The sequence below is a fragment of the Chenopodium quinoa genome, unplaced genomic scaffold, assembly GCF_001683475.1.
Source record: "Chenopodium quinoa cultivar QQ74 unplaced genomic scaffold, ASM168347v1, whole genome shotgun sequence".
NCBI classification, from domain to species: domain Eukaryota; kingdom Viridiplantae; phylum Streptophyta; class Magnoliopsida; order Caryophyllales; family Amaranthaceae; genus Chenopodium; species Chenopodium quinoa.
This window is the reverse complement of record NW_018743510.1, coordinates 4958105-5019052: the sequence shown is the minus strand read 5'-3', so window position 1 is coordinate 5019052 and position 60948 is coordinate 4958105. Positions and strand designations below refer to the sequence as shown.

Genomic DNA, 60948 nt, shown 5'->3' with positions numbered 1-60948 from the left:
CGAAACTTGGGCAACGAAAATCAAACTTTTTCTCACTTTGTATAATATTGTTGTTCTCTTTTGTCTTACTTTTTCCTTTAACATCTCTTTGAGATCAAAATTACTCGAAATAACCGTCAAAAATGTGCAAAAAGCACAAAAATAACTGAAAATATAGGGAAAAAGCGCGAAATTCTACCGCATTCTACCCTCCTTAAAGAACAAGAGTTACGTCCCCGTAACTCACCATACCTTAAACAACTCAGGATATTTCTTTTTCATCTCATCCTCGGCTTCCCAAGTTGCTTCCTCATACTCTTGGTTAGACCATAGCACTTTAACAATCTTAACTTCCATATTGCGCGTACTACGCACTTTATTGTCAAGGATCTTGACAGGTTTTTCCTCATAAGTTAAGCTTTGATCTAACTCAATAGTTTCAAGTTGTAGCACATGCGAATTATCGGGGATATATCTTCTTAACTGAGATACATGAAATACATCATGCACTTTACTTAGCTCTATAGGTTAGGCCAACCTATAAGCTACTTTGCCTATCCTTTGCAATACTTCATATGGACCAATATACTTTGGGCTAAGCTTCCCTTTTTTTTTCAATCTCATTACACCTTTCATTGGTGACACCTTTAACAATACTTTATTACCAACCTCAAATTCCTCCTCTCTACGCTTCAAATCCGCGTAGCTCTTTTGGCGATCTTGCGCCGCTTGAATCTTAGCTTGAATCTCCTTTACCTTTTTAACTGTATCCTCGATCATTTGAGGCCCTAAAATCATTGTTTCACTTATGTCGTTCCAACAGATTGGACTGCGACACTTCCTTGTATATCATGCCTCAAATCGAGCCATGCCAATGCTCGCATGGTAGCTATTATTATAGGAAAATTCAATTAAATCCAAGCTATCTTCCCATCCTCCTTGGAAATCCATAACATAAGCCCTCAACATGTCTTCCAAGGTTTGAATGGTTCTCTCAGTTTGCCCATCTGTGGCAGGGTGAAAAGCTGTACTCATCTTAAGTGTTGTACCAAAGTTTTCCCGCACACTCTTCTAGAACCTTGAAAGAAACCTAGAATCTTTATCAGACACAATATCTTTTGGAACTCCATGTAACCTCACCAAATTTTTGATGTAAGCTTTTGCAAGTTGTTCCATCTTCCAGGTCTCCTTCATTGGTATAACCACCGCAGGTTTTGTAAGTCCATCCACCACTACCCAAATGGTTCGTTTCCACTCTTTGACTTTGGGAGGCAAGTCACAAAGTCCATTGAAATATAATCCCATTTCCATCTAGGAAAATCCAATGATTGCACAGTTCCTTGCAGTCTTTTGTGTTCTATCTTCACTTTCTAACAAGTTAGACACTTTGCCACAAATTCCGCAACTTCATTCTTCAATTTGGGCCACCAATACACTTTTTTCAAGTCTTTATATAGCTTGTCCCCTTCTGGGTGTACCGAGTATGGTGTATTGTGACCCTCTTCCATCAACTTTCTCTTTACCTCCTCACATTTTTGTGGTACACACCAACGACCTTTGTACCTTAAACTCCCATCTTCATGAATCTTGAAATCCGTAGCTTTTGCTTGCTTTATTTTCTCACGAATCCTATCCAACTTTACATCTCCTACTTAATTTTCCTTTATCTCATCAAATATGGTTGGTTGAATACTTAGATTCGCAAGTATGCCTGCTGGCACTCCCCATTCTACCACTTCTAGATTCATTTTCCTCATTTCTCTACATAACTCATCGACCACTATCAAAGTGTTCAGTCCATGACTAGTTTTACGACTTAGAGCATCTGCGAATACATTTGCTTTCCCCTCATGATATTGTATGTCGAAGTCATAATCCGTCGTATTTTGGCGTGAGTTTAAATTCCTTTGAGTCAAGATGTATTTCACACTCTTATGGTCTGGGTAAATCCTACATTTCACTCCATACAAGTAGTGCCTCCAAATCTTTAGCGCAAAATGATTGCAGCTAGTTCTAAGTCATGAGTAGGGTAATTTACTTCATGAGTCTTTAATTGTCTTGATGCATACGCAATCACCTTCCTATTTTTCATAAGTACACATCCTAGAGGTCATAGATTTAGCAATCTTTGAGAAATCTTTCACAAAACGCCTATATTACCCTGCTAAACCTAAGAAACTCCTAACGTCAGACACCATTTTTTTGCATAGGCCAACCTTTCACTACCTCAATCTTTGCTAGATCTACTTCTACCCCATCTTTGTACACAAAATGACCCAGAGATGCCACTTTCTCCAACCAAAACTCACACTTAGAGAAATTTGCGTAAAGTTTGTTTTCCTTTAGTGTTTGCAGAATTGCCCTTAAATGTTCTACATGTTATTCTTTACTCTTCGAATACACCAGTATATCATCTATGAACACTACCACAAACTTGTCCATAAATGGATGAAACATCTTGTTCATCAAGTCCATAAAGATTGCTGGAGCATTCGTCAATCCAAATGGTATTACTGTAAACTCATAATGTCCATATCTTGTTCTAAATGCAGTCTTGGGAATATCTTCATCTGCAATCCTAAGTTGATGGTATCCAGACCTTAAATCAATTTTAGAAAACACAGTCGCGCCTTTCAATTGGTCAAATAGGTCATCAATCCTTGGTAGTGAGTACCTGTTCTTTATGGTGACCTTATTTAACTCCCTATAATCAATACATAACCTCGTACTTTTATCCTTCTTATTCACAAATAACACTGGCACTCCCCAAGGTGATGCACTTGGTCTTATATAACCCTTTTCTAATAAATCCTGTAATTGCTCCTTTAACTCACTCATCTCTGCAGGTGCCATTTAATATGGTGCCTTGGAAATTGGTGTTGTTCCTGGAACTAGCTCTATTGTGAAATCAATTGCCCTTTTAGGTGGCATTCCAGGAATTTCTTCAGGAAACACATCCAGAAACTCATTCACTACTTCTATATCCTCAGGCTTAGTTGTCTCCACATGCTCCATATTCCTCACACTACAAAAATACACCGGATGCCCCTTCTTAATATACTTTGCCAGTTTTAACACAGATATGATCCTTAGGCACTTGGCTTCACCATGCATCCAATATGTCACCAACTCATTATCAGATGTAGTCATTTTTAATTTCTGTGATCTACAACTAATCTCTGCAATGTACTTGCTCTACCAATCCATTCCCAAAATGACATCGAAGTCACTCAATCCAAACTCAATGAGATCCAAAAAAAACACTTTTCCTTCGATTTCTAAAGGTATATCTCTAAAGAATTTGTTACACTTTACTACCCCACCCGTAGGAATAATCATAGGCAAATCTACCTCATCTACGGTTTTCAAACAGTTTGATAGTTTTGAAACAATGACCTTTGAAATGAAAGAAAAAGTTGCTCCAGAATCAAAAAAGACTTTAATAGGAATAGAGTTAATAGAAAAAGTACCAGTGATGACATCTTTCATGGAATCAGCCTCATGCCTACTCATAACATTCATCTTTCCTGCAGCTCCACCTTTCTGTTGGTTGTTCCCATTATTATTGATGGTTTTCGCCGCATTCTGTTGTGCCCCCTTATTCCTAGAATAGTTGTTACTTCCCTGAAAGTTTCACTGAGCCCCTATTTGATTATTGCTCTATTTGTTTCGATTGGGATCCTTGGAGAAACATTCATACTCCCTGCGTCCTAAATTGTTGCAAGCACGACAAGTAACCAAATTCCCATCACAATCCCTTCCAGGGTGGTCATTCTTACACCTCTTGCAATATAAATGTCTTGCTCCCTTGTTATTTCCCTGGGTAGAGTTCCTAGCTCCACCATTAAAGTTTCGTCCACCTTGGCGATTGTTGCCTTGAAAATTATTATTGTTGTGGAAGTTGTTGTTATTATGATGGTACTTTTTCTTCTTAAAGTTGTTCTGGTCACCTTGCGGGTTTCTAGAATTCTGTCCTACCTCTTTCTCTTTTCTTTCCCTTCTATCTCAGCTATCTCTTTCTTTTTCTTTGATTCTAAGGCATATAGGTGTGCAACTCTCCCATACACTTTATCCAAGGTTTCAAATACTTGACCACACAGCTTTAACTGCAAATCAGTAGTCATACCACTCTCAAACTTTCTAGCCTTAGACTTTTCTGTAGAAGCGGACTCCTTAGCAAATCGTGACAGCTCAATAAACTTGGTGTTGTATTCAGTAACTGACATATTCCCCATAACAAGATTAGAAAATTCCTCAGCCTTTTGTTTCTATAAGAAGATAGGGTAAAACTTGTCCCTAATCTTCTCTTGAAACATAGTCAAACTAAATCCAGGTAATTCCTTAATGGTAGCTTCATTTTGCTGCCACCAAAGGTCAGCTTCACCCCTAAGGTAATAGGTAGCACAACCTACTTTTTAGTTCTTTTGACACCCTACTGCCCCGAACAATTTCTCAAACTCCCTCAACCAATTTTCCAGTATAGTTGGATCAGGCTCTCCTTGATAGGTTGGTGGCTTACTCTACGCCACCTTCTTAACAGTTCTCCCTGAGCATCTACGTTATTGGTTGAGTTCCTTGCTAATTGTTGGGCAAAAACTACTGACTGCCTCACAACTTCACTCAACTCTCCTCCATCGTTGTTGTTACCACTCTCTCCTGCCATCTTTCTTCGCCTGAATTAACACAAAGGGGTCTTTATTAAAAGCGGTCTTGGCTAGCTCTCAAGTTAGACACTCAACCATCTAACTCACACCCTTGACATATACACATTAAAATTTAAGCTAACAAATTAGGATTTACAAAAATTAAAATTCCCAAAAGTTGCAACTTTACAACCAAATATTGATTGCTAACCAACCACACACTTAATAAAGCATCATATTAATAAATAAAAATTAATTCCCATGGATACCTAAAGTTTAGAATAAATTATTGGAATATTTTTGAGCAAGAAATGACTTATTGGAGTAGTGATACGAAATGAATGATTTGGGAACGAAATAAATGATTTGGGAACGCAATAAATGATTTGTCAATAAAATGAATTAATTGACAAAGAATTAAATGGAATTTTATTGATAAGTAAGAAAATGAATGGAATACTGAAATAAAATTAGTTTAAATAACTTATGTAACTACATAAGTTTACTGGCTCACTATGGACATGCCACTTATTACTTTACTGGAACTGAAATAATTAAGATGCGGAAATGAATCTAAGAATTCTAAAAGAAATGAAACTACAAAAATCTAGTCTTTTCGAACTTTATCCCTCCTGTAGGGAGATTGTTTGTAGCTTCCAGGATCGAATTCAGGGTCATCCTTGTCTTCCATTGGTTTAGGTGACACCGGTTCTTGCTCTACTTGGACAAACTCTTCATCTTCCTCATCGTCAGATGAAATATCAATTATAATTGGAGTTGGAGGTGGATTTGGATTTGGAATTTCCTTACAGTTTGGTTACTCTCATCCATCATCTCTCCTTCTTCTTGCCCTCCACCTGTCCCTATTTGATTAGCCTGAGTGGGAGAAGAACTTCCTGACTGATGACTAGTGGAAAGGGAATTATTACCTGCTGGAATATTATAGTAGTAGTTGGGATATGGAATGTTTAAGTGCTAGCAATAATCTTTCTTAACTTTACAAGGTAAGAAATCAAGTATCTGTAGTCAGGGTACCACTGTCCATAGAAATTTTTGTATTTAGAGTAGTTTGGGATGTCCCCTGGTAAATAAAAATCGGAGAACTTTGATTTAATAGCAAGGTATGGGGGTTCATATGGAAGACAATGAATAATCATAGCAGAAACACAATCAGGAAGATCATAATTCTTGTCTCCTAAGACATTGCTCATATGGGCACAGTAGAATTAAATTTTGTTGACATAGTCAAACGGATGTTCATAGTCTTTCTTGATTAGAGTACCAATTTGGGAAAGTTTGCTGGGAAGAATTGGCATCCTGTAAAGGAAAAGTTTTAGAAAATTCCCTTCCCAAAGAAAATAAAAACAAAATACAATTCTTGCATGAATTAGGTTCAATGTTCAATTAAACAATTTCACTCATTCTAATCATATAATCACATGCTTTCAATCAAGCAATCTAATTAGATTAGGACCTCGGATTTAATTGGATTAAAATCGTATTATTGCTAACTTATGACTACGAACCCAGATTTTGACTCAAAAATAGTGAATTTTGGGTGGAATCGATGTTCTAAATCAACCTCTACTACAAAGTGATTAAAAAATGGCTTCAATAGGCCAAAATCCGCCCAGAATGTGGTTTTTCGAGGGGTTTTTTGTTTGCAACGAAAAATTTTAAATCTTTAAACCTTGATTAATTATGGCTTGCAATTGTTGGATTATGTGTTTGATTATACCATTAATCTTCTTCAATTTTACTCCTTATTAAGCATGTTTATGTTGTAAATTAGTTGCTTAAATTGGATAGCTCTTAATTTCACATAAACTTGGAATTTCTCATTCTTGCAAATAAATTGCTTGGAGTGTGAGACTTTATGGTGAATATGATTTTTGAAGCCCTAGAAGAGTTAATGATTCAATCTTAAATGGTTGAATCTTAACTTGCTAAAATCCATAATGAACAAATTTTGGTTTTAATCATTTTAGAAGTTGATTAAAATCTTAAATGCTCATACTTGTGCTTGAAATATTATTCTTCATATTGGAAGGTAGTAATATTCAAAAATTGCATAAGTAAGTGTTGGATAAATTATTTAATTGGATGATTGATTATTTATTTAACAAATTTTGTCAATCTCATTATTAATTTATGTTGGGTAAACTAATTATGAGACTAGCCCTCAATTTTTGTTGCATCAAGTTGAACAAAAAATAATTAAAAAAATGGTTCTTGAATTAATTTTGGTTTTTGCACTAAAATTGAATTTGATTAAGTTTTATTTGTTTTAATTTCAAAATTGCTCAATATTAGTTCTAAAATAAAATTTAAAATCAATCTTAAAGTCACACAAAAATTCAGAATAAAATTCTGAAGCACGAGCACAAATAATCTAAGCTATAAGCTTCGAGCCCCAAGCTCGGCTAGCATGGGCTGCTAGCACAGCCCGGCATGTTGCTGCCGAGGCTTGGTACGTGCGTGTGTGCGCTTCATAGTGTGGCTAAGAGCATGTTGGTGCGAGGAGGGCTAGCATTGGCCGAGCAAGTAACTAAGCATCACCCAGCTAGCAGCATTCACTACTAGGATGCCTCGGTAGCATTGTAGTGCTGCAGGCTTAGGCTGCAAGCACTCGGCACCTGCCGCAAGCTCGGGCTGCTAGGCAGCGCCTGGTGCTAGCAGTAGCACGCGCCATGGTTTCCTTGGTGTGTTGTTATGTGCACGCGGCCGGCCATGCGCACCTTGCTTGGGTGCCTAGAAAACTCCTTAGCCCTTTATTTGGCTTGGGAGCTAGGCACTTGGCTCAATTTTTGTCGTATTTGCGTTTTTGTTAAAACAAGGCTAGGCCTCGATTTTTCCATTTACTTGCAAATAAAATAATTTTGACAAAATTTTGTTTTATCGAATTAATTAATTTTAACCTTCCGGACATGCTTCTTAATAGTCTTAAGGAGCTAGTCAATATGTTTTCCGAGACTCGGGACTTGAATGTTCATTACTTGATTAGGTTATTTGTGAACATGAAAATCAAGGCCCCGGAGGAAGGTTGCCTTGCGAAGAAAAGGTACCGAGTTTGGTCTAGGGTCTACAATACCAAACTGAGACCCGGTATGCCCCTCCAACCCCATGTGATTAGAATGACTAGACTCTTTAAACACATGGAGCTTCTTGGAATGCCATTAGAAGATGAGATGGCGGGTCATATCTTGCTTGGCTCACTCCATTCGGGCTATGATGCACTTAGGATGCATATGGTAGCCGGGAATGAGTCACACTTATTGAATGAGGTGGTGCAAGTTCTACGCAAGGCCGACTCCTATGGAGCTACCAAGATGCCCTTGAGAGTGAAGAAGAAGGAGTTCAAGAACAAAGGGAAGATGCGATGCTTCTATTATGGTGGGCAAGGCCACTACAAAAAGGAATGCAAGATCTTCCGAGAAAATGAGGAAAAGAGGAATGCTCCATCCATGTAATACCCCGTATTTTTATACGTATTCTAATTTAAATAAGTATTTCTTAAAGTATTTAAATAATTCGAAATGAATTATTTATGGTTTTTATTAATTTAGAAAGAATTATTTTAATTAAAAGTCTATTTTTAATTATTTAATGATCTTGAAAATATTTTATTTTATGATTTGGAAATATTGGGGCATATTATTTTATAAAAAGATAATTTTTAAAGTCAATGGTATTTAAGGAAGGCCAAAATACTAGTTTGACTAGGAAAGATATCATTAAGGGTAGTAAGGGAATTTTAAGTAGGAGGGATATTGAGAGGGGGTATAAATACCCATCATATGCCTAAGGTAGAGTGCACCCAAAGGTAAACTCTCTCTCTCCTCTTATTTTCTTTTCCCCTTAATTTTTCCCCTTCCCCCTTTATTTATTTTATTTTATTTTATTTTCAATCACCACCACACGGCCGACGCCGCCACCACGCGGCCGGCACACGCCAGCATCGGCGGGCGCACGGCAGCCGCCCATCCATGGTGGTTCGTGCGCCCTTTTCAAAAAAAAAATTATTTATTCTTTTTGTTTTTAATTCAATCTACCCTAAATCTAATTATTGTTTTTGGGTTTTGTGATGATTTTATGATGTTTAATGATAAGTATTTTGTATATAAATTCAGATTTGGTTTTGAATTAAAAAGCCCCAAATTGAAAACCCTATGTTTCTAATTAATGTTTATTGATGGAATTTGATTGTGGTTGATTGAAACTATTAAAATTAATGATTTTAAATTAAATTACAACAAGTTATAAGTTTTAATAATGCTGGAATTTTTATATAAGCTATAATTATGTTTCTTGAAATGATTTTTAATGACCCATTAATTAGGAATAAAAGTAAGGGTTTAAAATAAAATTTCAGCTTATTTTAGAGGGTTTATGAGTGATTTAAAGAGTGTATAGATTGTTGGAAATTTGTGTGGAAGAGGTATTAATACTTCTTTGTAACTGTGGTTTGTAGGAGACTTTCAAGTGAGTTTAGTCATGGCGAATTTAAGATCATATTCAGTGTACGTTCGCGTACTTAGTATTTAGTTGAATATGTAGAAGCATGCTAGACTTTGCTTAATTAATTCCAAGTAGTATCATGATAGGTGATGGTTGGAATTTGTTGATTGGATCGATGTTGGTGAATGATTTGTGATGTATGAATTATTTGTGGTGAATTGGTGATTGGAATTAATTATGTTGGCATGTTGGTTATGAACCACGCTTTTATTATTGACATGTTAGAGAGCATGTTTAAATAAACTATATGTTTGATTTGGTTTGGAATATGAAAAGGAAATTTTATTATGGTTCATATAATTTTTATTGATGCTTTAAGCATGTGAATTGAGCTATCAAGTGTCTTAGTACACAGGAATGAATTATATTGCGGTGCTTATGTGCACTTACGGTGTTTCTAACACCGAGGGATAGGATTTGCGGCGCATTATGCGTTTAAAGTGTCTTTGACACTGAGGTAGATTAAAAAGGGTTCAATTATTAAATTTATGTGGTCACTAATAATTCAAGAATTAAATTGATATGTTTGATTGCTTAAATGATTTATAATGTTTGATTGTGCTATGGTTTGAGGGTCATCACCAAGTATAATAATATGTAAGCACGTTAATTAAGTGAAAGAGATTATACACCAAAACTCTTGAAACGTATATACCTTGAGTATGAACATATGAGGGGAGTTATGCGACTTTATATTTGACCATAACTTCTACTGGGAGTACAGGACACTGTATTTTCCTTTTTATTTATTTTATGCGCAGGATGTCCAGTCACTTCATGTGACATTTGCCTACCCGGTTAGCTCCCTGTGTAGTTTACCTCAAGTTATTTGAGGCAAGGATTTGGTTGGAAACCCATTCGATGTGTAATCAAAATTAAATGAACATTGATATTTGTCTAGTTAGGTGTTGAGTGTTTTGTATGCTTGTAAACAGGTGCTACACGGTAAGTTGTGTGATGATAGGATGAAAGCATGTTAGTATGTTTTATTACGCTTATGTACTCAACATTGCTGATTGTGTGTTTGTATGTTTGTTTGGCTTTATCTTTACCTTGGCCCTACGACGACCTATTTCTATTGGCTAGTAGTGGGGACAAGTAGAGAGAAGCTTTACAGGTGGTGAAGCATATTCATGATGGGCTTGAGTGAAGAGCGAATCATGCTTAGTTCTCATAGGAATATGATGCGTTTTATTTGCTTTAAATATTATTTATATTATTATGCTCTCGAGACTAACACAAAGGTTTTCAGTATTGTTTGGTTTTAAGGGTCTATAATGGTTCTCAGTTGTAGGTTGACTTAGTTTGACTTTACTTTCGTTTGGTTTGACTTTTTTTAAGTTGACTTGTTTTTAAATGGTTTTAAAGATAGTCTTCCGTTGAGTGTGTCTTTGATATTTGCCTTAGCCGTTTTCACGGTGGCGGTGATGTCTTAGATTTTCCTATTTCGTATTTTTAAAAGGGCAAATTTGGTAATTTAAAGGAAATGAATTTTTAAGGTGTTACAAAGTGGTATTTGGGAGTTTAGGTTGAGATTTTTAATAACACTAAAGCTGAAAACGTGTTTTAAAGTATTTTGTTTTAAACTTAGCCAAGTGCTTATTTAATTAAGTTATTTTAAAAGAGAGTTATTTTAACTTATTTTAATGTTTGAAAACCGGAAAATTTATTTTTTTTTTAAGTCCGAAATTATTTATTTATTTATTTTGGAAAATCCGAAAATTTTCTTTTAGGACATCTGAATTTTTTTTTATTATTTAGGGTGTTCGATTTTTTTTTTTTTTATAACTGGCCGAATATTTTGGTCTTTTTCGGGTTTATTTTTGAAAAATTAATTTTCAAAGAAGAGTGAAAAATATTTTTAGTTTGTTCATTTTGCTGGAAAGCAAGGATTGAGGTAATGTTATGTGGTAAAAATTTTTAATAGCATGTTGGTGAGTTTGGGTAGGAAAGAATTTGGGCATATAAGTTAGAAATAATCACGTTCTTGTGTGCATTAATATTTTAGGTTGTGATGTTTGATAATGTGAATTCTAATCCAAAAATTTAAATCCATTTAAATCACCTTAATTAATTTTTAGTTGTAAAACTTAAATGCAAGAGGCTCTTATACCACTGTTGGGTTTTGCGGTGTCCGACATTGCGTGGAAACAAAACCCGCAAAATGGATCGCATGCATAATAATTACAACATAACAAAATAGCATGTAATTAAGGAAAACATAAACACATAAAGAGAAGATAGAGAAAGAAGCTCACCCTAAACGCGTGTTTTGCTCATAACTCGAGCTCGGATTTGGAAAACTTTAAGCCTCGCAAATGTAAGACCTCCAACGTCTGACACCCTCGATCACCGCATCAGCCCCTACCCCGTAGCTTAGACGGGGCTAGACCAAAATTACTAGAGTTTTACGAACTTAAGGCTTTCTCACTCTTTGGGAGATTCTTTTTGAGTTCTACTCAAATGAGTATTCCCATTAGCCAAGGTGGGTATTTATAGGAAAATGCTCCCAAGAGTTTCCATCAACTTTCCATGTGGGAGAGTTGGTGAAATGTGAAAATGAATGAATTAATTTAATTCTAAATTAAGTGATACGACATAAGTAATAAGCAAATGACAAGTGGCAATGCATGGGAGGGGTTAGGTAAGGACCAAAACCCCTTCCCTTGGAGAGCAAGAAAAAGCCAACTCACATGGTCAACCATGGGATGACTAGCCTCATGCCTTGGGCCTCAAGGCTAGGCTTAGCTAGCGGCCTTGCCCTCGGCTAGGGTTTACTAGCATGCCGCAAGCCCACGCGAGCTAGCGGGCTGCTGCTAGGCCTGCTTGCGAGCTGGTGCTAGCACTACTAACGTTGGCCTGCTCGCATGCTTGCGGGCTGATGCTAGTGCTTCTAGCTTCGCCAGCACAGCAACGCTCGTATGACCTCGCTGCTATCTAGCTAGCTCGGTCAGCATGCCCGACCAGTGCACATGCGGGGCTACTGGACCTGTTGCCGAGCTAGTCCATGGCCAGCAGCCATGCTAGCTAATATGGCATAGTCCTCGGTTGGCTAGGCCAACCCGAGGCTAGGTCCGATGACTTGTCATTTGACTTATTTTCTCATCTCGTCGATTTCTTGAAACGACTCGACGTTCGACACTCGGCTTCGACGCTCTAAGCTCGTGATCCGACGTCTTAGTTCGTAAAATCTCTATCAACTTATTTAATCCTCGGGATTAATTCGTCGCCTTAGTTTAGTTACACGATTGGGTGTGACCCGAAGGGTTCAGTCAAGAGCAAGCTGTAATATTAATTATACATTAATATTATTGATCGGAAGCGGCCTCCAGCTAGGCATTCCGATCACTTGACCTCACTGAATATAATTAGCTTTCCTAATTAATTCTGAACCCTCTATCGGAATAATACACTTGTTCGAAGGACACCATTTCTTTCAGCACCACTTTTCAAGTAGTGGACATTAAGGCATTATTCAACCTATTGTTGGGGATGCCCTTGGCTCCATGACCTAAAGGTCGTTCCTTCATCTCTCCACCAACAATTAAAGGCTATAGTTGGAGGAATTCCTGTTACAATTGATGCCTCCCCTATGAGAATCAAAGCGGTTGACAAACGAATCATTCATGTTGAGCACGATGAACATGATGAAGATTTGTAGGGCTTTAACACCGAAGAGGTCTTTGTTATCTATGAAGATGAAAAGACCCCTCTTAACTATAATCCTCACTCAAATCTCGTAATTAATGCTATTTTAAAAAGACAAGGGCACTTTCTCGGAATGACTTTAGGAAAGAAGAAAGAAATAACCAAGCGCATAGGACTATCTAGCCTCCCTAAGAGGGATACTTTTGGACTTGGATTTGAGCCAACTCCAGAAGACCTTAAGCAAGCCTTGGACAAGTCTGCTGCATGAAGAAAAGCTCGTAACCAAAAAGATGCAATACCAATAGATCCATACCTTCTCACTTTGAACGGACAATTTATAAAAGAGGGAGAAGACTACCCATGCTATGATTTCTTGAACCACTTATCAGGGATGGAATACGCCAGCTTGGGTTCGAGATCTTCTTGGATTGCAACTTTCTAGATGGGATTACCAATCCTAATACCAATAAAGAACGCACACCCCCATGCTTTGACTTCAATGTCATGGGTCTTCTCTTTGGGTACAAGAAAAACGAGCCTAAGTGTGTCGACGACAATTCCACACTGCTACAAACTGTCTTACAAAGTGAAGACTTTGACCCCTCCAAACCCATCACTCCAGTGGAAGGATTACTTAAGGGATGGCGCAAGACCGTGAAAGTGACTACACCAAGCGGAAGGAAGATAGCCATAACTACGGGTGAAGGCCCCATGTGTGATGAGTCTGAGTCGTCTAGGTTCGAGTCTGAGTCTGAGTCCAAGTCTTCTTTAGAGTCTTCTATTCTCGAGTCTACTAAGTCTCTCGTAGTCGCACCCCCTACTATCAATCTTACCTTAGAGTCTACCTCTAGAATGGTTAGTAATTAGGTCCCCGTAGACCTTTCTCTTTTTTATGTAATGGTTCAAGAGTTTAATAATATGACTTCTTCCGCTTACTCTTCGTGTTATTCCCTTACCAATGATGATGAGTATTGCTTTGCTAATAATGAAAATGACAAAGAAATAATTAAATCAATGGAAGCACTTGAAAATAAAACACTAGTATTTGAAGAAACTGAGACAGTTAACATCTCAAAAGATCTCACCATTAAAAGAGAAGTTAAAATTGGATTAACTCTAAATCAAGATAAACGAGTTAAATTAATAAGTCTATTTGTTGAGTTTATCGATATCTTTGCTTGGTCATATGAAGATATGCCAGGCATAAGCAGAGAAATTGCTCAACATACTATACCACTAATTCCGGGAATGAAACCTGTAAAATAAAAGTTACGCCGAATGAAACCCGACGTAGAATTTAAAATAAAAGAAGAAATCCAAAAACAAATAACTACAGGTTTTATCAAGGTATCCAAGTATCCAGAATAGGTCGCTAATGTGGTACCGATTCCCAAGAAAGATGGTAGAGTGAGAATGTGTGTCGACTACAGGGACCTTAACAAGGTCAGCCCAAAGGACGATTCCTCTCTACCTCACATCGACATTTCAGTAGACAATACAACAAATCACGCACTTCTCCCATTTATGGATGGGTACGCGGGTTACAACCAGATTCTAATGGCAGAAAAAGACATGGAAAAGACTACCTTCACAACACCATGGGGCACTTACTGCTACACGGTGATGCCATTTGGGTTGAAGAACGCGGGTGCCACATACCAAAGAGTAGCAACTGCCTTACTTCATGACATGATGCATAAAGAAGTTGACGTGTACGTGGACGATATGATTGTAAAATCTAAAGATCGCCCAGGTCACCAAACAGCCTTGAGAAAATTCTTTGAAAGACTTCGCAAGTACAACATGAGGCTAAATTTTAGCTAAGTGTACGTTTGAGGTTACCTCAGGAAAACTTCTAGACTATGTCATTAGATCTAGAGGGATTGAAATAGACCCCACCAAAATCAAGTCTATCATATCCATGCCACTGCCCAGAACCGAGAAGCAAATTCGAGGATTCATTGGCCGGTTGCAATACATAAGTAGGTTCATATTAAATCTTACCACAGTATGCGAACCAATATTCAAGAAGCTCAAGAAGAATGTACCAGTAGTGTAGGACGATGAGTGTCAAGAAGCCTTTGATAGGATCAAAGCCTATCTTGCCAATCCTCTTGTACTACCACCAGCACTACTAGACGTTCCCCTTCGTTTATATCTGACAGTCACCAAGGAAACAATGGGAGCAATGCTCGCACAAGAAGTAGAAGGTAAAAGAGCACCATCTATTACCTAAGTAATAAGATGCTTGAGTATGAGGTTTGCTACACACCATTGAAAAATTGTGCCTCCCACTTGTGTGGGCCACAAAGAAGCTAAGGCATTACATGCTTGTTCACATAGTCCATGTGGTTTCTCAAATGGATCCTCTCAATTATCTATTTGAAAAATCCACCCTTAACGGAAGGATATCAAGATGGATAGTCACCTTGGCTCAATTTGACTTAAGATTTGTGCCCCAAAAGTCTATTAAGGGATCCGCAGTTTCTAACTTCTTGGCTAACTTTCCACTTGAAGACTCAACACCAGTGCAAGAAAATGAGTTTCTGGATGAAGAATTACTTGTCACTAAGGATGACACCTAGATACTATACTTTGATGATGTATCCAATCAAAAGAGATGAGGCGTAGGAGTATTACTGGTGTCACCTAATGAGGAACATATCCCAATGTCAATAAAACTTGACTTCGATGTAATAAACAATGCTGCAGAATATGAAGCATGTGTGGTAGGCCTCGAAACAGCATTGGCACTTGGAGTAAAAAAATCTTCGAATATTTGGAGACTCGTCCCTCATCATCAATCAGATTTCCAAGAGATGGAAAATGAGAAGTGAAAGTCTAGCTCCATGCCAAACTTACTTGGAAACTCTCACCGATCAATTTGATAAGGTAGAGTACACATACCTACCAAGATAAGAGAACCAATTCGCTAATGCCTTAGCAAGACTAGCCTCAATGGTAATAATTCCTAAGGAAACCGAGTAAATTCCTTTAACCATAGAGAACAGGCATAAGCCCGCCTATGTCCAAGGCCTTGAGGATGAAGAAGAAGTCCAAGAGGACGAAGGAGAACCATGGTATATAGACTTCCTCAACTATGTCACTAACGGGGAATATCCACCTAATATTGACAAAAGAGCGAAACGTGCTTTGAGACTCTTAGCCTCACAGTACGTACCTATAGATGGTGAACTCCATAAAAGAGTACCTAAAGGAAGAGCTCTCCTATGTTTAGGCAAAAAGGAGGCACAAAAGGCTAATAGAATCATCCATGAAAGAGCATGTGGAACACACATGAATGGTAAAATGCTAGTCTATAAAGTCATTCTCCAAGGCTATTATTGGACTACCATGAAAAGAGATTGCCATCAGTACGTGAAAAGGTGTGCAAAGTGCTAAATATATGCTAACTTGCAACACGTTCCACCTTCTCTATCTTCTTTACACTTACACATCTCCATGGCCATTCTCAACATGGGGAGTAGATATCATTGGAAAAATCTTTCCACCTGGATTAGGAGGCCATGAATTTATCCTCGTTGCCATCGATTATTTGACCAAGTAGGTTGAAGAACCATCATAAGCAAAACTCATTGCGAAACATGTTGCAATCTTCATAGAAAGAAAAATCATATGCTGATATGGAGTCCCACATGAAATGATAAGTGACAATGGTACTCACTTCCAAGCTGAATGTGATGACCTACTTATAAAGTATGGTATTCAACATCATCACTCTTCTCCATATAGACCTCAAGCAAATGGTGTAGTAGAGGCAGCCAATAAAAATCTAAAGATGATCATTGAAAAGATGACAGAGAACTATAAGGATTGGACTGCTAAACTCCATTTTGCTCTTTGGGGTTATCGCACGTCAATTCGCTCATCCACAGGAACTACGTCGTTCTCCTTGGTCTATGGAATGGACGCCCTACAACCTGTAGAGATAAAAATACCTTCCTTGTGCATAACATTGGAAAGTAAACTCAATGAGGTAGAATGGACAAGAGCACGATATGAAGAGCTAATTTTACTCGATGAGAAACGGCTAAAAGCTTTACATCATGTCCAATGCTATCAAAATCGCATGGCTAGACACTTTAACAAAAAGGTCAAGACAAGAAACATCAAAAAAGGAGACTTGGTGTTGAAAGCACTTAGAAAGAATGTACTAGACCCAAGAGGCAAGTTTAGGCCTAATTGGTCTGGACCATACATCGTGAAAGCTATCCTATCTGGAGGAGCAGCTAAATTGACAGATATGGACAGAAACGAATTCTCAAATGACAAAGTTTCACCAACTCAAGAAATTCTACCCATAATCTAACGGGTTCCGTACCCAAGAGAGCTACGTTTGGCCAGATTCCTTAATACTAAGGATACGTAGGCAACCCTTCCATAGAGTGCGGCTACTTTAAACGTTTAAATTTTTCCTTTGAAAAACATTAATCCATTATAAAAATCGCAAGAAAAGAACAAGGGTCATCGTGTCGCGACAGAGCTGCCGCGCCACGACAGGAACCAACGCATCACGACAAGGTCGGCACGCCGCGTTGGCCATCATTCCGCGACGGTGTTATTGTTTTGCGCTAGAGTACAATTTTTTGAGCCGATTAAACTACGAATAATTGCGATCTTTCAATCTTTGAATTGGTTCAAAAATTGTCCGACTTTAGTACTCGGATTATTTTTTGAAACAAATTACATGATCACAAATGATTAACAAATTACATGAAAATGTAAATTAATTTTTGAGAAGCTTCAAAGTCAAGAATAAATAATTGAACTCATATTTAGGATCCCTAAAAAGAGTAGTTTAATTTAAAATTGTTCGAAATTTTTAGCAAGTCACAACTGTTTTTGTCAATGACAAAACTGTGCAGACCTTTGCTGCAGCTTCTAGTTGAAGAGGATGCATCGAACAATGCGAGTGATGGATGACGTGATACAGGAACACATATACGTGTGATGTGACATATCACCTAAGTCTTTCCATTGCTCCCAACTTCCGTACTTGGGAAATTATTTCAAATAAAATTGAATGAATTTAATTTTATTAAAGGCTAAAATTGCATTGATAATTGAAAAATTGAAACAACGTCATTAATGGCATTACGCCTTATTAAAAATAAAAGTAAATTCGAATCGAAATTGTCTAATGAAATTAAAAGTAAAACAATACTCTAAATCTACTCTTCTTTTTCCTTACAAGCCCTTTTCTAGTTCTTATCTATATCTTCACCATCTAATAATTCTTTTACCAGTAGTGAAACCTTTGATGAGAAAACTAAAACCTTTGAGGAAGAAGTCTCTCCTTTTGCAAAAACCCCCACCTTTTTCTCTACCCAAACTTTCCTTTCTTTCTTTATAGGAATAGCCTTTCTCTTCCCTTTACCCTCTATAACACATTTCTTCTTAGGCATGATAGGAGTCTTGAATTCAATTCTTGAACCCAGACACTCTTTAAGTGTAGCCTTCTTGTCCTCAAGGTGGTCTTTTATGTTACTCTTTAGGTTCGAGCTTTGTTCTTTTCCTTTAGATTTCGAGCGAGTAGCCATTGTTTGTATTCCTCGGACAATGGAGGAGGAACTCTATCAGATATAATAGTCCACAATGTTCTCGCGTACCAATAGTCATCGAACCTCTCAACATTCTTTGAAACAAAATATTTATGAGGACGACGATCATCACAAGCAGGGATAATTTGTGCAAGGCCATATTGTCTCATCACTCTAAAAGGGAAATAAAAGTTAACTTTGATAAGCTCGGGATACGACAAAAAAGTTGATTGTCGACTCCATTCATCTTCTCAATCTTCCACCATGGAACAACCCACTTGATGGAGAAATTGCGAGTTTGGAATATTTTGCTCCACTCCCGATAGCCCCATCTTTATGGAAAAACGTTTCTTCCTTCTCACAAGACAATTTGGAGCGTACTTTTCAACATCTTCAGGAGGATTAATCAATCCCAGTCGCTCCATTAGCCAAACCTGCAAGCATAGATATTAAATGTTATTACATTACAAAATTAAGTATTTTTGATTTCTGTAATTAAAAGTATTAATTTTCTACCTTTAATAATAAAGGAGATCCTCGAATTGGTGTTTTAGGTTCCTTTTTCAATTCATCTAATCTCATCATTGTTTCTCCAACAATAACGGGCATGGGAATTCTCCCGACATCAACTTGTTCCATAATTGTTGCTAATATGTCTTGACCCATGTGACCACTACCATTAGTAAATAAAAGTTGACTAAACTTGCAAAATAAAAAGGCTCTTCTTCTATAGATGTGAAAAGAACTAGACTTAGGTCTATTAAAGAAAAAAGATGCAAATTTTCTTAGATGTACTTCTTTTCCATTAACTATAGAATTTAAATCGGCTTCCCTAAGATTATAAAAACGCTCAAAATCCTTATATTAATACTCATATTGTAGAGATTACAGCAAGATGCCTAAAAGAAAGCCAAAAATAGCTCCAAATTCCTCCGACAAGGGGCTAATTTCATTGTTTCCTAGCCTAAAACAATGAATGTTGGGGTACCAATATTCTATTGCAGTATGAATGAAATCATTGTCAAATTCTACACTCCTAAGACCCAATGCTGAGGGTTTGGTCCCAAATCTCTATTTCAATTCATATTTGATTTATTTGCCTTATTAACTTAGCTTTTTTGAAGTTTACTAACGTGTGTATTGTTTTAATAGCAAGAAGGTTGAGGCATCAAAGTGAGTAATTCAATTACCCTTATTATTATTCTTTGATTTTGGAGTAGAAATTATGTATACAATGTTATTTTAATTCCTAGTATCATATTTAGGTTAACGATTTGATTTTGATTATTAGTGACATGCTCGGATTTGTTATTAATCCGTTTAGTATCATGCCTAGGGCCTTACTACTAACGATGTTTTGATGATGTTGTTATGATGATGATTGTTGTATTAATCATATGTTGCTGGATTATTATATGATTTATTGCTATTGCTTGATCACACCCTTTGTTACTGGTTTAAAGGGAATTTGTGCTTGAAATCACGCCTAAGAAGATAATTAATCACTTGATTTAGGCTTAATATGATTTTAATTTAAGTGATCACCAATAATAGTTTTGATTGTGCATTAATAATCAACCAACGTAGATTAAACAGGTTTAGGATTTATTTGATGTATGTATGTTGATTGAAAAACGCACAAAATGCAACTACATAAGTTTACTGACTCACTGTAGACTTGCCAGTCATTGGTTCACTGAAACTAGAATAATTAAAATGCGGAAACGAATCTAAAAATCATAAGAGATGAAACTACAAAAATCTAGTCCTTTCGAACATCATCCTTCTTGTCGATAGATTGTTTGTAGCTTCTAGGATCGAATTCAGGGTCATCTTCTTCCTCCATTGGTTCAGGTGACTTTGGTTCTTGCTCTACTTGGACAAACTCTTCATCTTCCTCATCGTCAGATGAAATATCAATTATAATTAGAGTTGGAGGTGGATTTGGATTTGGAATCTCCATAATGGAACTATCAACAGTATGGTTACTCTCATCCATCATCTCTCCTTCTTCCTGCCCTCCATCTGTCCTTGCTTGATTACCCTGAATGGGAGAAGAACTTCCTGACTGAAGGCTAGTGGACGGGGAATTATTCCCTGCCGGATTATTATAGTAGTAGTTGGGATATGGAATGTGTAAGTGTTGACAATGATCTTTCTCAACTCTAACGAGGTAAGAAATCAAGTATCAAATCAAGTATTTGTAGTTAGGGTACCACTGTCCATAGAAAATTTTATATTTAGAGTAGTTTGGAATGTCCCTTGGTAAATAGAAATTAGAGAACTTTGATTTAACGGCAAGATATGGGGGTTCATCTGGAAAGACAATGAATAATCATAGCAGATTCACGATCAGGAAGATAATAGTGCTTGTCTACTAAGACATCGCTCAAGTGGGAACAATAGAACTGGATTTTCTTGACATAATTAAACGGATGTTCATTGTTTTTCTTAACTAGAGTACCAATTTGGGAGAGTTTGCTAGGAAGAATCGGCATCCTGTAAAGGAAAAGGCTTAGAAAAGAATTCCCTTCCCAAAGAAAATAAAAAAAATACAATTCGTGCATGAATTAGGTTCAATGTTCAATCAAACAATTTCACTTATTCTTAATCACATAATCACATGCTTTCAATTAATCAACCCATGATCAAACATCACAACCTAAAATATTAATGTATACAAGAACATGATTATTTCTAACTTATATGCCCAAATACTTTCCTACCCAAGCTCACCAACATGCTTTTAAAAGCTTTTAACACATAATACTTACCTCAATCCTTGCTTTCCTGCAAAACGAACAAACTAAAAATATTTTTGACTCCTCTTTTAAAAATAATTTTTCGAAAATAAGCACCGAAAAAAGCCTAAATTTTCGGCCAAATTATAAAAAAAAAAAAAAAAAAAAAAAAAAAAAAGTGGATTTTCTACAATGAAAGAAAAAAATTTCGGACCTAAAAAAACGAATAAATTTTCCAGTTTCAAAAAATTAAAATAAGTGAAAATAACCCTCTTTTAAGATAACTTAATTAAATAAACATTTGGCCAAGTTTAAAGAAAAACACTTTAAAACACGTTTTTGCTTTAATGGTAATAAAAATCTCAACCAAAGCTCCCAGATACCACTTTGTAACACCCTAGAAATTTCTATCCTTTAAAATACTTGTTTTGTCCTTTTTAAAATACAAAATAGGAAAATCTAAGACATTACCGCTACTATGAAAACGGCTAAGGCAAATATCAAAGACACGCAGCGGAAGACTTTCCTTAAAACCATTCAAAACAAGTCAATTTAAAAGTCAAACCAAAAGAAAGTAAAGTCAAACCAAAATTAAATGTAGTCAAACAAAGTCAACCTACAGTTTAGAACCATTGTAGGCCCTTAAAACCAAACAATACTAAAACATTTACGTTATTTTCATGAGCATAATAAAATAAATAATATTCAAAGCAAATAAAACACATCATATTCCTATAGAAACTAAGCATGATTCGCTCTTCGCTCATGCCCATAATAAAAATGTTTCATCACCTAAAAAACTTCTCTCTACTTGTCCCCACTACTCGCCATTAGAAATGGGTCGTCGTAGGGCCAAGGTAAAGAAAAGACCAAACAAACATATAACACACAATCAGCAACGCTGAGTACATACGCATAATAAAAACACACTAACATGCTTTCATCCTATCAACACACAACTTACCTTGTTGCACCTGTTTACAAGCATACAACATACCAAACGACCAACTAATAAATAAATGAATTGCTTATTTAAATTTGATTACGCATCGAGCGGGTTTCCCACCAAATCCCTGCCCCAAATAAGTTGGGTTAAACTACACCGGGAGCTAACCAGGTAGGAAAATGTCACATGAAGTGACTGGACTTCCTGCGCATTAAATAAATAAAAAGGAAAATACAGCGTCCTGTACTCCTAGTAGAAGCTATGGTTAAATATAAAATCCCATAACTCCCCCCATATGTTCATAATCAAGGTATATACTTTCCAAGAATTTTGGTACGTAATCTCTTTCACTTTACGTTGTTTACATATAATTATACTTGGTGATGACTCTCAAACAAAAACACAATCAAACGTTATACTTCATTCAAGCAATCAAACATACCAATTTAATTCTTGAATAATTAGTGACCACATAAATTTAATAATTGAACCCTTTTTAATCTACCTCAGTGTCAAAGACACCTTAAACACATAATGCGCCGCAAATCCTACCCCTCGGTGTTAAAAACACCTTAAGTGCACATAAGCACCACAATATAATTCATTCATGTGTACTAAGACACTTGATAGCTCAATTCCCATGCTTAAAACATCAATAAAAATTATATGAACCATAATAAAAATTCCTTTTCATATTCCAAACCAAATTAAACATTTAGTTTAATTAATCATGCTCTCTATCAAGCCAACAATAAAAGTGTGGTTCATAATCAACATGCCAACATAATTAATTCCAATTACCAATTCATCGTAAAAAATTCATACAACTCATTTACCAACATCAATCCAATCAATAAATTCCAACCAACACCTATCATGATACTACTTTGAATTAATTAAACAAAACCTAGCATGCTTTTTCATATTCAAATAATTACTAAGTACGCGAACTTAACTTGAATATGATTTCAAAATCGTCACGACTAAATAAAATTGCTCACTTGGAAGTCTCCTACTAACCAAAATTACAAAGAGGCATAAATACCTATTCCACACAAATTTCCAACAATATATACACTCTTTAAATCACTCATAAACCCTCTAAAACAAGCTAAAATTTAATTTAAAACCCTTACTTTTATCCCCAATTAATGGGTAATTAAAAATCCTTTCAAGAAACATAATTATAACTTATATATATAACTTTCAGCTATATTAAATCATCTAAAATTGTTGTAATTGTGTTTTAAAACACTTATTTCAATAATTCAAATCATCCATAAACAATTTCTATCAATATAAATAAATTAAGAAACCTAGGGTTTATAATTTGGGGTTTTTTAATTCAAAACAAAATCTGAAAATTTATATACAAAATACTTATCATCAAAAAACATATAATCATCACAAAACCCAAAACCAATAATTAGATTAAGGGTACATTTAATTAAAAATAAAAAAGAATATTTTTTTTCGAACACCGCACAGCCACGACCACAAGGTCGGGCTGCTGTCGCGCCTGCTGCTGCTGCTGGTGGCCGCTGGCCGGTGGGCAGCCGTGGTGGTGGCTGGCGGTGGTGGGGTGTGTGTGGGTCGTGATTGAAACAAAAATAAAATAAAGGGGAAGGGGAAAAAAATTAAGGGGAAGAGAAAATAAGAAGAGAGAGAAAGAGAGTTACCTTTGGGTATTCTCCACCTTGGGCAATGTTTAAATTGCCCATGTGATGGGTATTTATACTCCCTTTTCTAAAACCCTCCTAGACTTAAATTCCCTTTTTACCCTTAATGATCTATTTTCTAGTTAAACTAGTATTTTGACTTTCTGTAAAAACTCATTGGCTTTAAAATTTTCTTTTATAAAATAATATACCCCAAAGTTTCCAAATCATGAAATAAAATATTTTCAAGATTATTAAATAATTAAAATAATAAACTTTTAATTAAAATAATTCATTTTAAATTAATGAAACACCATAAATAATTCATTTCGAATTATTTTAATACTTTAAAAAATACTTATTTAAATTAAAATACGTATAAAAATACGGGATATTATAGTTACTTAGCATAAACCCTAGCTCAGCTAAGGAAGAACTCACTTGCGATGAGAAGAGCTCACTTTCTAGTGAGAGATGCTCTCGTTTTAAGAAAGAGAAATTTAAAACAATATGTAGTGACCCCTTTACGATCTCTAAAACTAATCCAAACAATTCAACTAAACTTTGCCTTCAACTTTGTGTTCAATAATAAAATCTACTAGCAAAATAGACGATACGTGGTCCATGACGACTCTCAAGCATTCTCCTACAGGTTCATAGAGTTGAATATGCTACCATCTATCTAACAATCCACATGATAGGTTTCATTATAATACAAATTACAACAAGTTCTAACAATATATCACATGATAATTTTTCTTTTTGTTATATATTAATTACAAAATACGGAAAAGTTTTATAAATTTGACCACATAAGTGATAAATAGTGCGTTTTTCGTGTGACCAACTGACACACACCAAAACACTGACCAAATATAACCCCTGAGTCCTTAACTGAGTAATCCATGATCGAACCGATTAACCTCTAACCAAGTAACCTCGATTACACGGTCTGACCAGTCACATATGAAAACTTTGTGAATGATAAATAGGAAGATTTTTTTAAAAAAAAAAATAAAAAAAAAATAAAAAAAAATAAAAAAAATTGGAGTAGTTATGTTTAACACTATTGCATTATCCTAATTTATATTTCAACGTGAATCATGAATCATAGTACTAACTCTTTTTTTTTAAAAGAAAAAACATGGTACTTACTTCGTACAAGTATAACTTATTACAATAATCAGTGCCCATTACTATATATTGTTATATTCCCTCCGTTTCATAATAATCGCAACACTTTGATCGACACACATGATGATGCACAATTTTAACCTAATATTTGTAATTACATATTACTAAGGGCTTGTTTTAGTTCACCTTATTTTTGTTTATCTGAACGTACTTATCTGATCTGGTCTGATTTGATCTAATTGTTTGATTTGATCAAACTTTAACCTTAAGTGAACGATAATTTATAAGGAAAAAAATATCAATTGGAGTCTTGTTAGATTCGTAATATTGTGTATTCTATTAATATGTAATTTTTATAAAAAAAATTCATTACGAAATTAAAGATATTTAGCGATAAAAAATTGCACACAAATCGATGATATGATCTGAACTTATTTTTTCTTATCTGAACTTATTTTTTCTGATCTGATCTGATCTGATCTGTACTTATTTTTTCTGAAATAAGTAAAAATAAGTTAACTAAACAAGGCCTAAGAGTATAAAAGCCTGATCAAATAAAAATATACATAAAGACTAATCCAAAATATATTATATGACAATTTATGTTTTTTAATAATTCATAAAAAATAAAAAAAAATAAAATTACATTAAAAATATAAATAGTGCAAAAGTCAAAGTAATATAATTATTACAAAACGGATGGAGTTTATTAATAACAATCATGAATCAAGATAAACTGAAGATGATAATAACTGTACAATAATGCATTAACAATCTTTTAAAAGATACTTGGCTCCACTACATATCAAACAAATCAATAAACAATTACTATTTCACTTTATTTACGTCAATTAAGCCAAACCCCATTTCCTCTAATTTTAATCCACCTTCAATCAACCAAAACCCAATATCTCTTCAGAAGGAAAAATTCGAATGTAATCTATGAGATTTGTTTAACAAACATATCATTGCATTGTCGATTTGTCATTACATTAACCTCCTATTTACTTCACCTTGTTCAATCACGTACTTTATAATAATTGGAAAATACGAGTATTAATAACTCTAAATTAAAATATATATTAGAAAATTAAGTAAAAATAATATGCAATTTTACAAGAGGGAATGGCAATTTGATTTTGTTAAGTGTCAAATAATGTCACTAACATTATGACTTTCCAACTGACATTTTGGTCTTTTTAAGTTGTGTTTGTCATTTACTTTTCTTAGTTCTCACAGTAAAAGAAAGGAAAAAAAAAAAAAAAAAAACCTAACATTTTTGGGAGTTTGTAGGAGAAGAGAGAAAGAAACGGAAAGGGTGGGGGCTAATCACCGGCAGGGGAAGCGGATGGGGTGGCTGGCTGATTGGTGGGGGAAGGGTGAGTTAATATTTTAAATATAAATTTAATTTTTTTAAAGAAATAGTAACCGTGGTTAATCATTTTAATCAAAATTGTTATTATTTTTTGGTCATAAATAATACGAGAATATCAAAGATAATAAATTTTTTTCCCAATTCACCAATGAGAAAAATAAAAAAATTAGATATTACCAAAGTGAATTTTCCAAAAAAATTCCTTACGTAAAATCAAGGTGAAAAAACGACTTTTTCAACTTAAAAAAATAATATTCAGTGAAAATAATTTCATTTTAGTATAAATAAGTTTAGTTTAGCAAAAATAATTTCAGTTCAGTAAAATTAATTTCAGTTTAGTAAAAATCAGTTAACTTAAAGAAGAATTATAATAGAAAATCGGTAAAAATAATTTGAGTTCAGTAAAATTAATTTCAGTTCAGTAAAATTAATTTCAATTCAATATAAATAATTTCAGTTCAGCAAAAATAATTTCAGTTCAGCAAAAATAATTTCAGTTCAGCAAAAATAATTTCAGTTCAGTAAAAATAATTTCAGTTCAGTATATATAATTTCAGTTCAGCAAAAAAAAATTCAGTTCAATAAAAAAAATTTCACTTCAGCAAAAATAAGGTGAAGTGAACGAGACCTTAGTCTAACCTGAATTGCAAAATTTACTACGTAATAGCAAAAAATTTATGTTTTCCCCATTTTGCCTTTGAGATACATTAGAGACAACCCACCAAATGAATGTAGAAAATACCTGTGCAATTTCCGCATTAGGAAAGCGAGCTTTAAACCTCTGAGCAACCTCCTTAATAAGCGGCGCACCACCGCAGCCAACGGTTTAAGGGAGCTCAGATCATATTTCTTAACCAATTCCGATTTTTCCAGCGCCACCACTAGCGGTGGCGAAGCCGGTATGAAACTAATCCTGTACCTCTCCACTGTCTCCAACATCTTCTCGAAATCGAATTTCGCCATTAAAACCAGAGTCTCTGCCAATACTACCACCTTGACCAACATTATGAATCCGAAGGTATGGAACATTGGCAGAAAAAACAGATTTATTGTCTTATCTTTTTTCTCTTCCTCTTTCTCTAACGCCTGTATTTTGTTGTGGTATAATTCAGCGAGTAAAGCAATCAAGTTACCATGAGTCAACTCGACTCCCTTTACTCGTCCTGTAGTCCCGGACGAGTATAGGATCATTGCGGAGTCTGACTGGTGGATTGTAACACGAGGCCGGGTGACTTGATGAGTCAGCATTGAGTAGAACTCGGGCGAGTCGAGGAGAATAATAGGGATTTTAGAGGAGCAAGAGGTGAGGTTAGAGGTGAGGGAAGAGACGGAGAAGATGACGGATGGTTTAGCGAGTTGGAGTAAGCGAGTCAACTCGGATTGGGTTGACAAGGGGTTAGCAGGGGATATGATGACACCGAGGGAGAGGAGAGAGAATGAAGGCGATTGTACCGGCGGAGAGTGGAGGGTTGTGGTGGTGGTGGAAGGAGTGAGTGAGGGAGTTGACTTGGCAAAGGAAGTGGGAGTAGGAGAGAGAGTGATGGGTGGCAGAGTCAATGAGAAGAGGGGAGGAAGGAGAAAAGTCGGGGTCGGAATGGAGGAGAGAGAAGACGTAGTCGGTGATGGAGAGAGGGGTGGTGGAGGGTGGTAGTGGGTTGTTGTCGCCGAGGCTGTGGAACGTTTTTGTGGCGGAGCAGTAGCCATTTCTGGGATCAATTGAGGGTTGCATTGCCACCATAATGTATGAAGTTTATGTGCACCAAAAAAAAAAAAATGTATGAAGTTTAAAAAACAAGAGGTAGTATTGTGATTTGTCTAGTAGGAATACTATTTACTAATCCTCCTCAGACCCATTCTTACTTTAAATGCTTTAGGATCGCCCCTCATGAAGAGGGGTCTAATTCTTCCCTTTTTTTAACCTTTAAATAATAATAATAATAATAATAATAATAAATAAAAGTAGGAATACTAATGTTTTATACAATAATGTGATGTTACTATATTAGTCATGTTACTCATGTTAGTTGTGAACTGACTGGGATTACTTTGAGTTATCAACTACTCCTACCGTCCTACGTAGTTCTAGTAGTATTTAGTATGAATTATGCAAATATTGTTACTACTTTCGTTAAATATTAGTTACAACTTTGAAGTATTATTTGTGAAATATTCAAGTTGCAACTAATATTTAACGAAGGTAATATATACTTCCTCAGTTTTATACTTCCCTCATCCTTTTATTTTTGCTCCACTATTATTTTTTGGGTCAAATTTTAAAAACTTTAACCTTAAAGTACCGTTAATTTATATAAGATAATATCAGTCATGTGAGATTTTGTTAGATTCGTCTCGTGGTATACTTTATGAAATCACGTTTTTATAATTTTCATGTGTATGAAAATGAAAATATATACGTTTTAAAACGCGTCTCAAAGACCGTAAAAAGTCAAATTGAGCAAAAAAAAAATAGAAACATAAGGAGTAATAATTGACATTTTTCCCCCATCTTTTACAATCAAATCTTTAATTATGTATTACTATTTACTAAAAATAATAAAAAGTCGATATCTCAATAATATACATTAGGAAATTTTGTGAAAAAAACCACTCCCAAATATACCATTGATCTAAAAAACCACCCTTTTTTTTAGAAAATTAAAAAAACTGCCTAAATAAACCCAAAACCAGTAGGAATCACCACCCCCTCCCTTATTCCGGACTGTTTTTCGGCTAAAAGTTCCACTTATCACTACCTTATTGGACAAAATTAACAAAATTAAAAAAAAAAGGGGGTTTGTTAAACCACGCCCTTATTTTACTAGGTAACGCCCGCATTTGAACATAAGTGGACAAATATACGCTCAGGTGTACTCCATATTTTTCTTCCCTGGCCTCTAACTCAATCGTCTCTCCTCCCAACAAACCACCACCAGTCGAGGGCAAGGTCATCGGATACATCGCCGGAATTAAACTCGTTTTTTTTTTTTTTTTTTTTGTGGAGGCCAAATGCCTAAATTTTTCAAAACTCTAGGGAAGAAACGCCTAGAATTTTCAAAAGTCCCTAGGAGATTTGAAAATCCTAGGCGTTTCCACCCGTAGAATTTTTCAGTTTTTTTTGCGTTTTTGGTTTTTATCATAACTTTTGATCCATAACTCGAATTAAGGCAAATAATATATCGTTGGAAAGCTCTAGAGGTCTATTTTCTAACACAATTAGAATCATATCAATATCATTCTTAGATCTTAAGATATGGCTACAATACTAAGTTTGGTCCAAAACCAACACCCTTGCACTATTTTGATCATATCGTAAGATCTAGAAATGATATTAACTTGATTCGAATTGGGCTGAAAAGTAGACTTATAGAGCTTTCCAAAGATATATTATTTGTCTTAATCCGAGTTTTGGAGCAAAAGTTATGATAAAATCAAAAAACGAAAAAAAACTGGAAAATTTTATGGAATAAAACGCCTAGAATTTTCGAATCTCTTAGGGACTTTTAAAAATTCTAGGCATTTGTCTCCTAGAGTTTTGAAAAAATTAGGCGTTTGGCCTTCACAAAAAAAACGACTTTAATTCCGGTGATGTGTCCAATGACCTTGCCCTCGGTTGGTAGTGGTTTGTTGGGAGAAGAGAATGTTAGATTGAGTTAGAACATAGAATACAGGCGAGGGTATGTTGTCCATTCATATTTAAATGTGGGCGTTATCTGGTAAAATAAGGGCGTTTAACTTGTCACAAAAAGAACCCAACCAGCCCATGGCAGCCACCCCCTTCCCCTTCTTCTTTAATCCCGCTGTCACCACCGCCTAGGCACCTCCACACCTTCCCGGCCCCTCCGACCCAGCCACCTCCAGCCAATACCTTTGCCGGTGAACCCACCAAGCCCCTCACAAGTATATACCTTCTTTTTCTTCTTCTTCCCTTTTTCACTCTAAAAAAAATGTCAACAATTTGGTTTTCTGGGTTTTTCTGAGATATTGATTTTCTTTTCCAATTTGTTTGGAAGCAACTCTAAGATTTAGTTTGCTACCATTTGTAATTGATTTTCTCTTTCTTGAAAATTCTCCCCCAAGTTGTTTGATGAAATGCAGATTTGAGCCTCCTCCATTGAAGCGCACTCTGAGTTCTCCATTAAAACGGCTTCTGAGCTAGCTTTCTCTCGCTCCATTGAAACAGTTTATGAGGTGGGATGAGTCGCCGGCGATGGTTAGTTCCGGCTGGTGTTGCGAAGTAGGACACCCAAAAATCTAGGGTTTTGAGGGGAGAGAAAGGGGAAAACATCGGGGACGAAATTGGAGGGGGCTTGGTGGCCGGGCGAGCAGGGGTGGGGCTTGGTGGGGTTCGCCGGCAGAAGTAGAGGTTGGAGGTGGTTGGTCAGGGTGGGGGGTTGTCCGGGAGGTGGCTGCCGGGACTGGGGTTAGGGGGATTTTTCTTTTTTTAAAAATAAATAAATTTGATTTGATTTTATTTTTTATTTTTAATTTGTTAATCTAGGCCAATACGATGATGACACGTGGATTCTTTAGTCGAAAAACGAGCCAGAATAGAAGAATGGTGGTGATATCTACTGGATTTGGGTTTTGCAGGTGGTTTTTTTTAATTTCGTAAAAAATGGGTGGATTTTTAGAAAAATAGTATATTTTGGGGAGGTTTTTTACAAAATTTCTTATACATTAAGATAAATCCAACAACTTATTACTATATTGTTTTATTTTTTGACTTTGTAAGAAAAGATGGTCAATGTTATGGAAAAAGTCAAATGTATCAATTATACCAACAAATACGCAGCTTTAACTTATATTTACAATATCACTCTCACAATTAAATTTGTACATTTGTAAACAATAAAATTCATATACACATTTGAACCACCACTAACAATGTATTTGAGTTTCAACGCATAACTTAATTAGAGGGTTTAAATTACAGAAACTCATGTTCAAAAAATGTTCACAAGGAATATCACCCCTGCACAAAAGAGTTGCACTCATGCTCTGCTACAACTCGAATATTAATAAATGAGCAACATTAAGCAGCCCAAAACTACAACTGATACAGGTAGGTTGCAGGAAACTATTGCTTAATCATAGCTTAGATGGACTAGCTGTAGCTTGATTGACGAGCTCTCTCCTAAGGATCTTCCCTGATGGATTCTTCGGAATAGCACTGACAAAAGCAACACGGCGTATCCTCTTATATGGACTAACCTGCACAGATGTGAGAGCACAACTATAAGGTTTCAAACGAACCTACTTTTGGGTTTAAAAAGAATAATCAATCAAAAGTTAAAAGACACATCTATGACTAACAATTTCACAATTTCAACAATGGTTAGCGCTCCATTATGCTATGCATGTGAATAACTGTATGGCCAACAACCTCACTCTTATAAGGAAACATTAAAACACCAACAGTATGGAATAAAACTACCCCAATGTGGTGATGCCACAACAAGGCTCAATGGGGTAGTAGGAGTGTCATGTATGCAGCCTACAGATGCAAAGATGTGTTTGCCGTTACTTTCAAACCATAAGTTGTCCTACTCAAAGTAATCCTCAAAAGGAATGGTAGTGTTTCAAATCAATCAGCAATAACATGGGCGTCAATTTATCACAGATGCACTATTATGACACAACTTCACACCACCATATTACCCTGCCAAAGGAAGGGCCTCCTATAGTCAGCTAAACAGAAAACAGGTTTTTGACTTTAAATCTATAATATGATACTATGATTGCAACAGAATTCAAGATCTACCGAAGTAATTTTATAGGATGGCTACTGGCTAGTATAGAATTGTAAGATTAGATCCTCAGCTTGATAAATGATCACTATGAGTCAGACTCAATTAAATTTGATCAATCCTTTTTCTGTCGTCAAAGTGGAGAACTGAACCAAGAATTCTCTCTCATCATCATCAATCGAATCACTGCTTGCGACCCAGGATTCTATTTCATCATCAATCCAATCACCGTCCACCCTTTTTCTTTGACCTTTGCATAAAGTTTTGACCATTTATATATAAATAATACCAAGTTTTTTATCAGTTTAGAAAGAACATGCCTCTTTTGCAACATAATCCATCACTTGAGACGCAGTAATGCTGCTTTCAGGTTTACAGACTACGAATGCCATGGGTATTTCTCCAGCTTCTTCGTCAGGATAACTGCAGTCAACAAACAAGGTTTATCATAACTTTTTTTATATTGCAAGTTTGTAACAACTAACATGATTTATTCCACATAAGGTTGGTAATTGAGGCTGGTTCAAAAAAAGGGATCCAACTAAAAAGTTAACTTCAGGTGAATATATAAGACATTTGGAGCCTGATATCAAATTAATTACCTGTGGTATAAACTTATGAAAGATTTTCCAAATACACAATCACCACCACCACCACCCCCCCCCCCCAAAAAAAAAAAAAAAAAAAAAGAGAAAAGAGAGAGAGAGAGAGAGGAAAAAACTAACACAATTTACATTCATGCTGTCCGTGAGGAAATCTATAAAACAATGCAGGGAGTGAAATGATGCAATCTACTATAGGATCATGTGTGCAGGATAGGAAGATGACCAACTTACGCAATGACAGCAGCATCAGCAATTTCTGGGTGTGATAATAGCAAACGTTCCAACTCAGCTGGAGCAACCTGGCAATTGAAAAAGGATATGATCCAGTCAATATAGAACAGTTTTAAAGTTGAAAATGATTGTCCTTGTCATCAAATGGCTATCTTTTAACCTGATATGCCTTGTACTTGATCAATTCCTTTAACCGGTCAACAATGTAAAGATATCCATCGTTATCAAAATAGCAAAGATCGCCAGTTTTCAACCACCCATCTGGGTGGAAGGTAGCAGCAGTTGCCTCTTTATCCCCAACATAACCTACAGTTGTTACAATTGCTATTAGACAAACATCAGAGTCAAATTGATCATTTTTAAAATAAAATGATACGAAGTATAACACAAGACAAATCTTTCCTTTCAATTGTATAAAATATTAACAGATAAAGCTGATAATATCAAAATAGGACAAAAAATAGCCATCAATCTTGGCCAATTGAAATATAGGAAGAGCTGAAATGATGATGTCTGCTAACATTGACAGATGACAACAATATTTGCTAAACCAGTCCATAGAGCTTCCATGAGATAGAAAATGAAAAGGATGCCTTAAGGAGTATCCAAGGCTTTCCGGAAACTACATGAGTGATGTAATTAGATGCACAATAATGATCAGAAAATTAATATGGCTTCTTTTAATAAACTAACAAGGAAAAAAGAATCAATTGACAAAAAGAAAAACAAATTTATTACATAGAAATGGTCGTTTTAAAGCAACCAAGAAATTTTAGCATCCAGAGCATCTTCTATATGCAAAACAGCAAAAGTCTACAATTTACTTGAAATGAAATGAAATGTAAGACGAGACCAAATAGTAGAAGTAAATTGATTCCAACTTCAAATGAAACCCCTATCAAAATTATTCATTTAACCTCATGATGACCAAATGAAATTGTGAGAAAGATATGATTTAATGTCTATATTTCTCATTCAACATCCCGTGGTGTTTGTTTATTGTGGTGAGCCATTTTGATGGAACTGAGGCCCCTATCTAAGTATCCAGACAAGCTTAGAGACTAATCCTTTCGTAACATTGAAGATGTATCTTGCAAAGTGGCCGCTTCACATTCAATTACCCTTCCTCAATTGTTAACATTCAAATATACTTCCATGAAATCAAAAATAGCTCATAAGGTGTATCTTGCACAGTATCAATCAAGTCGTCTATCTTGTTATAATCTTTTTCTATAAGTTCCATTCCACAACAGAAAATGAAACAGGGAAGACAGACCAGAAGTCCACCAAAAACTAGGGGATAAGGACCCCTAGGAATGAGATGAACAATTTCAAATGATACAGAAGTTGATAATTTTCCAGGAAACTGTAATTACGAGCCTTTTGCTAAGCAGCATGTTACAAAAGTAATATGGGGGTGGTTAGTCATGACTCACACACTCAGATGCCCTTTTACTTTTCACTGAAAAGTAGAGATATGGGAAGTGTCAAACTTTCTAAGCTTGCAACTAAGTCACACTTCATATTAAAGCAATGTCCATTAATAAAGGTATTTAAAAGAGAGCCACTACTGATTTGTAAACTCTAAACCTTGACTACCAAGAACAATGCGCCTTTACTTATCAAACTTTATATCCTAGTCATATACTCATGGACATGTATTGGCCAGGCCACACAACTATATTGAATTGATTGTTGATAGGTCTAGTAACTGTAATAGACTAACCTTAGGAAGGGCAATTTGGGAAGTCTAGTACTTAGGTTAGTAGTCTTTGGCCTTAGTATAAATAGGGGATAGGATATGCAATAGGACATTATGTGAAGTGTGAGGAAAAATGTTGAGAGTAGTAACCTTAAGTTACTAGGAGTGATAACCTAAAGTTACAAGAGAGTAGTAGCCTAAAGCTATTAACCTATCACTTTGTATCCAAATTCTGCCATTATCAATCAAAGACTCAAGCTTTAAGCTTTATTTATTAGCCTAGTTAAATCAGAAACACAAGTCAGATTTAGTAGTCTATTACAATAACTAGGATGAAGATTGGATAGCAGTCTACAATGTTAAAGATCTTCAAAGATATGTTTTTAGGTTAGGAACCTGGCAGGATTAATATCTCAGAAGAACCTTCTCCTCTTACGAAGGATCTCCAATTTGGTTAATGAGGTAATAGCCTGGGTGTCATTATACTTAGGTGTCGTTTGGTTGACAAATAAAAACATGGGAAGTCGAATTTCTAGGAATTGAAATTTTTTGGAGTTTTTTGGTTGACAAATTCATGGGATGAATTTCCACTTCCCACAAAATGAAGGTATTTAATTACCTAGGTAAGTGGAACTTCCCATGAGAATTTCCATTTCCCATGGTTAACCAAACACAATTTAGCATTTCCTAGGAATTCCAATTACATGGGAATATAAATTTCCAAGGCATTTGCATTTCCCATATTCAACCAAATGAGGCTTTATTATCATTACAGCCGTAGATATTAGTGGGTTATCCCTTATGAGATCCAATATATGACCAATAATATTCTTATAGACTTGAGCCAACTCAATGATGTCAATTTTAAGAATCTTAAACCATTGCTTTCAAGAACACAAATTGCTAACTTCAAAGCTAATGTTGAACATAAATGCACCATCCTTCTAGCTAGTTTGATTGTATTGACCATCACCTTGCTTGCTATCACCCTACAATAAATAAAGTTGGCCCTTTACAAGAGGCTTGATTTTCTTCCTTGATCATATAAAAATAATATATACTACGTATAATATAAAACATATCAATTAGCCTTGTTAGAATTTCCCTTCATTGATATGACATTTTGTTCCCAACTTTTAAAAACAAGTACAATATATTTTATGTGTCGGTGAGGAGACGCATAGAACTTCAGGGTAAATTTACCTTTCATGATGGTTGGAGCACGCAGCCATAGTTCCCCTTCTTTACCAGGAGGCAAGGCTTCTCCTGTCGATGGATCAACAATCTTTGCTTGCGAGTGCTCTTGTAGGCGGCCAACAGAACCATATCGTTCACACTCTTCAGGTCCAACTGTCGACGCTGCCCCACCCCCTGTCTCAGTCATTCCATATCCCTACAAAAGAGGACAGAGCAAATATGACAAAAAGAAAACAAATATTGAAGTTGCAGAACCTCCCATGAAATTAGTTCCGTATACTTGCGGAATCTGTATCAGTAAGCAGCAAGTTAAAACTCTTAAAAGTATTTCTTTTCAGGGAAGTGATACAAGAGCTTAGCTTAACAGCAAGGAAGCTTGCTGCTCAGAAATGGCTACTGAAGTTTAACTAGCTTCTTAAGAAAAGAAAGAGGGATGGAGGGAAGGGAAGGGATAGAACTAGAGATATTTCTTGAATGACCATTACAACTAAGATACAAAATCTTTCCTTGGCAATTAGCTCTGAACAAGATTGATCCGTTTTCCACAATTTGGTTTTACACATATCACACAGGTCTTACACATATCAATATGGTTCCAAACTATCACTTACATATCACACAGGTGCCGCCAATTCTACAATTTGCCTCACTATTGATCTGTTTTCTCGCGAAACATAAGATATATGGTAATATGTACTACTATACTAGAGCCTAGCCTCAAAATCCATCTCCAATGCCACATCAATACAACAATTGAGGAAAGTGTGCTGCCCATATGCATTAGCTTCATCATAACGCTTTGTTATGTAATTTATTTCCATTCAATCATCAATATCTACCTTATCAATCTCCTTATAAACCTCTAGATGATAACTCAAAAATGATGTTAACCAACAAACTAGAACTGCATCTACAAGGTTAGTCTTATACCCAAAAAAGTTAAAAAATCTGTACAGTCATATTAGTAGAAATCATGAAGGTGTCTTTTTTTATGCAAATTAAGGTGTGTTAATATTGTCATATTCTTCCGAAATTTACAGTAAATTTAATTTTTATACAGTATATATTTATGCACAGAGAATTGACAAATGCAGACAATATTTACAAATGTTGAATTGTTGACCCACAAAGAAGACAAATATCCCAACTTGAAAATTACCTCCCATTTGCTTCTCTTCCTTCTCTAATTAACCCCAGAAGATCATATCTTTTCAAAAACAACTTAGATTAAACATTGGAAACAAAAACTTGAAAGTCGAAACCCATAGCAAATCATTTTGAAGAATTTCAAAACCATGTAACTCCTAGTACTGTTTTAAGTTCATTAAAGTAGTTTCCAAGGCCACACATAGCTTACTTCACCTTACTCAGAGGAGGGAATGCTGTGATGGAAGATTGGCTACTCATCCGTGTGGATGAGGAAAAGGGTTTTATATGAAACAGATGGGAATATAAACTTCAGAATACCATGATAACTCTGAGCACCCAAGGTCACAGTGGAGAAGATAGATACAAAACAATCAGTTTAAAAATGGTTGCAGAAAACAACCAATTGATTATATTCTGGTACTGCATCTAAAGAAAAGATCTTGGGTTTTTATCTTTTAAATTTGTTCAGTTCTTTTATTAATTTGGAGTTTAGAACAGTTAGAAACTATACTATGGATTGTTTTCAAATTTTCTAGATAAGTTCCTTTGTTAATTTGAATTTTAGAATTTTAATTGAAATGTTTCTTTGCATTTAGCAAATATTTTAAGCTAAGTCTATGTAGATTCCAAAAAGAAAAAATTAAACCCACTTAATGGTGTGCTTGTTTCGTATTAGAAACTCGAATATAGTCAAATTTCAGAAACAAAAAGTATATATAAATCTAATCAGTCAAATATACTGAAATAAACTATTTCCAAGTTAGTTTAATGCTGTTAGGAATGGCCCTTGTTAACTTGATTAGCCAATTCGATTTCTTATTAGGAGGTTTAATATTACCTAATCTTCAATATAGAACATAAGCTGGTCAGACACTTTCCCTGCTTGCGCATCAGGACAAAGAACCATTCCTCTTACTACTCCCTCCGTCCTTTTATTATATGCCTGTATTCCTTTTTTGGGTCATCAAAATTAAGTGTCTATTTCTATTTATAGATTGTACTTTATTCTCTTTTTGATGATTTGTCATCTTTTTTTTTTTTTTTCTTTTTTGTACTTTGACATCAATTTCCAATACTTTCTCTCTCTTAATTCTCAACCACTTTTTTCTCTCTCTATTTCTCTCTAACCCCACATGCATACTTAACTCCCAATTATTAATTATAAGAAATCTTTAACTTTCTTAATTCCCGTGCAAAATGGGAAATAGGCATATAATAAAAGGACGGAGGGAGTAGTAGTTTTCACTCATTATCAATTAATCGTCAACTATATATAATCCAATCAAAATGGTATCTATACTCAATAATTTAACCTTAAAAAGATAAAAGCTATCAATCATTGTAGCAAGATTAACTTAGAACTCAAAAGTCAAGAATGCCTGCTTAAGGCCTCCTCTTAATATTAATTTCACAGTTAATGCATTTCCCTTGTCCATTTGTGGTGGAGCCGTGACTAATTCATACTATTCAATAAAATCCTTGCCTTCAACACCATTCTAGAATTGACATACTACCAAATCATACAACTTCGTTCTTTCGATGCTTCTCCACAACACCATTCTTCCTCATTCTATAGCTTTAATTTTCAAAACTTGACAATTTCATTTATCATATATCTCGTTCAATTAGTTAGATTTCTCTCAGTTGTTCCCATTATCCTACTTAACATGTCAACGCAAATGCAGTGTAACATTATCATGCAATACTTCTTTTGATAATCAAACTCCATTACTAGTCTAGTACGATAATCACATTAACAACAATGATACTTACTTATATAATAACAGTATTTGTAAAGACATTCAGCATAAATATAGATTTAAAAAACCAGTACTTTACAATTACTAGCTTTATTTAGTCACATAACAGGGCCCCAAAGAAAAAGGCAGCAATTAACTAAATCAAGTACAGCAATAATCCCAAAAGTACAGAAAACTCAACAGAACATTTCGTCATGTCTTTCCAGAACGGCCACATTTTAGATCATTTAAAAGGGATCAAATCTCGTCCACATCATTTACATCTACGCCAAAACAGCCTTAACTTGATATAATATGATTAAAAAGTATCTCTAAATCACTTCAAGAGCAGGATAACTAAACTTGATACTACTATATCAAGTATATAGTACAGCATATAAAATTAAAAATTGTTTTTAAGAGAAAACATCAAATTAAATACGAAAAATTACCTGTCCAATTTCCACATGAGGAAAACGTGCTTTAAACCTCAGAGCAACCTCCTTGCCAAGCGGCGCACCTCCACACCCTAAAAACTCGAGCGAGTTAAGATCATAATTCTTTGTCAATTCCGATTTTTCAAACGCCACCATTAACGGTGGCGAAACCGGCATATAAGTAACCCTATACCTCTCCACCGTCTCCAACATCTTCTCGAAATCGAACCTCGCCATTAAAACCAACGTTTCCGCCATTGCTACCGCTCTAAGCAGCATAAAGAATCCAAACACATGAAACAAAGGCAGAAAGAATAGAGAGATTGCCCGAGTTTTGTTCCCTTCTTCCTCCTCAATCGCCTTCATTCTCCTATGGTGCAATCCAGCGAGCAACGCGATGAAATTCCGGTGAGTCAATTCAACTCCCTTGACTCGTCCCGTAGTCCCAGACGAGTATAAAATCACCGCGGAATTCGACTGTGGGATCGTAACTCGAGGGCGGGTGACTCGGTAAGTCAGCATTGATTCAAACTCAGGCGAGTCGAGGAGGATAACGGGGACATCAGAGGAACACGAATTAACCTTTGAGGATATAGAAGAGACGGCGAATATGACAGATGGTTTAGCGAGTTGGAGTAAGTGAGTCAACTCGGATTGGGTCGACAGGGGGTTAGCAGGGGAGACGATGACGCCGATGGAGAGGAGAGAGAAGTAGAGGACCGGGATGTGGAACGAGGGAGGAGAGAGAATGAAGGCGACACCACCACAAGAGAGCGGAGAGTTGCGGAGGTTGGACAGAGAATGAGAAAGGGAGTCGACTCGGTTGAGGAAGTCGGAGTAGGAGAGAGAGTGGTGGGTGGCGGAGTCGATGAGGACAGGGGAGGAAGGAGAAAAATCGGGGTTGGAATGGAGGAGAGAGAAGACGTAGTCGGTGATGGAGAGAGGGGTGATTTCAGGTGGAAGAGGGGGGTTTTCGCGGAGGGTGTGGAAGGTTTTTGTGGCTGAGCAGTAGCCGTTTCTGGGATCAATTGACGAGTGTGCCATTTTTCCCGACGATGGAGGAGTTTTTGTTTTGGGAGAGAATGAAAAAGGAGTGAAATTTGTAGGCAGAGAAATAGGAAGAAGTGATGAAGGGGGTTGGTGTACTGTTTGGGGGAGTACTATTGGTTATGGTAAATTGGTGCAATAAGTGGTCACAAAAAACTAGACATATCTAGACTTAGATATTTGAATGTCCCGCCGTAACTACTCAAACCTTAATGTAAGGCCTGATTTACACGTGACAATTAGAGTATAAATAGCGTTAAATTAGAGCCGCATACAAAACATTGTCTTCTTCGAAATATTCTCTTAAATTCTCTGCAAAACATCGATGGATTCCCTAATTCATAAATTATTACAGTCTCAAAAATAAATTCAAGCTCCAATTTCAAACGATCTACAAGTTTCAGAAGAAATTGAAGTTGATTCTGCAATTGATGTTGATTTAAACAACGATTCTATGCAACAAATCCTAAGTTGCAGGCAATGTGGCAAAAATATTCACATAAACTGCAAAATCTATGACAATGCAATGCATCAAAACCTCAATTCAGGTACGTAATTTTGTTTTTAATTTGTACAAAATTACCAAAAATAGGTAAATTGGTGATTGAATAAATTACGATCAATGCAAATTCATATGAGAGTAAAGTTCATCTCGATGAAGAACAAATCTCAGTTGATGAAGTGCAAATCTCGGCGGATGAAGAACAAATCTCAACGGATGAAGATTCAACTTCTGAAGGTAACATTAAGCTTTTGACCAGTTGCAGAATTGTTTAAATTGAAGTTTCTGTTTAATATTGAAAAGTACAAGTAAAATTGAAATTGCATACTTGTTTAATTTATAGTGTAACTTTAAGAAATAGAAGTGTAACGTTAAGAAACATAAGTGTAATTTTAAGAAATATAAGTGTTGTTTTGTTTATGGCTTAAAAGTTATAGTTATTATTGTTAAAGTTACATAATATGGCTTAGAAGTTATATTATATAATTTAATAAACTAGTGAAGTTAGTGATAACACTGTCAAAGTTACTTGATATGGCTTAAAAGTTACTGTATTACTGAAATATAGTTACACTTTTTTCATAAAACTTAAATCTACTATACTGTTTAAATTGCAGTCGTTGAAACTAATATTGATGTTGGGAGAACACTATTAGGCATCAAAACAAAAACCTTAGAAGAAATGCATGAGATTTACAAAAAACATGCATCAATTGTAGGATTTTCAGTTAGGAAACATACAGGTAGAACTAGGGATAAAACTGGAAAAGTTATTGTGGAGAAATACTATGTTTGTCCTACACAAGGTAAAAAAACACTGGGGGAAGAAAAAAGAAAAAAAAAGAAGCAATTGTGGAGAATGCGAAAAACAAAAAGAAAAGAAAATAGAAGCAAGTCCTATCACAAGAACAGATTGTAGAGCTTGTTAAGAGTCAAGATGAATGAGGATGGATTGTTTGAAGTAGTACAACATGTTATGATACATAATCATGAACTCACAAGAAAACAATGGCACTATCTTCATCGATCTGAAAGAGAGATGACAGAAGAAAAGGGACAAGTAATAGAAAACTTGCAAAGTCAAGACTTTCAGCTATGGACTCATATCGAGCTATGTGCAATGAAGCTCGAGGTGAAGAAAACTTGGGACACACAAAGAAAGACCATCTGAATTATTGGACAAGGTTGAAAATGAAAAATATTGAAGGTGGTGATGCACAACCAGTCTCTGAAATAATGTACCAGGAAATTGCTAATGATCCTGAATTTTTCTTTAGATTTAGATTGAATAAAGAAGGCAAGTTAAGAGCACTATTTTGGAGAGACTCGATGATGAGAGAAGATTATAGTGTTTATGAAGATGTTGTAGTGTTTGACACTACATATAGGACAAATAGATACAATTTGATATGTGCTCCTATTGTTGGAATTAATAACTGATTAGGGAATTTTCTCCCGCCACGTGGACCAATGGAACTCTGCCACATGTCATCCGCGTGGACCAATCAGAGCCCGTCACGTGTCACCTCGTGATAGGTCAAAGGTGGACCAATCTGGCCACGACACGTGGCAGGAAGATAGCCTAATAGGAAACTGGCCTCAAACGGCCCAAATTCCTAGGCAAAGCCCATTCAGTCCTAGGTTTACTGAAACCTAGTACTAGGCACGTTTTCCAACACCCTATAAAAGGGAGATACTCCCCCTTGGAAACACAATGAATACACATTAACTCACAATCAGAGAAAGTCAGACATTTTACACCTCGAACTGAGCAATTACACATTGCAGATACTCTCTTGGAATCCAAGAGAGACTTTTTAGTTTCCGCACTTTACTCCTCAAACACGTTCTAACTTAATCGTCCGAGGCGGAACTCCACCCAACCGAAGTCTCCGTTGTTTTGCAGATACAGGCGTCCAGAAACCAGTCCCGGAATTGTAACTCTCCCGCAGGACATCAAAAAAACCCCGAAACATTTGGCGCCATCTATGGGGAGAGTACTTTTGAGATGGCTTCACAACCTGTACCACCTCCAAATGAGAAACGGCCTATGGCCGACGTCCAAGTCTAATCGGACAGGACGCTGATGACAACTACGAAGTTGACACTCGTACGACCCCTAATGGGTCCCTTAAAACACGACGCATCCGTCCCACCGAAAGGAGGGAACGGAACACCGACCAGGTAGGGCCTAGTGAAACAGTCGGCCAGCCGGCTGGTCAGCTCCAGGTGACTGAAGGATCCACCCCCATCACTAGAAACGAGCTCATGACTCTCATGACAAGTTTTAAAGGGGAGATGAAGGATCTAATTGATAAACGGACGGTTGTTTCCACCAAGGAACAATCCGGTCAAAGACCGAGAGGCCACTCCTTACCCCAAACCAAGGGAAGGATAGAAGCCCTTGCTTCACCTGGCCGGACTCGGTTTCCTGAGCTAGGGAAGAGGAAAGTCATCCGGCATGTACAACCGGATGGTTCCAAGAGAACATATGCCGATGCTCGGATGTTAATCCAGCAAAAGAAGAATATGCAACTATCAGAGTCGGCCTCAACGTCGAACTTTAATGACAGCTTTCAGAATACCTCAATGAGGTATTCTCAATCAAACCGAGAAGACCAGACAGGCGGCATGTCCGCCCACTCTAGTCCTTAGATGTTCCAAACGGTCCCGTATGCGCCTCAATAGCCATACATGTCGTATGGACAACCATATATGCAACCTACCCTCTTCGGGGGGGGGGGGGGCAGGCGCACATAATGTCCAGCCCTTGGACTGGAAGCTCCGACTGCTAAGACTTAGGGAACAACCTTCATCTTTCTCCAAGGAAATAACTAAGGCCACACAACCGGCCAAGGTGAAGAATGTGTTGGTAGGAACTTATGACGATACCACCAACCCAGAAGACCACCTGATGGCGTACACCAACCTTATGTATCTTCAAGGGTTGGATGATGCCGCATGGTGTAGATGTTTCCCGACCACACTGAAGGGCGTCGCCCAACAATGGTTTAGCAACCTGCCAGCCGGGTGCATAAATAACTTTAAGACGCTTGCATACTTGTTCGCGTCAAACTTCTCAATGAATATCCCTGCCAAGAAAACAAGTCTTGACTTAGGAGCCATACAGCAGGGTGAGAAGGAAGGGCTATGCTCCTACATCAGGATGTTCAATCTGATGAGAATTCAGATTCAAGGACTGTCAGATGAGGTAGCCTACACAGACTTTTTCAAAGGTCTGAAGGACGGGTCGGCCTTCAAGTTCGACCTCGTCGAAAATAGGGTTGCTACCCTTCAAGAGGCACTGATGGAGGCAGACGCCTATATACAGGCGACTGAGCTCTGCAACATCAGTAAATAGTCGGACTCAAAGAGGTTTGACAAGAGAGAGAGTCGGCCATCACAGCCAGCTAAGAAAGAAGAAAAGAAAAGAAAGGATGTCTGGGTGGCTGATATTACTGAACACCCATCCCAGAAGAAAGAGAAAGAAGCAAAAACGTACTCCCCGAAGTACGATTTCAATAAAGACAATTACTCCATCCTCATGGAGATTAAGGATCGGGTCACCATTGAGAAGCCGACCCCTATGAAAGGTTCCGCCAAAAATTGGAACAAAAACAAATACTGCCACTACCATGAGGACATTGGCCATGACACCAACGAATGCTATAGCCTCAAGCGTTTGTTGGACCGCCTGGCTGACAAAGGGATACTCAAGTCCTATGTTTGGAGGTCCAAAGTTACCCTACAAACTAACACTGGGCAGCCGTCCAAAAAGAAGCCCCACTCTGCTAATAGTTTGGATACTGATGAAACTCCGATCTATACAATAGCAGGCGGCCCTACCATCCGGGGTAATAAAGATTATGTCAGGCGGCTCGATGTTAACTCAGTTGACGAGGGACAGGCGTCCAAGGACTCCTTCCCCGAAGTCGTTATTACTAAGGATGACAAAGGCAAAATCAAGAGGCCTCATGATGACCCAGTAGTCATCGAATGCAAAGTGGCCAATCAAAGAGTTGGCCGGATCCTCATTGACACTGGGAGTTCGTCTGACCTCATCAGTCACAAGTGCTTGGCTAAGCTCAGGTTCAAGCCTGGGAATGTGCACCCGGTCTCTCATCCCTTAGTGGGATTTGGCGGAGGTGTTGTACATCCGGTTGGTCGAGTAGACTTACCCATTCGTCTGGGCGTAAAAGGGGGAGGACGCCACATGGTGGTCCAGTTCCAGTTGTTGAAGAGCTGACAACCTATAACATGATTTTGGGGCGTTCCACCCTGAATGAATCCAAGGCTGTTATCATTCCTTCTCTTATGCTTCTCAAGTTTGAGAGGGATGATGGGACAGTCGGCTCCCTACGGGGAGACCAAAAGATGGCCAGGGAGTGTTACCTTTCTGATGTCAAACCCACCGTGGTCGTATCCAGCTCTAGTAGAGAAACTAGTGACCTTGATCAAGTCAAGGAAGCCGCGCCTGCTGCTACAGCAGCCGGTAGAAAGAGAAAGGCCAGTCAAATGGTGGCCGAGAAAAAAGACAGGCAATAGCAATCACTGATCAGTCAAAGGCCGGATGAACTCCGTCCCCAGCCGGCTGGTGAACACATGAACATCGTCTTAGATGACTCTCGTCCTAACCGAACTGTTAAGGTTGAGACGACTGCTTTTGCTGAACTCGGTGCAGACTTGCACCACTTGTCAAAAGAATTCAAAGACATCTTTGCCTTTGAAGTGGACGAGATGTCAGGCATCAGCCCGGATCTAGCTGTCCACAAGCTTGCTGTGGATCCCAAAAAGAAGCCGGTAAGGCAAAAGAAGAGGAACCATGGTGAGGAAAGAAGCCAGGCGGCAGCCGCCAAGGTGAAAAAATTGTTAGATGGTGGGTTCATTCGGCAATGCTATTTCCCTGATTGGGTTGCCAATGTTGTGCTTGTAAAGAAGGCGAATGGAACCTGGCGAATGTGTGTTGACTGCACAAACTTGAACAAGGCATGTCTGAAGGATAGCTATCCTCTCCCAAAGAACGACAGTCTGGTCGACTCTACAGCCGACCATGCCTTGATGAGCTTCATGGACGCCTATTCAAGCTTTCACCAGACCCCTGTGGAAGAAAGATAAAGAAAAGACGACATTCGTCACTGATTAGGGGTTATTCTGTTATACCGTGATGCCGTTTTGTTTAAAGAATGCGCCTGCTACCTTCTAAATGATTAATACAGTCTTCATTAATCAAATTGGAAGGAATGTGGAGGCGTACATTGATGATATGATAGTCAAATCCAAACTTTAGACGGACCATCTTACAGATCTCCGAGAAACATTCGCCACACTCAAGCGGCACTAGGTCATGCTGAATCCCAAGAAGTGTGTTTTTGGTGTTGAGTCTGGAAAGTTCCTCAAATTTCTGATTGATCAAAGGGAGATAAAGGCCAACCCGGAAAAAATACAGGCAGTCATAAACATGCAGTCGCCCCGCACTGTAAAGGAAGTTCAAAAATTAACAGGTTGTCTGGCGGCATTGGGGAGATTCCTAAGTCGGTCAGGGGACAAGTGCATCTATTTCTTCCAAGCAATCAAGAAGAAGACTATGTTTGAATGGGGGACGGATGCAGAGGCGACCTTCCAAAAGTTGAAGGAACACTTGTGAAAGGAATGGTGTCCTTCCAACAAGTGTATTATTACGATAGAGGGTTCAGAATTATTAGAAAGCTAATTCTTCAGTAAGGTCAAGTGATCGGAATGCTTAGGTGGAGGTCGTTTCTGATCAGTAATATTAATGTACAATTAATATTACAGCTTAATCTTAACTGAACCCTTCGGGTCGAACCCAATCGAACAATCGATCCGAGACGACGAATCAATCCGAATGATTTGATGAGTCGTCAAAGTTTTACGAACAAAGACGTCGAATATCGAGCTTAGAGCGTTAAGACCGAGCGTCGCAAGTCGGGTCGAATTTAGAATTCGACAAGACGGACAAATCAATTAAGTTACAAGTTTGAGTCATGCCATAGCCTCGTATTGGCCTAGCCATGCGAGGGCTAGGCTTACTCGAGCTAGCATGCGGACAAGCCATCGCAAGCCTAGCAGCCGTCGCAAGGCTAGGCCTTGCTATCTTGCTAGGCGCTAGCGCTCAACTAGCCCATCAGCCATCGCAAGGCTAGGCCTTGCTGGCTTGCTAGGCGTTGGCGCACAGCAAGGCCTAGTGCCTTGCTACCATCGCAGCCTAGGGCCTCGTGCAGCATCCCAGCACCATCGCAGGCTGTGCGTGTGCGTGTGCGTGCTAGGCACCACACATCATCGCGGGCTGTGCGTGCTAGGCACCACGCACCATCGCGGGCTGTGCGTGTGCGTGCTAGGCACCACGCACCATCGCGGGTTGTGCGTGTGCGTGTGCGTGCTACACCATCGCGGGCTGTGCGTGTACGTGTGCGTGCTAGGCACCATGCACCATCGCGGGCTGTGCGTGTGCGTGTGCGTGTGCGTGCTAGGCACCACGCACCATCGCAGGCTGTGCGTGTGCGTGTTAGGCACCACGCACCATCGCAGGCTGTGCGTGTGTGTGCTAGGCATCGCAGCACCACGCATCATTGCAAGCTTTGCGTGTGCGTGTGCGTGTGCGTGCTCGGCATCGCAGCACCACGCACCAAGCAGCGCCATGCTGAGCTGTGGGTGCTGTGCATAGCAATGGCGCGCCCAGCAAGCACGCCATGCCTAGCATCAGCGCTAGGCATGCGTGGCTTGCTAGCAGCACGCATGCACTAGGCTGCTGCTTGTGCTTGCGGCTTGTGCGTGTGGGCTGGCTGGCTGGCCAGGCTTTCAATCCTTGGTGCTAGGCGCCAGCTGCCAGCCTTGGCAGCCAAGGCAGGCTGCCAGCGAGCCACATGGCAAGGTGGTCCGATTTGGCTTTGTGGGGACCAAGGCATGTTAAATGCCTTTGGGGAGCAAGGTGGTTGCCCCCCCCTTGGTGGTCCTCACCTTCTCCCTCCTCTCCACTTGCCACTTGTAACTTATTGATTGTATGCAATTTTTTTTTTTGAATTAAAATAAAAATGGGAAAATTACAAATCTCCCACATTGATCAAGAATGGGAGTTCAAGGTTCATTTCCCTATAAATACCAAGATTTTGGGGTTTGGGAAGAATACATGAGTGGAACTAAAAAGGCATCTCCTTAGAAAAGTGAGAAAACCTTAAGTTTGTAAAACTCTACTTTTTATTGGTTGGGTCTCGACTAACCTTTGAGACTTGGACCGTTCGGGTCGGGTTCGTGGGTATGAGCCGTCGGAGACCTTCGCGTTTGTGGGGTTCAAGTAAGAACTCGGGACTCGAGCGAAGCACGCGTCAAGGGTAAGAATGCCTTTTCATTCTCTCTTTAATATGTTGTTTAATTAGTGATTGCATGCTTAGTTGCCTAAATTAGTGGGCGAGTCTTGGGCGGGTTTCTCTTCCGCGTAGAGTCGGACTCTATGAAACCCAACAACTTGCACTCTTTGCCAAGGCTCGTCACTCCTCTGTCAAAGGAAGTGTTATACATGTACTTGGTCGTCTCTGATCATGCTCTCAGTGCCGTTCTCCTTGCTGAAAGAGACGGCTGCCAGCTCCCCGTCTATTTCATCAGCCATGTTCTGAAGAATGCTGAGTTATGGTACCCCATGGTTGAAAAATTTGGCTTGGCCCTCTTCATGATAGTTAAGAAGCTGAAACCTTACTTCTTGGCACATCCGGTCGTGGTCTACACTGACCAACCAATCAAGCAGCCACTTACAACCATGGAATCATCCGGCCGAATGATTAAATGGGCGATTGAAATGCAAAGCCTGGAAATTACTTTCGAGCCAAGGAAAGCGGTGAAGGGGCAGGTACTTGCCGACTTCATTGTTGAAATGACTAGGCCGGTTGATCTAGAAAATCCCGACTAAGTTTGGAAGGTATATGTGGACGGGAGCTCCACAATGAACGGCTGTGGTGCAGGCGTCATATGTCAGTCTCCTGAAGGAGACAAATATGAGTATGCACTACGTTTCAAGTTCCAAGCCTCAAATAATGAGGCAGAATATGAAGCCCTACTAGCCGGCATCCGCATGTGTAAGGCGGCTGGGGCAAAGAAAATGGACGCCTATTCTGATTCCCAATTGAGTGTTAGCCAATACCATGGTGACTATGAAGCCACACATCCGGCTATGATCAAGTATTTACAGGCGGTCAAAGAAGAGGCAGGGGCACTTGATGAATTTCATTTAAGTTAGGTACCCAGGTTTAAGAATAACCAGGCGGATGCTCTCTCCAAATTAGCATCGTCTGCCTCTTGTGACACATCAAGATCAGTTTTTTGGGAGGTGATGGAAAAAAGAAGCATCGAGGAGGAAACCATTGGAGTCCTTGATTGAAGCTCAACCTGGATGAATGGCTTCCGGGCATACTTAACAGACGACACCTTGCCGGATACTTACCCAGAGAAGATCGTAATTAAAAAACGTGCGTCCAACTTTGAGATTCATAAAGGGGAACTTTTCAAGAAAGGGTATCTTCAACCTCTTCTGAAGTGTGTTACCCCAGAAAAGGGCCGAGAGGTCCTCAAAGACTTGCATTCAGGATTATGTGCCTCCCACATAGGCGGCAGGACCCTAGCAAAGAGAGCCAGGCGGCAAGGCTATTTCTGGCCTACTCTAGAAGCAGACGCCATGGAGATGGTGAAAAAATGTGACAAGTGTCAAAGGTTTGGCAAGCTCATCCATCATCCGCCCACTGACCTGACGACAATCCATAGCCCAATACCATTCGCTAAGTGGGGCATGGACATTCTGGGTTCGTATACGCCTGCTACATGCAGACGAAGATACATTTTGGTTGTTGTTGACTACTTCACCAAATGGGTAGAGGCGGAGGCAGTCAAACACATTAAAACAAAAGATGTTATCTCCTTCATTTGGAGAAATGTCATCACCCGGTATGGGGTACCCATGTCTATGGTCTTTGACAATGGTCCTCAATATGAGACGCCTGCTCTCAAGAACTGGTTGAGAAATGAAGGAATCTCTCACTGTTTCGCATTAGTCGGCCGTCCCCAAGTAAATGGCCAGGTTGAAGCCTTCAACAAGTTAATATTGATGGCATCAAAAAGTAAATTAAAAGAGTCGGCGGCCTATGGGCTTACGAACTACCGCATGTTCTGTTGGCCATCAGGACGACTGAAAAAGGGGCGGCTAGTGAAAAAGGGGCGGCCTATGGGCTTACGAACTACCGCATGTTCTGTGGGCCATCAGAACTACCGCATGTTTATGCAGCAGAGGTTGTTCTGCCTATTGAGCACTATGAGCCGACTCTTCGAGTCATGCTTTATGACGAAGAGGCTAACTGGGAAGCCATGCAGCTAGCATTGGACTCACTTCCAAAACGCAGGGGCAATGCGGCCTTGCGCCATGAGATCTATCATTTGAGAATGACGGGAGCTTACTATCAAAGAGTACACAGCGACCCCTAAAAGTAGGGAACTTTGTGTTTTGAAAAATGGAAGCAGTCGGTAGGGCCAACGAACAAGGAAAGCTGACTCCTTACTAGGATGGCCCCTACAAAATCTATGAAGAAGTTAGAGGCGGCACCTGCCGCCTGGAAACACCAGACGACAGGCAGCTAGCTAGAACTTGGAACGTAGACAACTTGAAAAAGTACTACTTCTGAGATTTGTAAATTATTTGTATATGTAAGCATATCAATAAAATTTGCAATTTATTTCAGGTTTTTGCTAGTCTCCTCAGTTGGGCAAGCCGCCTGTACAATACACAGTCGGCCTTATTTCTTTTAATCACTTACTCTCACATGAGTAAAAATGTTAAGTCTAGACAACTTAGCAAACTGTTCTTTTCTGAATAACCCAATGAGGCCACAAGCCGGATGATCAACCTGAGGCCCATGGCTGGATTATCCTTATAAAATTAAACTAATACGTCTGTACCAAACAAGAGCAGGCGTCCGGTGACATCCATCCGGGTGAATTCGTCGTAGAGAGTATCTCCCATTTGGGTGGCACATTGCTCTATAAACCTAAAACAAACGGGCCTACCGAATGCCTCTAAGACAACCTCGCAATCGTTTGACATGAGACAAAGATAAACGTACCGCTTACTTTAAACAAGCGGTAGACAGTTAAAATCTAAGTCAGAAACCGCCTGCTATTGCTTGGGACAATACAGTCGGCCTAATTTGAGTAAATAGCTAAGCAAAATTTGGCAAATAAAGAGGTACTATGCGGCCAAAGCCGTCTATTTCTTCTACTCACTCAAATCAAAGTGACAGAGATTGATTAACCCCAAGGGTTAACTCATAGTCACTCCAGCAAACTTGGGATGGAACCTAAACGGTGCGAACCAAACCGCCTATTTTTTGGCAAACAGACGGCACTCGGCCACTATTCCTCTAAAAGGTTTGTAAGATCTAACTTTGTAAATAGAGAAAACAACATGCGGCCACAGCCGACTGTTTCTTCTGTTTACTCAAGTTCAAGTGACGGAGACTGATTAACCTCAAACGATTAACTTATAGTCATCCAACCAGCCTATAATGGAACCTAAAAGGTACGAATGAAGCTGCCTGTCCTTTTAATAAACAGACGACATTCGGCCACTAATCCTATTTAGGTAGCTAAAACTATTAAAGCTACCGCCTGACAACAAACAGGCGGTTGCTACTTTGATTAAAAACATACAGTTTGGCGCCTACTCTGTACAAGTACCAAACAGACGGACTATTTACAATTAATAAAATAAACTAAGTACAAAACTTAGTGGCAAAGCGCGGTTCGCATAAAGAACTATATTGAGGCCGAAATCGGATAATGTTAGAGTGTATGGCAGTCTGTCCAATGGCCGTCTGTCCGCCTAGTTTGGGGCAATCACCATAGTGATTGATTGACCTAGAAACTAGTCATACTCTTTTAAGTATCAAAGATTTCCATGTCAATCCATCAACCTTAGAAAACTAGACGCACAGCCGACCAGGGGCAAGAACAGTCGGTATACCAAATCAATCGGCATTTTGAAAAATTTGCATTCGTACAAAAAGGCAAGCTATACTTGGCAAAATTCAAAGCAAATTGCAAATTGGGAAAATCGACAAAACTGTCGGATGATTTATATAAAAAGTCGGCCGAAAGACCGACAAGAATGTTAAAATTGTCAAATAAACCTCGACCCCTTGGTCGGGTAATGATACAAAGCATACGGCATGCATGCCGAAGAAAAATTGATAGATAAAAAGAAGGAAAGCTCAAGCAGCCGGAGGGGGTACATCAGCATCAGCAGCAGCATCCGTCTGGTCCCCAGTCCACCGCTGCTGATGCTGCTGCTGATGTACCCCCTTAACTGTTGTTCATGAAACAAAACAGACGGTTGATTTGTACCCCCTTAACCACTGGCCTCGCATTGTACCCCCTTAACCGCTGTTCATGCCATACCCCCTTAATCGTCTGGTGTTATGAAAATTGTTCTGTCCCGCTGATAAACTGTTGTAGTGTTTCCTTAACCTCCCCCTCCTTCTCCTCTTCTTGGTCCGTCTCCCCAGAAGTAGAATCAATTGCCTCTTCCTCTTCTTCTCGCCCTCTTGGGCTTGGATCAGAATCAGATATCATTGTATTCCTTGGTGGAGGCGGCAAATTGATTCTCCCACTTTTCATAACTGGTCTCTGGGAAGAGAACCCCCCATGCCCGCTTCATGATGGCGCTGCAGTCGTCCATCATGTCCTTCACTAGGGCCTCCTTCTCTTCATTAGCCCCTGAAGTGTATTTTTTGGCAAGCTAGGTCTCTTGGTTGGCCAGCCGCTGCTTCAATTTGTCCACCCGAGTGCGGAGGCCGGCTGATTCTTTGTCCGCCTCTTTAAGAGGCCCGAGCTCAGCCTTGAGGTCCCTAACAGACGACTTCAGCTCTGAGATCCTCTTCTTGGCCGCCTCTAAGTCCGATTTGACATGCAAGTTGGCAGCCGCCTAATAATACAATATGTTAGTAGTCAGAAGTTCATTTTGAGCAATCTGGAACATAGCTTTGTTAGAATCAGAGGCGACCCGGGCCTTCACAACCTTTACCTCTTTGCTCTTTTCGGCTAGGGGCTTGCAGAGACCATACACTCGCAGCATAGACTACACTCGGCCAAAAACAATCGTCAGTTACAGGCGACTAAGGCAACTATTTAAACAACAAAAAGAATTTTTTACTAAGTATACCTCGGCCAGGGTGGCTTCAAGATTAAGGGTGCCGACTCCCTTAACATACTTCATGTCCTCCACAGGGTGGCCTTCAGCATGGACCTAGCCATCTGAACCAGATCCGGCCTCTGAGAGACATCTGCACAATCAATACCCTGTAAGTAATTGGTGTTAATTCGGCCAATAGACCGACTGCTCCCAGCGGTGCTAGACGACTACTGGTTGAATTTGACCCTCAAAGGATAAGGGAAGGGACACAAGTCTTTGATACCTTCAGCAGCTGCCTCCGTCTCCTTCTCCTTCCCATGCCGACTGCCAGCAGGGACAATTGGAGATTTTGGAGGTGGGTTGCTTCTTGGCCTTGAGGCAACATATTTCCTGGATCTCCTAGGGGTCGTTATGTCACCAGCCATCTGTTTCCTAACTTTAGGATCCAGCTGGGAGGAGGAAGAAGGCTTTACTAAGTTGCCCTGCAAAATAACCACAATAAGTGAGAAGCAGGCGGCAAAAAAGCTAACTGAAATCTGTTCAGTTCAAAGTTCACCTTTGACGCCTGCACAACAGGTCACTCTTCAGTTGACCGCTTGCCCAAGATGGCCGAGCGTTACTGGGCAGCAACTCTCTTTGATGCCAAGAGTTTTTCCATAGCTTTGTCTGCAAAAGATAAATCAGGGTTAGTTTAACGCAAAAAAAATCAAGTTTACAAGACACTTGAACAGACGGTCAACTACCTCTCGGAATTTCTTCACTAAGGCCACATGCGGCCAAATATGTCCCATCATATAACCAATTATACTTGGGAATATAATTTAGGGGAATGAACTCCCTCGCCCCAATCTCGGGGTTTGCCAGAATATCTACTTTGAAGAGTCCTCTGTCAAGGATCTCTTCCTTTGCTTTGGGGAACAGGCAGCAGCTCCGAACCGCCTGTAAGGAAAGGTGGGTTCCTGTTCCACCTGTTGAATTTTTGATTTCTGACTTTGTCAGGGCAAGGGATAATGTAGAAGGTGTTTCTCCAATCCTTCCACTTGCTCTCCTTCCCCAAAGTCATCATATAGCCCTTATGGCTAGACAATTGAAACCAGCCGGTCCCACTTACTTTTGGGGTCCGGCTGAGGTAATGCATGTCGGCGAATGCTTCGAAGCTGGGCTCTACTTGATGCATTTCGCAGCCGGCAACATAGCCCAATATGTTGAACCAAGAGTTTGGGGCCAGTTGACAGACACCCAGCTGGTATCCATCCAATATTCGCTCCACAGCCGAATACAAAGGAAATCTAAGGCCAGCTTTAATAGCCGCCTCATAGCAGTCAAAACACTCATCCCCATAGTTGTACCCCTCTTGCCAGACTACGGTGTCTTCAGCATCCGGCACGCATAGAATGTAACCATGCCCCATGACATGGTCTGCTCTAAAGCTCCCTATTTTATCGGTCATCATCTTCCGTCTACCTGCAGGAACATGATGGTAGTAGGCGAAAAATTGCTCTCGGCGGGTAGCAGACGGCTCCGCCCAATCTTCTCCCAACTCAACTAAGAGGGACTCTCTCGCGGCCCCTAGCCGAAAGTGCCTCTCCTCAGATTCGTCTGAGAATTTGCTAGAGGTAGTTGGCTCAGATTCGCTGTCTGAGCTCTCGGACTTGGTGTCCGCCTGGTAGGCCAGATCAACGAAGGCTGGCATATCATTTTGAACTTCCTCCCCTGATTCATCTAAAATGGAATCACTAGGAGTACTTAGGGAACTAGGCGGCACGTCAGACAATTTGCTGACAGGCACATAGAAGGAAGAGCCGTATGAATTTGTCACCCTTGTAGTTCTCTTAATTTTGGCCATGGTGTCCTGCAGAGACACATAGACAGTCGGACTTGGGGCAGTTTGCAAAGGGTGATCCAGCAAGGGGAAGTCGCCACTCCTAGTTCTAGATTCAGCCGTCCCCGGTGACCGGCTGATCACTAACCTAGGCCGTGTCGTGTGCTTTTGGGAAAACATTTTCAAAAGAAAAGCAAAGAGTACGAAAAAGTAAAAATAAACAGGCGGGTACCATTAGTTGGTGAAGATGAAGGCACTTGAAAATCTACAGCGGTTGTAAGAGTAGGCGGTCTGTAAAAGCAGGCAGTTTGGTGCAGTCGGGAGTTTTCTCTCAGAAAAAGACAAAGCTCTCTGGAATTTTTGGAAATGTCCAAACAAATGATTTGGACATCCCTATTTATAGGGGGTGAATTCCAAGAGACAGTAAAAAAAAAAAGTAAAAACCGTTAGCCAATCAAAGCGTGACACCTGTCACAGGCGCCACGTGGCATGCCACGTCACCCCTGTGAGGGGCAAATGATTAGGGAATTTTCTCTCGCCACGTGGACCAATGGAACTCTGCCATGTGTCATCCACGTGGACCAACCAGAGACCACCACGTGTCACCTCGTGAGAGGTCCAAGGTGGACCAATCTGGCCACAACGCGTGGCAAGAAGATAGCCCAACAGGAAACTGGCCTCAAACGGCCCAAATTCCTAGGCAAAGCCCATTCAGTCCTAGGTTTACTGAAACCTAGTACTGGGCACGTTTTCCAACACCCTATAAAAGGGAGATGTTCCCCCTCGGGAACATAATGAATACACATTAACTCACAATCAGATAAAGTCAGACATCTGACACCTCGAACTGAGCAATTACACATTGCAGATACTCTCTTGGAATCCAAGAGAGACTTTTTAGTTTCCGCACTTTACTCCTCAAACATGTTCTAACTTGATCGTCGGAGGTGGAACTCCACCCAACCGGAGTCTCCGTTGTTTTATAGGTACAGGCGTCCAAAAACCAGTCCCGGAAATATAACTCTCCCGCTGGACATCAAAAAAACCCCAAAACAATAACCATTGGAAAAATTGCATGTTTGGGTGTGCTTTTATTGGAGATGAGAAAATTGAATCATTTGCATGGATTTTTGAGACATTCAAAAAGTCAATGGGAGGGAAATACCTAATCTCAATCTTTACGGACCAAGATCAAGCAATGTGCTCTGCAATACAGAAGGTAACATTTAAAGTTATACATAAAGGTGTTAAAGTTACCTTGTTTCTATTGTGTAGTTACCTTTTTGTTCTAAAAGTATATCTAATTATAATTCAGGTCTTTCCAGAGGTTAGACATAGATTATGTATATGGCATTTGGAACAAAATGCTATTACAAGATTTGGGATCATTGAAACGAGACAAGGCTTTTAAGAGAACATTCTCCTACTGTTTGAAACAACGTATAACTGAAGTTGAGTTTGAAATTGTATGGAACTCAATGATTGAGAAGTATAATTTACAAGAAGATAATTGGTTCCCAAGAATTTATGATCTAAAAGAAAAGTGGTGTCTAGCTCTAAGCAAAGACTTCTTCTCAGCTGGTATCCTCTCTTCCTAACGAAGTGAAAGTACCAATCATGCAATTGGGTTTAGAGAAAATAGATCAACAAGCTTGACTGAATTCTATAGCATTTTCAAAGCTTGTATATAGCGTTGGAGAAGCACGAAAAAACATGATAAGTTCTCGTGTAGTAAATCAACTGCATCATCGGCAATACCATTATCTAGTTGCTGAAACATGCATCCGAAATCTACACTTTGTCTTTATTCACATATTTTGAAGAAGAATTTGGGTATTCCATTGCAACTACCACAAAATTGCTTTGGCAAAATGGTAGTACCTTATTTAGTGGCAATTGAAAGTGAACCTTGGTCGCAACAAAAAGTCACTTTTAAATCTGACAACAACTAAGTTAAATGCACTTGCAAGAACTTTGAAGCTTCTTGATGGTATGCTACCACTACATCAGAATATTACGCTTACATTCAGTGATGAGAATACCAGATCAGTATATAAAGAAGAGATGGACAAAGTTTGCAAAATCATCAATTTGGAAAGTCGTGACAATGAAGAACCTGAACAACACCAATACACACCTTGGCATCAAACCATGGCTAGAAAATTCTATAATCTGATATTAAAAATTCAATTGAATGAAGAGGCGAGAACCCTTATCGAGGACAGTTTTGCTGCTAGCCTTTATCTTGTTGAAGAACTACTAACAACCATCAATGACACTACTGAAGCAGAGACTAACCAAGCTACTGAAGCAGAAACCAAACAAAATATTGAAGCAGAGACTAATCAAGCTACTGAAGCAGAGACTAACCAAGCTACTGAAGCAAAGACCAACCAAGCTACTGAAGCAGAGACTAACCAAGCTACTGAAGCAGAGACCAACCAAGCTACTGAAGCAGAGACTAACCAAGCTATTAAAGTAGAGACCAACCAAGATACTGAAGCAGAGACTAACCAAGCTACTGAAGTAGAGACTAACCAAGCTACATCATCAAGTACAGCAACTGAGGCACCTCTTATATTAGATCCTGAACGTACAACAACAAAAGGAAGGAACAAAAGACCACGAGGACCACTGGAGAAGAAAAGAAAGAAGATTGTAGTACCATCACTTGAGTTTGGAGCTATAACTCCTAATTTGAGACTATTTTGATTGATCTTAGATACATTGTTCTTTAATTTTGAACTATATTCATTGATCTTAGACTATTTGAGACTATTGTATTATTCTTGAACTTTTAAATACAATATATTGATTTTTTTTTACTGTTTAAGTAATGATGACTTTTGCTAAAAAAAACTATAACTTTTAGTAGAATTACTATAACTATTATAATAGTATCCGTAACTTTAATTTGCATTATCCATAACTTTTAATAAAAATACCATAACTGTTATAATAATTTTGATTCTAACTTCTTATTACAAAAAAAAAAGTTTCCACAAATTTAATGGCATTAGCCATAACTTTTTATGAAATATCCATAACTATTATGTTAACACTTTAATAATATTGATTCCTTCCTGTTTATAAAAATAATTTCTAAAACTTTAAGGGAATTAGCCATAACTTTTAATGCAAGTACATTCACTTTAACATAATTACCATAATATCCATTTATTTCATAGACAAAATATTAAGTATGTAGTTACAAAAGCATGGTATTAACCAAACCAAGACTTCCAATTAGAAAATAGACATAAAAAAAGCATCTGTATATATTTACAAAAGCATGAAATTACTGTAAGTTCTAACTACATTAGCTTCCCCTTAACAAATCCTACTGTTGCTAATACAATATTTACTTCCCCTTGGCAGATTTTTCTTTCTTATTGACATCTCTGCTCGAATTACAACTCTTGAACTTACCTGTATTTAAGAACTATATATATTAGTATCATGTAATCACAGTAAAAAAACAAAAACAATAACAAATTAACTAAAAAAATTGCAATTAACCCGCATCAACGCATCACAACTAAAAGAAGCACCTTTAAACAACAACAGACACTTCATAGAATATATTCCACAATTTTGATCATATCCTTTATTGTTCTTCCAACTAAAAATCACCTCCTCCACTGCATAATCTCCAACTTCACTAAATTCAGAATGACCAAGACTATTGAATAATGTGCTCAAATGATCACACTACAAAAGGAAGAACAAAGTATAATAATTAAACATATAATAAAAAATGTAACTTTAACCAAAATGAGGGTAACTGTTACAAAAACAAGTATAACTTTAACAAAAATTTAAACAATTACCAATATTGCAGACAAAGCTTAATTGTTTCCATAGTAGCTTCTTCATAAACCAAATTGTCCAATAATTGCATGGTTTTTTCTTCATATTCAACGCATAAACCTAGAAGTGGTGATACGCATAAATAGGAACAAAAACCTATCATTTGTAATTTAAAATACAAAGAATTAGAAATAAAAAAAATGATGACACATGCGAATTATGAAAGGAATGGTGTCCTTCCAACAAGTGTATTATTCCGGTAGAGGGTTCAGAATTACTAGAAAGCTAATTCTTCAGTAAGGTCAAGTGATCGGAATGCCTAGGTAGAGGCCGCTTCTGATCAGTAATATTAATGTACAATTAATATTACAGCTTAATCTTGACTGAACCCATCGGGTCGAACCCAATCGAACCACCGATCCGAGACGAAGAATCAATCCGAAGGATTTGATGAGTTGTCAGAGTTTTATGAACAAAGACGTCGGATATCGAGCTTAGAGCGTCGAGACCGAGCGTCACAAGTCGAGTCGAATTTAAAATTCGACGAGACGTGAAATCAATCAAATTACAAGTTCGAGCCTAGTCGTAGCCTCGCATTGGCCAAGCCATGTGAGTGCTAGGCTAGGCAAGGTCCCAAGCAATGCGTGCCAAGCAACCCCTAGCACACGCACATCGCATGGCACAAGCATCGCAAGATGCGTGCATACGTGTGGTGTGGCTGTGCATGCGTGGCTAGGTGTGCTAGCATAGCAGCGCTGCCATCACATCGTGCTAGGCATAGGCTAGTGCAGCTCACAAGCATCGCAAGCATGGTGCGTGCTTGCTAGCATGCTACGCAAAGCACCTATCCTTCGCATAGTGCTAGTGTGTTGGGCCATGCCCCAGCCGTAAGCGTTCCACACACCAAGCTTGAGCATCGCAACATGCTGGGTGTCACACAGTGCAACATACAACATCGCAAGCAAAGCGTGTGTGTGAGGCTGAGCGTGCTATCTAGCCAAGCAAGGCCAGCCTTCGCAGCATGCGATGTGTGCATGCCAGCGTTGACGTACCAAACGCAGCGCATTGGCATCAGCCTAGCATGCATGGCTCGCTAGCAGCACGCATGCATAGGCTGGCTGGCCAGCAGCCCAGCCTTGGTGCTAGGCGCCAGCTGGCTGCCTTGGCAGCCAAGGCAGGCTGCCAGCCAGCCACATGGCTTGATGGTCCAGTTTTGTGAGTGGGGACCAATGGTTGGCCCCCTCCCTTGGTGATCCTTACCTTCTCCCTCTCCTCCCATTGTCACTTGTAACTTGTTGATTGAATTGCAATATTATTTTGTTTTGATTAAAATAAAATAAGGAAAATTGCAAATCTCCCACATTGATTGAGAATGGGAAATCAAGGTTCATTTCCCTATAAATACCCAAATTTTGGGATTTGGGAAGAACACTTGAGTGGAACTAAAAAGGCATCTCCATAGAAAAGTGAGAAAACCTTAAGTTCGTAAAAGTCTAGTTTTTATTGGTCAAGTCCCGACTAACCTTCGGGACTAGGACCGTTTGGGTCAGGTTCGTGGGTACGAGCCGTTGGAGACCTTCGCATGTGCGGGGTTCAAGTTTTGAAGTAAGAGCTCGGGATCGAGCGAAGCACTCGCCAAGGGTATGAATATCTTTTCCTTCTCTCTTTTTATTGTTGTTTAATTTGTGATTGCATGCTTAGTTACCTTAATTAGTGGGCGGGTCTTGGACGGGTTTCTCTTCCGCGTAGAGTCGGACTCTACGAAACCCAACAGCGGTATCAGAGCCGCGCTGACTTTAATTTTTGTAACTAATAATTAATTAAGGTGATTTAAAATGGATTTAAATTTCTGGTTGTGCTTTCTAATTAGATTAGAAGCTCATTTTAATCTCGTATTTTTCTAAGTTTGGCTGACGAACCCGGATTTCGACTTAAAAATAGTGATTTTTGGGTGGAATCGATGTTCTAAATCGTTTTTGAACCTCTTAGGATTGTCCAGAAGCCAAAATTCACCCAGAAATATGTTTTTCGGGGGGTTTTTCGGTTTTGACGAAATTTTTTAAATCTTTTAACCTTGATTAATTATTGCATGTTGAAGGTAGATTAAATGTATGGTTGCATCCCTAATCTACTGCAATTATAACCTCATTAAGCATGTTTATGAAGTCATAATTGGTGTTTAATTTGGTGTGTATATTTTTCACATAAACTTGAATTCTTCACATCGTTGCAAATAAATTGCTTCAAGTGTGAATGTTCATGGTGAACTTGTAATTTTTTGAAGTTCCTAATATTTCAAAGATCCAATCTTTAATTGTTTATTTGATTGGAACCTTGATTGCTAAATTCCACGTTGAACTAATTTTTGGATTTAACCATTTTTGTGTTTCTTAAAGTCCTAAAAGTTCAAAACTTGTTATTGAAATTAAATTAATCTTCATGTTGGAAGATGTAATTTTTCAATTTTAGACAAGTTATTGTTGGAAATTTTACATTGGATGAATGGGTTTATTTTTCCAACCCCTTTAATTTTGTCAAATCTCATTGTTAATTTATATGTGAGTGTAGCATATAAA

At 38.4% G+C, this 60948-nt stretch overlaps 2 protein-coding genes and 1 pseudogene across 2 annotated transcripts; all 3 read right to left on the bottom strand.

Moving 5' to 3' along the window:
- Positions 1 to 222: 222 nt before the first annotated feature.
- LOC110739830 lies at positions 223 to 777 on the bottom strand. Its single transcript, XM_021920314.1, has 2 exons — positions 550 to 777; positions 223 to 462 (listed from the first exon to the last, which is right to left on the bottom strand). Exons 1-2 carry the CDS (start codon positions 775 to 777, stop codon positions 223 to 225), a joined length of 468 nt encoding a protein of 155 aa, XP_021776006.1.
- Positions 778 to 26784: 26007 nt separating this feature from the next.
- On the bottom strand, positions 26785 to 28079 carry LOC110739604 (annotated as a pseudogene).
- A 2899-nt stretch (positions 28080 to 30978) lies between these two features.
- LOC110739783 (4-coumarate--CoA ligase-like 9) lies at positions 30979 to 40208 on the bottom strand. The gene is made up of 6 exons (XM_021920254.1): positions 39026 to 40208; positions 35692 to 35881; positions 32947 to 33092; positions 32787 to 32854; positions 32271 to 32373; positions 30979 to 31414 (listed from the first exon to the last, which is right to left on the bottom strand). The coding sequence occupies exons 1-6, from the start codon at positions 40052 to 40054 to the stop codon at positions 31292 to 31294; spliced, it is 1659 nt and encodes a 552-aa protein (XP_021775946.1). The 5' UTR covers positions 40055 to 40208; the 3' UTR covers positions 30979 to 31291.
- Positions 40209 to 60948: the final 20740 nt, after the last annotated feature.

Bases quoted from the DNA above. Each gene is read 5' to 3' on its own strand.
- LOC110739830 (XM_021920314.1), bottom strand. From the start codon at position 777: ATGATTTTAGGGCCTCAAATGATCGAGGATACAGTTAAAAAGGTAAAG. The intron at 463-549 runs GTATTGCAAAGG...CATGTATCTCAG, and splicing joins AGTATATTGGTCCATATGAA to TTAAGAAGATATATCCCCGA.
- LOC110739783 (XM_021920254.1), bottom strand. From the start codon at position 40,054: ATGGCACACTCGTCAATTGATCCCAGAAACGGCTACTGCTCAGCCACA. The intron at 33,093-35,691 runs GTAAATTTACCC...TAACAACTGTAG, and splicing joins TGCTCCAACCATCATGAAAG to GTTATGTTGGGGATAAAGAG. The intron at 31,415-32,270 runs GCATGTTCTTTC...ACATCTGTGCAG, and splicing joins TGGATTATGTTGCAAAAGAG to GTTAGTCCATATAAGAGGAT.